At 32.4% G+C, this 72089-nt stretch overlaps 3 protein-coding genes and 1 pseudogene across 3 annotated transcripts in view; all 4 read left to right on the top strand.

The window, feature by feature from the left end:
• Nucleotides 1-3267, top strand: part of LOC122590942 (probable WRKY transcription factor 2) — a 5581-nt gene extending 2314 nt beyond the window's left edge. Inside the window, exons 5-7 of the mRNA XM_043763117.1 lie at nucleotides 346-1112; nucleotides 1661-1819; nucleotides 2493-3267. Coding sequence (XP_043619052.1) covers nucleotides 346-1112; nucleotides 1661-1819; nucleotides 2493-3042 — 1476 coding nt within the window. The 3' untranslated portion in view covers nucleotides 3043-3267. The remainder of the gene's footprint in view (nucleotides 1-345; nucleotides 1113-1660; nucleotides 1820-2492) is intronic.
• Nucleotides 3268-9720: 6453 nt separating this feature from the next.
• Nucleotides 9721-14389, top strand: LOC122590747 (annotated as a pseudogene).
• A 24292-nt stretch (nucleotides 14390-38681) lies between these two features.
• LOC122593111 (uncharacterized protein At4g26450) lies at nucleotides 38682-44486 on the top strand. Its single transcript, XM_043765467.1, has 4 exons — nucleotides 38682-40732; nucleotides 40922-41102; nucleotides 43578-43632; nucleotides 44199-44486. Exons 1-4 carry the CDS (start codon nucleotides 39141-39143, stop codon nucleotides 44252-44254), a joined length of 1884 nt encoding a protein of 627 aa, XP_043621402.1. The 5' UTR covers nucleotides 38682-39140; the 3' UTR covers nucleotides 44255-44486.
• A 9899-nt stretch (nucleotides 44487-54385) lies between these two features.
• LOC122590928 lies at nucleotides 54386-59938 on the top strand. Its single transcript, XM_043763105.1, has 4 exons — nucleotides 54386-54680; nucleotides 55577-56060; nucleotides 56486-57587; nucleotides 57707-59938. Exons 2-4 carry the CDS (start codon nucleotides 55879-55881, stop codon nucleotides 59756-59758), a joined length of 3336 nt encoding a protein of 1111 aa, XP_043619040.1. The 5' UTR covers nucleotides 54386-54680; nucleotides 55577-55878; the 3' UTR covers nucleotides 59759-59938.
• The last annotated feature ends 12151 nt before the right edge of the window (nucleotides 59939-72089 follow it).

Raw genomic sequence — 72089 nt, 5'->3', positions numbered from 1 at the left:
TGTGTAGTTGTCAAAAGGGTCAGCTGGTCAGGTTGCAGTCCTGGAATGCTTTCCTTCTTTTTTTCCTTCCTAAATACATAATTAGCATGTCAAATATGCTAACAAAATTCGTAACATCTCATTAATGATAAAATTTTGTTTACCTGCATCTAATAATAAATCAAAACAAAAAACAAAAAAAAAAACATACATGTTTGACCCGTTAGAGATAAATATAATCGAAGTCGACACATTTAAAATTTAAGGCCCAAAAATTATCACGTCTAAATATTATGTTAGTTTGTTTGATGCTTTATTTATCTTCGGTTCTTAAAGTTTTGATAATTTTTCATCATGATCATTTAGGTAAATCCAGCCTTTATGTCTGCACAATCTTTTCAAAATAATGAAGCTTTAGGTGAACCTGCGCAACAATTCCCTCCTCAAAAGATTGAACCTGCTCAAAGTTACCCGGATTTCTCCATAGCAACTGGTGAAAATAGAAACTTGCCGTTGTTTAATGGCAATGTGGAGCGCTCTCAACAGCATGCTGAAGAGCGTCACGATGATGATACAGATCAGAGATTAAGTGGAGATATTGCTAATGGTGCCTCATCTGATGATGGATATAATTGGAGGAAATATGGACAGAAACAAGTGAAGGGCAGTGAATATCCTAGAAGCTATTACAAATGTACTCACCCAAACTGTCCTGTGAAGAAGAAAGTTGAGCGTTCTCATGAGGGTCATATTACTGAGATAATCTACAAGGGGGAACACAGTCACCCGAAACTTGCTCCTAATAGGAGATCGGGAATTGGGTCCTCAAGTGCTTTGAGTGATATGCAAAACGACACAAATGAACAAGGTGGGAATGGTGCTGATGGAGGTTCTATGTGGGGGACAAATATGCAACACAAGGGTGGTAACCCTTGGGGACAGGAAAGTAATTATGAGGTGACATCGTCGGGGATTACTATGCAGGGTCAGAGCGGTGGTCATTTTGAATCCAGTGACGCTGTGGATGGCTCAACTACTTTCTCAAATGATGAAGAAGAAGATGACCGTGCAACACATGGTAGTGTGTCACTTGGGTATGATGGTGAAGGAGACGAATCTGAGTCAAAAAAGAGGTTTGACTATCTTGTCCATACATTTTTTTAACTTAAAATGTGATAATTAGAAACTTATGTAGTATATGAGTAACTTACTTTTGGTAATGATTGGGCTTGGTTGACCTGAACCATGTCCCAAAAACTCAGTTTTATATTCGTAATTAATTGGTGTGTGGTGTGTCAGATATGATTTAAAAAAGTTGAATTATTTAATAATAATCTGTTTTTATGAATTTAAAGATTTACATTTTATATGCTCTAAATTTTTGTCGGGGCAGCTGTCCACCTATATGCCCCATTCGAGATAAAGTTTTACACCCATGTACCCATTCAGAAGTAAATGTGCGTGAAATTACTTGCCAACACTCTTGTTTCAATATGTTACAACTTATAATTGGATTATCAAACACTCCAATGCCATCCGTCAAATTTGATCATTACAATTCCAAGCAGCAGAAGCACGTTGAAACACTCTTTCCTGCATTATGTTTTGTTACCCTTATGGCCTTATGAGACGGTTCTGACTATTTAATTGACCCTTTCCAAATGTTTTTTTGATATTCCAGGAAAGTTGAAGCTTATGCATCAGATGTAAGTGGGGCTACTCGAGCTATCAGGGAACCTAGAGTTGTCGTGCAAACAACCAGTGAGGTGGACATTCTTGACGATGGGTATCGCTGGCGCAAGTACGGACAGAAGGTCGTGAAAGGAAATCCAAACCCCAGGTTATCATTCTGTGCTGTTTTTAGCGGCTGCTTTTTAATATGTCAATGGTTGGACGTGGCAGAATGTTTGGGCCGGTTAACTGATCAAATGACTTTATGTCTAAACAGGCATTAAAATACAGGTCTAATTAGGCATGTCAGCTCAACTAGATTTTTTTTTATCCTCTAAATAACTCTAAATAAAGTAGTTAATGAAATATCCTTTCAAAAGCTAGACTTACAGTTCATAATTTGATTAAATGATATTAGTATGATATAAGAATTTGAAAACATCTGGTTATGTTTCTAAAAGGGTTCAATCGATGAGATAAGCCCTTCGATATTTAGCTGATTCTCCAGATATTACTTGTCTGAGTAAATGGAGATACAGAACTTTGTTTTAGTAAATAGTGCAACATTGTTACCTTTCAAATTGGTTAGACATGAAATGGCTGTGCTGGGTAATGGGTCTACATCATAATGGGTAAGGTTTGATAAGGGTCAACCCGTCAACGCTTATATGCCCTTTTTAAAGAGTAATAATGTATGGGATATGATTAAACTACCCAACTAAAATAATAGTTATCTTTTAGTAAGTTAATCATGAGGTTGTAAAACTTGAAGAAAAACAAATTTGTTTAGGTAAATAGGTTGATATTGTCGTTATTCTTAAATGGAAGTTTTCTTGACACAGGAGTTATTACAAGTGCACGAGTACAGGTTGCACAGTGAGGAAACATGTCGAAAGGGCTTCACATGACTTAAAATCAGTGATCACGACATACGAAGGGAAGCACAACCATGATGTCCCAGCAGCTCGAAACAGCAGTCATGCCAACAATAACACCTTGGCTGCACAACAAGCTCTATCATTGCAGTCACAGGTTCACATGGGTGAGGCCTCTCGTATGCAAAACAACATGGGTAGGTACGAAAGGTCTCCTTATGGTTTGCACGGTGGTCAGCAGATGGGTCCCACTCCAACGCATGGTTATGGTTATCCAATGAGTCAACAAGGACCAGGAGGGCTAGCTCATATGGCTATGACGAACCAAGGGAAAATGCCGGCTTTTCCTGCTCATCATTATTTAAACCAAGCACGGCAAATGAACGAAATGGGGTTGATGGTGCCAAAGGGTGAACCGAAGGTGGAACCTATGTCGGATCCAGGTCTGAACCTTGCCAATGGTGCACCTATTTACCATCAGATGATGAACAGATTACCTCTCGGGCCTCAGATGTAAAAATTGATCAAGATATGCATTCTCTCTTTTAAGGCTTTTTTGGGAAAGAGTAGAAATATTTAAACTTTATATTACATTATCTTTTTTTCTTTTTGTTGTTACAATAGGGGGTTTCTTGTTTTTAAGCACTTATTTCAAGACTCTGAAACTACATTGGGAGAAGGTTTTTATTATTTATACATCAATTTTATTATATATATATATATTAAAATGGCAGTTTCAGCATCAGTGTTTTTTTGGGGAGGCAACGCTCGTCGTGGTTGATGTTTTTACTTTCGTTTTGTTTATTGTTGGTCCCTTCTAATGTGTGTGGTTATTTTAATCACTGTTTTGATAATCTGTTTTATACTTCATCGGTTTTAAAGTATTTCCTTTATTTATTACCCCCTCCGTTCCATTTTAGTTGTCATGTTGACTAACTTTGACCGTAAATAACTTTGTTTGTACTATATAATAGTTGATGAAACTTATATGAACAAAAAGTACATTAAAAACTCAATCCATTCATATATTTTATACAAATGTTACATGACATAAACAAAGTTATTTACGGTTAAATTTAGTCAACATGACAACTAAAATGGGACAGAGGGAGTATTATTTATTTACTCAAATCAGTCATGGAAACTATTCCTTCTTATTTCTTTTCTTTATATAAAGCTCCGTTGACCATTATTTCTCAATTGGAAGCTCGGCGTAGAAAGTTTTTATGGGGTGGGGCGCATGGTGAAGCTGATAAAATTTCTTGAGTTAAATGGAGTCATGTTACTCGGTCGATTGATAGTGGTGGTCTTGGTTTAACGCCTCTTAGGGATGCTAATATTGCTTTACTTACAAAATGGTGGTGGAGATTTAAGCATGAAAAGGATGCCTTATGGCACCAGGTGGTCACTGCCATTCATAATTCTAATCGCTCCTGGCCGATTCTGCCTTATTCTAAGTCGCTGTCGGGTACTTGGAGCTCTATTGCCAAATTAGGCAACCAGCTTGCAAACTCTTCGGCGGATCTTGGAAAGCTTATCAAAGGAAAAGTGGGAGTCGGGAATAAAGTGAGATTTTGGATTGATTCTTGGATCACTGTTGAACCGCTTTGAGAATTGTTTCCTAATCTTTTCTCCATTGAAAAAGATAAGGCCATTCTTGTGGTCAAGTGCTATATTTTTGACATAAACTCACAGGTATACTATTGGAAATGGAGGTGGAAAAAGCCAAAAATTGATGGGGTTGAAGCTACTGAGCTGGGCAATTTAAATGCCATTTTAATGTCCTTTACGCCTAGTAATTCACCAGATTCTTGGCATTGGATTAAAGATGTCTCTGGGGGATTTTCAGTTAAATCTATGAAGAAATGCTTATCTAAAGCTAATGCTTATCTAAAGCTATACCCCATGAGATCGATTTTATTTTTAATTGGAACAACTTTGTGCCAAAAAAGATAATGATTTTTACTTGGAGACTTGAGATGGATAGAATCCTGACCTTGATGGCTCTTAAAAGAAGAAATGTGGCTCTTGATTCTACATTATGTCCTTTTTGTCTAGAGACCGAGGAATCAAGTGAACATTTGTTCTCAGCTTGTTTTATTACTACAGTCGTCTGGAACTTTGTCTCTTCTTGGTGCAACACTCCTCCTTTGATCGTCTTCTCTGTTCAAGACTTGTTTTTAACCAACATTGCCTGGTACGTGGACAAAAAAAAGAGGCGAGATGTAATGGCAATTATCCTCATCTCGTGTTGGGTTATTTAATTGGAAAGCAAGGAATGAAACGGTTTTTTCCCAACGCTCTCGTGTCGGCTGCAAGCATTATCCAAGACATTCGCTCTACTATCTTTGGATCAAGAATCGCTCCCCCTATAAGAAAATATCTTGGCTTGATTGGTGTAACTTTAGATTCTAATTCTTGTCTTTAATTCCGGTAACCCGACTTGTGTAAGCTGCTAGCTTTTTGCTAGTTTTTTGATCTAATGAAACATTGCTATTTGAAAAAAAAGCCAAAACACATCTATACTATACTATCTAACTAGCTAAATAACCCGGGTTCAACCCGGGCATTTTAATACAAATTTTGCTAATCAATAATGTTTATTAAAAGAATAATTGCAAGTTTGTTTTATTTTTACATATGAAAAATTGATATTAAGAATACTGAATCAAAGAATGCAATAATAATTGAACACGATTCAATAAAGTATTTTAGCATTGAATATATATCACATATATGAACAAAAATGATAAAATATACACGAGAATGGGGAAAAAAAGTTATAACCATAATAAATGTATTTAAAGACTTAAATGGATAAGGACAATTAACTTTTTATTTGCTCACACCTCCAAGTTCAAGAAAATAAAACTTTTTATGAAAATTACTACTTAATATCAACTATTTAGTGATACTGTTTAAGAACAAAAAATATTATTAAGGCTAAAAATCTTATAAAATACACATGAACAAAAAATTATACTCTTTTAGTTAAGCTACAAATTTTAAAATAAATATAACTCTATATCACTAATAATAACATTAACATAATAATAATAGTTAATTATTTTGTTAAAAAATAAATTGTTTCCAAATTAGATCAAATTAATGAATTATATAAAAGTCAAAAGAAAAGAAAATCAAAATGAATTATGATGTCATGATTTTTAAAAATCCTTGTAGGAAGGAGTATGAGCTTGACACATAACATTTTTATTTAAAAAACTTCTATAATCAATTCTCTTTCATTTATATAAGAGATAAAACAAACCACCATTTTTCTTCCTTAAACTTGCTACCTTTGAAAAACCAAAATTCTCTTCTCTTTTATTTACTAATTAAACATCTCCATCTAATATACCTATACCTGTAATACCCTTAATGAAATACGTTATAGCATAAATCCTCTAACACTTAAAATAACTAAAATACCACCTTTAACATCAATTACTTTTGCATTCAACACCATCGTCGTCCTCATCACCGTCCCCACTGCCCCACCGTCATCACCACCACCACCTTCGCCATCACTATCCCCACTCCCGCCGTGTTGCACAAGCATAAGTCTAGTAAGAAAGGATGATGACTATTAATTGTAAATTTTCTATATTTATAGAAAATCTAAGTTTAATGCTTTTAAACATATGCCTTATGAACACGTATTAAAAAAAGACAAAAGATTTTTAAAGTTGTACTAAGTTGGATGTAGACAGCTTAAAGATTCAAAAATAATTTTTAAATCCTAATCTTTAATTTCAATCCGATGGTTAAAAATGTCAACTTTAGTAAATAATTTTGAAGGATCTCATACTTAGAAAAACCCTCATACTACTATAGAGTAATTTAATTTTATTATATAATTTTAGAAGATTTCAGTTTTTAGAAAAATCTTTTTCTAATACTATGGAAGAATATGAAATTACTGGTAACAAGGTGTATCTCCCAATAATAATAAAAGAACACCATAAAATCATTTTTGAATAAACCACAACCCTTAGATAAAAAGTAAAATTGAATTTTAACATTTGGATTGTTTTGCTTACACCATCTACCATATTCAGATTAATATGCTAAATTAGTAAATACTAAATTACATTACATATTTACGTTTAATGATATTTAATGCATGTATGTATAGATGACTAACTCCAAAGACATTATTGGTTGAATTTTTAGTTAAATGGTTATTTATTAGTTTTTAATGAAAACTTTAGTCGTCTTCAATATTATATACTACAAACACAAATTTGTATAGTGTACACATTAGAACGTGAGAGGTTTATATTTTTTGGGGAAAATACTAAGATATGAGTCTTCACATAAGAATATTTAGGGTAATATAAGAGTAGAATAGATTGGTGTAAATATAATACTTGGTTCAAAAATATATATACATTAATTTTGAAGTATATAAACAAGGTTTTTTCCCGCATGATATGCGACTATTAAATCAATTTTTTCAAAACTTTTAAGATAGACATTTTTATTGATAAAGATTATAATGAGTAACATTTAAACACAAAAAAAAAATATATGTAAATTAAATTGAAAGTATTTAAAAAATCTAATACCGGACATATAAAAAAGGGATAAAGGCATGGGAATGTAACTAACTATGACCAAAAGGCTATGTAATGTACCCATCTAGCCGATTGTTTACATTACATAACTCAAAAAAACAAAGTTGGTTAAACTAGATAGCAAGTCGAGTAGATGGTTACATTACATAGTCTTTTGGTCATAATTGGTTACACTCCCATGTCTTTATCCTTATGAAAAAACCATACTTTTAAATTTAACAAACAAAAACTTAAAATTTTTTTTTTTAATCTTTTAATTACATAAATACATTGCACGAATGATATACTACCAAATTTGAAGTATTTTAGGCCATTTTCAAACCAAATATCTTTTGCAATGCACATAAATATGTATTAATACTCATAAGAAGATCGTAATCCACATATTAAGTTCTGATAAATTAACTCGCCATAATCATATGGCAATTTGAGGATAAAACTACCACATGGATAATTACCTACTTGGTGGTATATGAACCGTAATATACAAGAAAAAGTACCCGCGTGTTGCGGTGGTAAGATGATGAGGGTAATAGGTTATAGAGCGTGATAGGTTATAGGAGGTGATATGTCGTAGAGTGTGATAGCCAAATGCTTTAGCCGTACGGCCAACTCCGTCCTCAGAAAATTTCGTCGAAAATATATATTGAATGACATCTCTAATGAAAGAATTTTAAGAATACTCATATAATTTTTATAAATTATCGATGTATAGTTTTTGAGATAAAATATTTTGAATGAATTAGTGGAATAAAATGATTTATGGAAAAGAGAGAAAAATGAGTGATTGAGATTTGAGAAACAAAAAGAGTGGTTGAAATTTGATAAGAGAGAAAAATGAGTGGTTGAGATGTATTGTACATTATGCATTAATAGGGGTACATTATTGAAAAGTTGAAAAAATTTTGAGGGAACAAATGTTATATAATGTACTAGAGATAAACCAATATTAATACATTTATTAGTAATTAAAATGAATTAAGATAAGCATAAACGAAAGAATCGCCAACCAATACAAATAAATAGTTAGTAATTGGGTGGTAGGAGCCTTGGCCTATTGGGGAGAAAACCAAGTTTCAAATTTTGACAAGGAGGTTTATTTGGTGTATTTAAATAGTTAATGGTAGTTTAGATCGAGATTGTCTTTTTTTTTTTTTTTTTTTTTTTTTTTAAGGAGTTAGTAATTATTAATTATGGTGGTTTATATATAGGTAGTTCTTCTACGAGTAGGGTTGACTTGGAGTTAGTAGTTGTTTGTTTTTTTTAAAAAAAGAAGTTAGTAATATCATTAAATCTCAATTGTCTGTTTTTTTTAAAAAAAGAAGTTAGTAATATCATTAAATCTCAATTGTCTAACTTATAATTATTAATAATATTATTATTAAAGCTTAATGTTTTTATACCATGCAGGAAAATAATCTAGTTATGTACAAATCAACTCCTGCAAAATAAAACTTACGCACTTTTATTTAGTGTAATAAATGGTTTATATCAAATCTAAGTAGGGTCATTGTATGCGGAAAGGAGAAAGTGATATTTGTTCAAACTGAAGTCCCTCGGTATTTAAAAACTCACAGGGTTGCACTCAACCAATTAGGGATGTATTTATGAATTGTGCTAACTTTATATTATAATTTTCTATTTTAACTAGATTATAAACGCTGTTAAAAAATAAAAACTAGATTATAAACAACAATCTAATCTCTATCTCTATAATAAATAAAACAAAATTGTGATGAGATAACTATTTTAAAGAAATTACTTACATGACATCTCTAAATCTTCTCTCAGTAATTTATTTGTTATTCATTTATTTAATTATGATGTCATAATAATTTTTTTTTCAAATTTTTTTTTCCAAAACTCTAAAAATGCATACATGGTGTCTTAAATTTCATCATCTATACAACTTTACCAAAACAATTTTTTAAAAATTATTACGACATCATTATTACAGAAAAACTTACTTGACATCATTAGATTTTTTTTATTAATTATTTTTTTTATTTAGTTAATTTATATGATAATATAATTAAACTTTAATTTTTTATTAATGTATTAGGAAATATCTTCACTTTTAAATAATTTAAATGTTAATACTTTTTCATGTATTTCATTTTATCGGATTACAAGACATATACAAAAAATTGGTATATCAAAATAAAGTTTTATTTTATTAGCTAAGCTAGCATCATTTTATAAAAGAGAAGTGAGTATGAGGTTAATTGCATATCTAAATTTTGTAAAAAATTCTTCACATGTTTTTTCATATATTTTGTATAAATAATTGAGCTACATATTTTTTACTTATTAAAAATTAGTTTTTTTTTAAAAGTTAGTTTCGATTCAGACGTGCTGAATACAATTTTAACCAACAAATCGCTGGACCTCCAACCCCCCTTCTCATGGAAAATACCTTGAGATGAGAAACCCAAGACTCGAACCCGAGACCTTGGGAAAAATTCACCTCCGGGCCCACATAGTGGATTTAAAAGATACCCCTAACCAACCAACCAACCAACCCACCTAACTAATAAATAAATAAAAAATAAAGTTCTACTCCTAGACTCTTAGACCATTCACAACAAGGATGTCCGTAGAAAATTTGTGATGACATGGAAGATGTTTGTAGAAAGATTATTGATGTGGGTGGTGACATGGAGGATGTCCATCCATGGTTGTTTGTAGAGAAGGATGAGGAAGAATGGGGAGAGATAAAGGTAAAAGACAAAAGTTACTTTGGAATTTATTTGGTTGTTTGTAAGAAGGATGGATATATTAGTGTTTGTGGGAAGGATGGATGAAAAGTTGACGTAGTATGTTGACTAGGATGATTTTTAGAAGGATATTATGACTGATGCGGATAGTCTTAGTAGCCGGTTGAACGGATCGAATCCCCCAAAAAGTTTTCCAGCCGGATTTTAAAACATTGTACATATAAAGCCCATTTCCCTCTCCTAGTAGTCTCCAATTCCTCAAAGATTTGCACTCTCCCTATATAGCTCTCATTTTTTCGTGTTTAATCACATTATGGCCGGAAAAACGGTTTTAACTGACAATGAAGGTACGATTAGCTCATTTCCCCCTTTTTCAATTAACAACCTTTTCATTCGACTCATGTGTTATTTTCTATAAATATTGTATAATTTGTATATATATATATATATATATATAGAAAAGTTAAATTAGGGACTCCTTATTTTAGGGACTGTTAGGGACTCCTTATTTTCTATAAATATCCTTAATTTGTATATAAATATTGTATAATTTGTGTTTTTGCTGGTATTGAAAGCTATAATTATATAAGGGGGAAGGGAATATGAGGCTGTTAGGCACCTAAGTTGGGTGAAAAACCCCTCACATACCTTTTTTTAAACCATAAAAATCATGGGGGGGCCAAACATTTATTCAAAATATTAAAATATTGGTATGTGAGGGGTTTTTCACCCAAGTTGGGTGCATAACAGCCCCATACTCACTTTTCTCATTATATAATTGCAAAACTAATGAAAGCTGATAGAGGTCATTTGTGTTAAAATTTTCTAATATTAGATTTAAAACGCGTGATATAAGTCGCTACGGTTTCATGTTTCAGTGCGTTTATTCAATTTTTGGATATGGCGCCGTTGCTTGCAGTTTTATGAACAACTTTTGGATATTCGGTTCAATAATAATGAATATATGTGAGTCGATGATATTTCGTCTTTGACTCGTTTGCCCAATTTTTTGAAGTCATTGTGTGTACGTCATGTTAATGGTATATTTGGTTTAATTATGTAACATTGCATTTATGTTATGTGTTTATATTATTTGCTGTTAAAAATATAAATAGGAAAAGTAATGTTTTTTTGCTGTTTTATCGTATTGTGTTTTTGTTTCTGATGTGCTTTTATTTGTGTTTTTATTTTAAAGGAGCGGGTGAGTATGAGAAAGATGGTTATTGCTATGTATTTTTTAGGATTTTTTTTTGTATTTTAATCTCCTTGCTATCAGGTGCCGTTTATTGCTATGTATAGGAAGGAGGAGTGTAGGAGTCTTTTTAGGGATGTAGTTTTACAAGCTGAAGAGGCCAATGGAAATAGCTCTGAAAAGAAACCTACGATTGGGTGGCACAAGGTAATTGAATATGTGTAAATTCCTCTCGTTGTTTAACTTCATATTATCTGTATGTTTAGAGGAGATTGGTTATGCTTTTCAGTTACTTTGGGATATGTTGGAGTTAGACAGAAAGTGTTTATCGCTTCAGAAACGGAAAAGCACTCTAGAGCTGTACTATAACAAGTGATTTGAAGAACGAAGCCTATACAATGAAAGCCACCTTCATTTGAATCGGAAACTATCTGATTCAATAATAAAGTCCCTCAAAGTTGCCAAGTCAGAAAGGGAAATCGATGATGTGTTGAATATGGACGTGATATACATGTTTAAACGAACAAAGATGATATTGGATTATTTCACAAATCGTGTAGTCATTATCAGATTAAACCTATTTGTGGGTACTATACACAAATGATTTAATCGGATTAGATGTGAAATTTCAAGAACAGAATTTAGATATTTCCTTGAGTATCGAAAAGCGAGAGAGAGAGCCAGTACCCTTTGAAGGAGATATATATATAGGATAAAATGAAAGCCCTCAACAATATTGGAAAACTACAAACCATTGCACCTTTTGCATTTACCCGTTTAATATCCCTTTCTCTTCGACTTATTTATTTTCTAAGAAACAAATGATGCCATAAACCATGTACCTAGCTTGTTTTATAAACAAAGTATACAACTAAAGTTTATATCAATATAAACCTTATATTATGTACATAAGTCGAACAACATTGGATTTTACTATAATTAATCAAGCATGCACTCCGCATCTCCTAACTCGTTAATTATAGATAAAATTCACTTGGTCAACGAGTCAATCCAATATCACTAAAATCATGTTAGTTATACTAAATAACCAACATGATGTTGATTCAAAATTTAATCTGCATTTCCCCCCTGGTGATACTGGTGTCGATCAAGGACAGTTCAAGAGACCCAAGAGGGAATCCCAGTATAGCATTTGTAGCAGAGCTGGACTATGGGAGGCTGCTAGCAAGTTTGGCTATAGCTCCGAAGAGTTTGGATTGCGAATTTCTCTTGAACAAATTGTTAGTATATTCTTACACAATATAATGGACCATTGATGCTGATACCTAATGCAGAGGACGGCTGAATTGGAAGATGCAAAGGAACCACCAGAAGAGGTGGCATCAACAATGTTTAAAGATCCCCAGGCTGTCCTCGGAGGCGCCCGGCATATGGTATTTGCTTGATATGTTATCTTTTCTGCTTTATTGTTTTTTTCTCCAGCCCTGATGCGGAGCCTTCTAGGTTTCTATTTTCATGATAATTGTCTTTTTAGTTTCTCGATATATTTAATTTACCTCATAAATGTTACCGTTTCATTCTTATGATTTTCCTATATAATTAGGATTTAGGTTTGATATTAAGCAGTTTTTTGATCAACATATAAATTTCATTGTTCCTCCCTATCACAAGTGTGTGTTAGTGTGTGTGAATTTTCCAAGTTGTCGGTATTCATTTTGAATCAACGATAATTTGAAGAGTTGTTCCTGGGTATTCTTAGAATCAACAGGTTCAATTATCTATATCCCTTTTTCTCTCGCTGCGTCAAGCCCTTAATTTTTTCTTGCCAATTTAAAATACTTGCTATTTCATCTTGCTTACTTGTTACAGGCATCAGTTGAAATTAGCTGTGAGCCATGAGTTCGGAGACATGTTCGTAGCATCTTCATGGATAATGCGGTGGTGTCGACTAGTCCTACTGCTGATGGCAATCTGTTCATAGATTCACATCATCAATTTGCAGGGATCAAGTGGTTGAAGGACAAGCCTTTGACAAGATTTCATGATGCGCAATGGTTTCTTATTCAAAAGGCCGAAGAGGAGAAACTTAGTCAGGTGTCTGTAAAGATTCCAGCATCTATCTGTTAGAAATTATTAATTTGATGAAGCTCATGAGTAGTATCTTAGTGATGGTGTTAGTAAATCAGCTCAATTGTGGAATGAACAAAGAAAACAGATAATAAAAGACGCCCTTGATGGTTTGCTTTTACCATCTATGGCAAAAGAGGCCAGCTAGGGCCTTATTGTTCAGTAGAGCCAAAAGCTGGTTACTCAAGGAATATGCTATTAGTTTTTTTTTTTTTTAATCAGATCTATTGCGATATAGTGGAACATAACCCAAGAGAGATTACAGAAATGGATAGTATGTGCGTTGTGTACGCTGACGAGACACTTTCACGTACACTTGTATGAAAATTCTCGTATATCAATTGACTTTGTATTCTGTCTAATGATATTCCTATTAGAAGTGGCACAGAGGGGTTCAAGTTTGAGACAGTTACAGTTTTTTGGGGTCTGCTTACCCAACAAACACTTATTTGTTGATTGTTGCAAGTAGTTGGTGCGTTAATCGTAAAGCTAAAGAGTTGGCAAAGAAGCATTTCAAGTCAAGAATGATTGTTCACCCACACTTAAAGAATATTACAGCTGATGAAACAATGGAGGTGTGTGTATTTATATTATACTATAATCATTTGTTGGGAATTGTTATAGCTATTCTTATTTTTCTTTGAACAGATGCTGTCTCATAAGGAACCTGGTGCGAGTATTGTTCGTCCTAGCTCTCGTGGGACCTCATACTTAAATTTGACACTCAAAATCTATGAGGGTGTTTACGCCCACAAAGATATTCTTGAAGCTGGAAAGGGAACTAGGGACTTTACAAGTGATTTATGCATTGGGAAAACGTACGTTAAAAATATATAGGAGAGGATGTATTTGAAGATCTGGACGAGGTCAGTCTTGTACTTTTTTAAATATTCTTGTAGACTGGTGTCTTTACTGCCATATTGAAGCCCTTAACTTACAAATATGTCAATTGGGTTGAACATGTCAAATGGGTTGAAAGTTGTCCCGACTATTTCCATATGTTTGCTGTTCAACAAATCAGATTTATTATTTCAAGTAACATAATTTTGTAATCATGTTAGTACAAGGTTTATTTTAACATACATAAGAAGTTCACATCCACATCATGAGTATGTTGGATTGTATCCAAAGGGTTTCGAATTCCGCAAGATGTTTGAGGAAATTGACAGGCTTGTGGCATATTTTCGAAGACACATTGATGATCCATATGATGAGGAGCCATCTATTCGGTCTGTCACTGCCATGGTGCCAATTCGCAGCTCTGCAGCTGGAGGTTACTGGTGGTGATTACAGGAACGTTGGGTTATAGTAACCAGCTGGAGGTTACTGGTGCCAATTCATTTTGCACCAGTAAAATGAATAATAGTTCGATAATGTTCGTGAACAATAATCCGTTATATTCATTTACATATAAAAAAGTAGTTTAAATACAAATATTTCTTTTATATAATATACATAAAAATGTTTAAATAAAATTACTTAATATATAAATATTTCGTTTGATTGGGTTCGTTCATTAGTGTTCGTTCGTTTGTGTCGTGAACATTTGTTCATGAACGCAAACAAACATGAACAAGTCATTATGTTCGTTTATTACTTCATGAACCGTTTGTTAAGTTAAAAGAACGAATATGAACAAGGCTCCGTTCGTGTTCGTTCGATCGTTTACAGCCCTAGACACAGGGGTGCATGTCGTTTGGGGGAAAGAGCGAATGCCTTGGTGGTGGGAACTCATATTTCATAAAATATTATTAGGCCCGAGCTATAGCAAGTTAAAGACAATAATACTAAACGATAAATGTTGCTACCACATCATGTAACATTAAACATTAATATAGTAATTATTACTTATATATTTTTATACATCTATATTAATTTTTTATATTTCATTATTTTTATTGCTACTTAGTGGTCTATTTTAAGAAAAGACTTATCTTTTGATTTAACCTTACATTATAGTTTTTGCTTTCATTTTCTTGACATTAAATTTTTGGATTTTCATGTTTAATCAAACAACTTATAAACATTTTCAGTTTTACTTTTAAACATTTGGATTTTTATTATTTACATCAATCTTTATATATCTAGGCATTAAATTTTTGAATTCTCATGTTTAATTAAACAACTTATAAACAGTTTTAATTTTACTTTTAAACATTTAGATTTTGATTATTTACATCAATCTTTATATATGTAGTATATAGTGTATATATATATATAGGGAAAAGAGAATATTAAGACTGTCCGACACCTAAGCTTAGCTGTGGAACCCTTTACATACTAATATTTTATTACTTCTTTTTTAATGAATTTATAAATAATGCATGGGTCCCCATGATTTTTCTGAATTAAAAAAAACAATATGTGAGTGTTCCACACCTAAGCTTAAATACCCGACAACCTTATATTCTCATCCCCATATATATATACACAAAGTTTTTAATATATATCATCGTTACGTTTTACGGGTATGCAATATAATTATTGTTTATGTTTATATACATCTTATTATTCCTTTATAACATTTTTATTAGTATTCTTTTACAACTTTATCATGTAAAAAACATATTTCGCGATAACACATGTACAATAACTAGTTAACTCTAAATGTTTCATCTATCATCATCATCGTATATATATTTCATGTATATATCTATATCATCATCTATATATGTTTTTATGTATCTGTCATCTCTATAATGTATATCTATCTGTATTTACATCAATCCGGCCATACATACACTGATCCACCTTCAAATCCTTTCTATATCACCAATCCCATGCACCACCACCAATCCCATACATACACTGTTCTAATTAAAATGAATTTTGTTCAACAACATTCTAAAATAATCAAGAGAATGGTGGAGGAAAATGTTTTCTTTTCATCATAGATCGAGCCATCTCGATCTACAATTGTTCTATTCTTAATTACATTCCGCCACCCCATTTTAATTTGCTTTGGTGTGTATATATATATGGTGCGCCGTAAGCTTAGTTCCCTTCTAATGCATGCATGCCACGATCATCACAAAACACGGCAAATTCTGTAAAGAGTAGAGTTGCATGCCTGCAATATTTAAATATTAGTATGTGAGATTTAAATCCTCCAGCTGTGGATGGGACTACTGAAGAGCTGGCGGCCGGTTGAGATTGAACCGACTGAGCTTGCGGGGTCACTGATTTGAGTCTTCCTAGCTAACAACTATATATGACTACATGCATCTATATATCATCATCATTATCCATCCTACCTTAAACCGTTACTATATATATATAAACTGTAATAAAATGAAAGTATGAAAGTTGTATATACTCATAAAATACAGATAGGAGTGAAACTATTAGCTTCCTTGAGAAGCTAAGCTAATATGGAGTAGTTACATTTTTCTCCTTTCTTTTCACTTTTTTTTTAATGTCATTCAATAATAATAATAATAATAATAATAACAATAATAATCCAGGTTACGTCTAAATAGCCGTTATTAGTCAAAGGAAATTATTAAAATTTTTAATTACGTAACAAAACCTGTCAAGATACTATTTTTAAATCAAATGTCTGTCAATGATTAAACATCCAAACCATGCCAAACCCGGCTAAAATAGGGCCAGACCACGACCATGACACAAGATTATCCATAATGACTGCCTGGTTTAATAACAACCTTGACTTTAAGATTGTTTGGCTTATTTAGACATAATCTAAGAGTCTATTTTATTAGACCCATGAAATTAGGATATGGATTGGTGATATCCAACATATTAATATTTAGCCTATCATTAGGCTTATCTAAATAACAAATAAAATTAAGAAAACTAACCTTATAGTAGAAGGTAAGAAATATGAACAATAATTAGGAACAATAGCTCACGTACTTCAAACTTTTTATTATTTTATTGGATAATTTATTACAAGATACAAGAAAATTTGGAAAGTACAAAAACTAGTAAAAGAAAGCTTGATTTTTCTCTGGCCATTGCATGGCTTTTATGGTGCAGAAGAGATGCTTCTTGTAACTTGAATTGTGTCTTAGAAATTTGGTATCAACATGTATACTCCATTTGGCTCCATACGTGTCTTTCAAGTTGAATTTTTAATTCAATTAGAGTCTTATGATTTTTTTCCATATGATGACTATTGATGGAGGTAGGACCTCTTTTAACCATTGCTTTTGTCTTGTATTATTGTGAACTTTATCTCTTGTCTGATGTTGTCGGAGATTCTTGCTTATCCGTAAAACGTTTGATTAACGTTTCTTCCATTTCATCAAAAATGTCTTCCAAAGGTATTTCTTCGGACTGCGGTTGAGATTCTCCAGCTAGATAATTGTCTTCAGAATTCATGGAAGTGTCGGATTTGTTCCACTTGCTATTTTGAAGGATGTCCTTTCTCATTTCTTGAATGTAGGCTTTTATAATATTCTGCTTGGACACCACATTATGTCCTTGTCTTCTTAGTTTTTCTTCAATTTGTTGAAAAAGACCTGGATTCTCCTGGCTGTTGAGATATTCCCTTTGCTCTTTATATGATTCAAGAGCTTTCTTGAGTTTGTCCAATGTATCTTGGGATTGTATTAATCCCTTAGTATGATCTTTTTCTATCATTTTTCTCCAAAAATTTGTCAAGAATACCCTTTGTATACAAGGGGGGTTATCTTCAGGAAAATTGACTTCTGGCATCGATTTCCAAATCTATGGGATTGAAAATTTAGTAAAGAAATGTAGCGAGGGCATGACCTCTTTAGAACTATTGTTCTTGATGATTGCATCTTTCAATTTTGGGCTAATATTAACCCATTCGATATAAAGACTTTTATAAGGATCCGGTAGAATTTGGACGGATGGTCCATGTGTTTTCCACCAAATAATAAACCAATTTGGAATTTTTCAGTTATAAACCTTTTCACAAACTTTAAAGAACCAAGTATGTTTCCTTTGAGGATTTTCGTATAAAAAAGCTTTATGAAAGCTATCTATATAATCCCAATAATTATATTTTACTTGGATGCGTGATTCTGCATAAGTAAATTTTTTTTCTTTTAGGGTACTAAGTCCCCATTCATCAGGTAAAATTATATGTTTTATTATTGTTTTACTAAAATTAAAAATTTTTGAGTTTGAATTTGCATAAAAGTGTTGAAATTCACATGTACCTGTAGCATTTAAAAGGGCTTCATAGTATGACCTTGGTTTGTATGATGTGGCTGCATATGATGCATTGTCTAAATACCTTGTCATAATATTCCAGGGATCATTACCTGTTTCATAATACCTTAAAATATCTTCATGTTCTAAGGTGAATATGACCTCCTTGTAGGGAATTCAAACATATTCAGCAGCATCATCTGATTCTTCTTCTGTTGCTGCTTTGAGATATGAAGGGATATTATCGCCTTTCTTATTTTTTAGGAATTCTATAAATTCCTCTCTGAATTCTCCATACATATCTTCTTTTGGAGATGATGAGATGATGAGGATGATGAGGAAGCGAGATTTGCAGCTATTAGCTGTCTCCTTCCTTGTTGTGCAACTAGGGGCCTTTTCCCATCTCTGGGTTGGCTACCTCTACCCCTTCCTGGGTAGCTTCCTCTCTCTCTTGAATGTGGGATCATTTGGACATTTTCTGTAAAAACTCACGAGTTAGATAATCAGGGAGACTATTATCCTCCCCTTTCTTATATAGTATCTCAAAATCAAAAGGAGCTAAGTGGGCTTGCCATCTGGCAAACATTTGTTTTGACACATCATGCTTGAAATCTTTATTAAACATAAATTTGGCAGCTTGACAATCTGTTTTAATAATAAAATGTTGATTGTATAAATCTTCTTGAAATTTTAAAACACACTTAATAATTGCGAGAATTTCTTTAGCAACAGTTGCATAATTCTTTTGTGCGTTGTTCCATTTCTCTATATGGAACCTAATCAAATATTCTTGTTTATTTTCATCAATTTGTTTTAAAATTCCTCCGTATCCTATATCAGAGGCATCTGTTTCTATAAACTTTTTCCAATTAGGATTTGCCAATGTTAAACAAGGGATACTTTTAACCCTTTGTTTAATTTTCTGGACTGTTTCAGTATGCTTATCAGTCTAAGGACATGGAACTTTCTTTAGTCAATAATATAAGATAGCGGTATCTTGAGAAAGATTTTTGTAAAATGGGGAAATATAATTTAAACTTCCCAAAAATCTTTGTAATTGAGTTTTATCTAAAATTTTATCCGGAAATTTTGTAGAAAATTCTATACTTCTATTAATAGGTATTATTTTTCCTTTCTCAATATTATGACCAAGAAATCTGACATTTGTTTGGAAAAGCGTCATTTTTGATTTAGAAATTACTAGACCATTGTTAATGATAATTTTCTCGAATATTTGAAGATGTCTAAAATGTGTTTCAATATCTTTCGAAAATACCAAGATATCATCAATATAGACTATAATGAAATCACTATAAGGATTAAAAATGTCATTCATAATTTTTTGAAATTCCGAGGGAGCATTTTTAAGCCCAAATGGCATAACATTCCATTCATATTGTCCAAAAGGGACATTAAAAGCAGTTTTATAAGTATCATTCTCACTAATTTGGATTTGCCAATATCCCGACTTTAAGTCAAACTTAGAAAAGATAAGTACTTCATGTAACCTATCTAATAAATCTTTTTTATTAGGAATTGGATATCTAATCCATTTTAAAACTTTATTTAAAGGCTTATAATTTATAACAAGACGAGAGACACCTCTTTCTTGCTCTGCATGTTTATTAACATAAAAAGCAGTACATGACCATTGTGATTTAGAAGGTTTTATTAACCTTTTTTGTAAAAGGGTATCAATTTCTTTTTTACATAGATCAAGATATTGCGAGTTCATTTGACAAGGCCTAGCTTTTGTAGGTATTTTACTTTCATGAAATTCATCTTCATATGGAAGATTTACAATATGCTTTTTCCTATTCCAAAATGCATTTGGATGATCATCATAAATTTTTAGAGTAAAATGATTGGTTAATAGTTTAATTTTTTCTTTTAATTTGGGATTTTCTAATTTTTCTTCAATAGTGTTAATATTAATTTCTTCTTTAAGAAAGTTAACTTGCTTATATTTTGCTATTAGCAAATCTTTTACTTCTGAGAGTGCTCTTGTAAAAGGTTGAGTAATAAATTCAAAAGTTATTGCTTTATTATTAAAAGTTCCTGTTATTCCGTTTTTATCAACCCCTTGTATTGGGAATATCTTCTCAATAAAAGGAGCGCCTAAAATCATCTGATTTGTTATATTTTTAATAAGTATAAAATTAGTTGGTATGCAAACATTTTTTTTGTACATTTTAACATTTTGTAGTTTATATTTAGTATTCATTTTTTCACCATTTGCCGTGCTTAATGAATGTGTAGTTTTTTGAAAATATTTAGTAGGAATTAATCCTTCTTGTAGACAATTTAAATCTGCTCCACTATCAACTAGAGCTATAAATTCTTTTCTATAATGATTGTCTATTAATAAATTAATCTTAACAAACCATTTTCTTGAAGTCACCATTTCTAGTGTAGCTAAAAAATCATCTTCCTCATTTGGAATAACTTGTTTATTTTCTTCTATTATTGGATTAAGTTGTTTATTTTCTCCAATTATTTTATATTTTCCTTTTGTCTCTAAAATAGTAATTCTATTATCTAATTTATTATTATTGTTTTTGAGATTATTTATCTCGCCTTTTAAATTATCAATTTCATGTATTAAGTCTTGCATGGAGACATTAGTAGACAAATTGTCTTTTTGTTTTTGTTTAAGTATTTTATATACGTCGGACATTGTATAAGGTTCTGAATCATTTGATGATCCTTCTCCATTATTAGATAAATGACTAATGATTTTTGATCTTACCTCTTCATCTTGTACCATTTTTAGTACATCAAAAGTTTCACTATTTAAAACATTAATTTTTAAATCTTCAAATTGAGCTTGTATTTCATAAATATCATATTCTTCGTTTTTATTTTGACAACAATTATTATTGCAAGAATTTTCTTCTTCTTCAGATATAAAATCTTCTTCTTTTATACAATATATTTCTTCTTCCAAATCTAAATTTTCAGATTCATTTTCAGTTCCTGAATCTGATGAGTTTAATAAGATTCTCATTAAACCTTCTTTTAAATCTTCATCTATATTAAGATTATTAATCTTTTTCTTTACTCTGCATTTATTTGCATAATGGCCTATTTTGCCACACCTATAACATGTATTTGGTTTATTATTATAATCTTTTTGTCTTTTATTTTTTCTCTCTTCTGTCTTTTCTCTCCTTTTTATTTTGGAGTGTTTATTATAATTTCTTTTTCGTTTGTAATTTTTGTTTTGTGGAATATATTTTTCCTTTGTAGTATTTTTACATTCCATACCAAATTGGTCACAAAAACTTCCCATTTGTTTCCTTTCTAAAAAGCTATATCTTTTTATTTGTTGATTTAATTTTATTTCATTGCATAATGCTAATCCTTCTTGTACGCATGTGCCAATTAGTTTTCCATATGTATATTTATCATAATTTATTGTTGTCTTCGTTTCCCTAAGAGTTCTTCTAACTCTTTCAGCAAATAAATTAGGGAGACTGTCTATAAATTTAGACTTCCAATGAAACGTATTAGAATCTGGTAATTCCATTACCCTACTTAAAAATGTATCTTTATACCATCTAAATGAGGTTAAAGTTGGACATTTTAAGCTATTTAGTAAATTTCTAATATTTTCAGAATTATCTAACCATCTACCCGTAAAGTGTTCTATAATATTAACCACTAGTGAGTAGACCGCATTCATTTTTGTTGTACCATTTTCTTCTTTAACTGTATTCAGTATTTGAGTTTGATCTGCGGTGGTAAGGTAATTATCCCACCATCTTTTTAATTGACCTGTAAAGCCTGCAACTATCATACTTGCTACTGTTTATTACATTAATATTAAAATTTTTAAACTTTTCTGCTAATAGTTTTTCTAAGTCATTTGTTGTAGATTTTATTTTGAAATCATTGATTTCTGGAGGTGGCTGAATACTAGTTGTAGCTTCATTTACTACTATTTCATTTTTGTATTTTATATTTTTAATTAAATCTTCAACTCTTTTTTGTATTGAACCTATTTGTTCTCCTAAGACCACTAAATATAAATTAGTGAAATTATTTTGTTGTAATAAATTATTTACGTGTTCTATTGTGACACCTAATATATTATTTTCAAATAATTTTTTTTATATATATAATAATAATAATAATAATAATATTATTATTATTATTATTATTATTATTATTATTATTATTATTATTATAGATATGGGTTTTTGCCCTTTTCTTTTTCATCCTTTCGAGAACTTGAAAAGGATGTAGTGACTCTACTAAAGCGAGTTCGAAAGTTCTCCACGACTCAAGACATTGGTGCACGTGTTGCCGCACATATATTTAGTAGAGTTAGTTTTGCTATAGCTAAAGGAGTGGGCGCCCAGTTAGTATCTCGGCTTCCCACTAATTTCTTGTAAACTCTATCAGTTTCTAATATAAGTGATGTTTTTATAAAATAATAATAATAATAATAATAGGGATTTGCTAAATACAGCCCTTAGGGCTGTGTTTAAGGTGCATAAATTGTTTGTACATTTACCATGAAAATCAGGGGGCGGACTTTTAATATGAAAGGTACAAGTTTTTTTATGCACATCAAATACAACCCTTATGGCTGTATTTAACATTTCCCATAATGATGATAATAATAATAATAATAATAATAATAATAATAATAATAATAATAATAATAATAATAATAATAATAATAATAATAATAATAATAAGATAGAGAAGAAAAGAATTAAGTAATTCTATTAATAAGGGATTACAATTAATCATTGTATTTATAGCCTATAAAAGAATGTCTTAGAGACTCTAATATGGAAGTGAATATCTATACTATATATAATATTACATACTCTCCTTTGGATATTCACACTTTATTGTACGCAAATATGACAAATTTTGCCTCATTAAAAACCTTACCAAGAAAAATCCAGTGGGATAAAAACTCGATGAAGGAAAAAAGAGTGCAGCGCGTATAATACTCCCCCTCATTTGAATATCCGTCTTCGAAATATCGAATATTGATCTTGTATATAAATGATTCGATAATCTATCCAATTATTGCTCGATTAGGTGTGATTGATGAAGACTATTGTGTCACCGTCTTGTTGATCATATGTCGAGATTGACTCTATTATTGTTTGAGCTTGATCTAAATATACCACATTATCTTCAAATGATACCATTGAGCTAGTCTTGTGAACACAGTTTTCTTGGACATCTTTATCATTAATCTTTGATCATGACCATCTTCATAGTTTGATGATGTGCTTATTTACCATGAAATTTTGTAGTGTCGCCATTTGTGAAAATAACTAAATTGTTTGTGACTATCCTTTGAGCGGATCAAGAAAATATATATTCAACCATATTTCACATTGAACTCTTTTGATATCATGTACCGAAATATGTCGTGAGTTTCTTCCAATGTTGGCATGTAGATTCGAAGACTTGTATTGATTAGTAATTGTAGAGTACCTAATAAGATACATCAAAATCTCATTTGCGGCTCAAGACCGATAAAAGCTTAATGAGTAAGCTTTGTCAATATTGAATCTCTTTGACTTTAAGTCAATATAAATTCGTAAGTAGACAAAAGTCTTATTCAATAAATGCTCGATTTTTGAGATAATACAATATTAAATTGTATTATATCCATCTTTTCATGAGATTCACTTAGGGATGTGCATGGGTCAAAACCCGGCCTGACCCGACCCGAACCGGCATGACCCGCGACCCGTGATTTCATGAAAAACATAACCGTGACCCGGCCCGTTAACCTCCCGGGCGGGTCGGTTCGGGCCCGGGTTTAACCGGGTCGGGCTCGGGTTTGCCCGGCTAGAACCGAAAATTGATTGCTTGCTGCAAAAAAATGGGTTTGCTGGTGGAGTGGGTTGATAACAATGATGATCCTGTTGTAAGATAAAACTTATTGATGATGCATGAGACATGAGACATGGGGTGTTGACGTGCCCCATGTAAGCAGATCGGAGATGGTGGAAACTCTCTTTTTAGTTTATATTGGTGTGTCCTCTCAATCTGTAATTTATGTGTTGTAAATGAGTACATATAATATAAATTATAATCTTCCCTAGATGTAGATATATATGGGTAAGTGTGTGAAATAACTTAGCTGTAAAGTTTTTAAAATATAATTTAATATTTACATGAGGAATGTGATAAAGTGGGTTAGTTTACATTGATATTTGATACTGATCATTTACCAAAATATATTTAAACAAAATTGAAGTAAATGTGTGGTAAAGAGAGGCTTTTGAAAATGTGTCCACTTTTTCTACACATATCAGATTTATGTGCTTCACGTGACTTTACAAGGATATATGACCATGACTAATATTCAAAGTCATTTACTCCATCTTTTAGTCTGTATCACGAAAACATCAGTATATATATATACCATTTCATCATCATCATCAATAATAGCTTATGCTCATAAATCATGCCCATGAAATCTTGTCAATCTTCTGCTCGTGCTCTTCTTGTTGAAAAGCTTTCTTCAATTTCATCATTACTATCTTTATATATATATATATATATTCCAAAAAAACATGGTTTTTGAGATTACAAACAAATATGTTACAGGTTACTCATCTACCATCTCTTTCTCGCTCTCGCTTTCCATGCCAAACTACTCTTATAGTGAATGTTTCAGGTTTAACGGGTCAAACCGGGAAATTTCGGGTTTTGACCCGGCCCGACCCGGACCCGAAAATGCATCAAAATGTGGAACCGTGAACCGGCCCGTTTGGGTAGCGGGCGGGTCGGTTCGGGTCGGGTACGGGCGGTTTCAGAACGGGTCACGGGTTTTCGGGTTAAAATCTCATCCCTAGATTCACTTATATGAATTTTGATCATCCATTCTTAAGTCTTATATTTACAGGCAACTATATAGAATATTCATGAGAGTCACTTGGATCATCCATTCTTTAATAATTTATGAATCTCCCCCTCGAATGTCCAATTAGTAAAATTATGCCTCGTTAAAACATAATGATGTCAATATGTAATTAATGATATTGTATGCGGGCAATTGTGCCATACACATATCTTGTTTTCCAAATAATGACATAATCTCAAAACCAATATCGTTCATAAGAAACATTCATATATATGTTGATCATTAAAAATATGATACATGCTCGAAACATTTTATATCCATGTGAAACTTTAAGCCATTTGCAAGATCTAATAATAGCAAGGAGATACAAATAAATATTTGTATATCACGGTATTCCAATCTACCAATAATATGATCAACCATGGGAGAAATATATCTAGGTCTTTGTAAAAATCTATTGTAGCATCAATTACGCCATATACGTAAATGAATCAATATCTCATTTCGCTTTACCACAAAGACCAAACTATATAAATATGCTACACATTCTTATGCATAGACTTCGTATCCAAAACTTCGCGCACGATGAGAGGCTTTCAGTAATTGATAGCATTACTCGTATTGCTATTTTGGCCAAAGGTATCTCAACTTTTAATTTTTTAATTTTTTTTTTCATTTTTTTTTTATTTTATATCTTTTTTTGTGAGAGAGGAAAAGACTTAAGTAATTTTATTAATGAGGGATTACAATTAAGCCTTGTAATTATAGCCTATAAAATAATGTTCTAGATACTCTAATATGAAAGTGAATATTCATACTATATTTAATATTACAATAAATAATAAATTTATAGTAGTATTTTAATATTTTTATCATTATTAAAAGATAACAACCTAATAGCTTATTAACCAATCTTAGCTCTAAATTTTATTAAAATATAAATTGATAATGTCATTTCTTTATCTATACTACGAGTAAAACACAAGTAACCTAATAGTTTATTAACCAATTATATATCTCGATTTTATTAGATTGGAAATTGATGATGTCATTATTAATTTAGTTATAAATTAAAAATCCTAATAATCATTATCTAAATATATTATTATATTATATTTATATTAATGTTTGTTAGAAAAAAAATCTTATTAACTTACACTTTTTGTTTTCCTTGAATAATTTACGCTTTTTTTCCTCACTAAATACTTAATTTAAAATTATTTTAATTTACACTTTTTTATTCACAATTAAAAATTTACATTTTTTTTAACCAGTAATTCTAATATAATAGATTATGAATAATAACTCATATATATCCAATAAAATAAAAAAAATAATAGCTAGCATATAATCAATAGAATAATACTCCGTAGTTATTATATATCTTAATTATGCGTTCTATCATATAAATATAAATTTTTTTACTAAAAGATAAATAAAATCTAACGTAAATATATTAAGATTTTAAAAGTAATTGTACTTTGATCCTTCTTTCGTGAAGTATTGGAAGATGAACAACACTTTCATTAATATATTATTAATAACATGTATTTATCTTAACAATTGACTATAAAATTATTTATTAACAAGGCAAAAAGATATACTGCTCAATTCATTATTCATTAATTTCGAACTTTGGACATCTACCTGAAAAATAAGCGTTCCGATTAATCTCAAGCTTTCAAGTAAAAGCCATCCACGTAATGTTTCTACTAGTTAAACACGCATGTAAGCTCAACTTTTTTGATGAAACATCTAACTTTATTTTTAGTTACATTTTTAACATTTTTCAGGATTATTTTTTGGCTATTTTTCTTTTGAGTCAATAAGACTTTTTAGCTTTCATGAAGTTAAATTTTGATAATAATCTAATCTTTATAGTAATGTAAACCCGTGTATTTGTCACAGGTCGAAAATCTAGTATCTTAATATAAGACATTTGAATTAATAACTTGATAATCAATCAAATCGTTTAATTTCATCAAATTGACTCCCGTCTATGTCATCATTTAGATTAACTATAAATTAAAAATCCTAATAATCATTATCAAAATATATTATTATAATAGTATTTACATTAATTTGTAGAAAAAGTCTCATTAATTTACATTTTTTTTTCCATCAACAATTTACACTTTTTATCCTTCAATACTTAATTCATATTTATTTTTAGCCATCAACTTGATGAGATTTTTAAAAAATTTTTTTTAAAAGTTACAAAAAGTATTTATATTTAATTTTTAAATTTACAATTATTACTCAAATCAAGAGTTTTAATAGTTATCAAATAGTATGAAAACAATCCTAATTGTTATCTAATTATCATAAGACAGGTGATTAAAAATAGACCTATTTGTGTTATGGACCCGCATCATGCTCAAATAGATATACTTGAATGTCAAGTACAGGATTACAAATATATTTATATTTTAGTTCTTAATTATCTTTCATAAAAACATCACATTATAAATAGAACTTGGTTTCAAAAAATTCTAAAATAGAGAAATTATTGTCAAATGTGTCTTGTGGAATGATTACGACAAATAATATTATCAATATGTCTCAGCTAATAATGACAATAAAAAACTCGTGATTATTGTATTACAACTTGCAAAGTATAACACTTTACCTTATATCTCATAATTATAATCTTTTATGAATAATATGTACGAAGATTTGATAATAGCTCTAAAATCTAGTTTATAATATACGGTATACATCAACTCATCAAGTAGTCTCCAATTCCTCAAAGATTACCACTCTTTGTATACATATATGATATATGCATAGGTCATTCACTGTGTTTGTGTATTTCCACGGTTTTACTTCGCCAATCACATAATGGCCGGAATAACCGTTTTATCAGACAATGAAGGTACTATTAGCTCATTCTATATTCAATTCGATTCATGTGTGTGTGTTTTTTGTTTGTAAATATTATATATTTTGTACTGTATATATGTACATATGTATAGAGGAGATGGAAGTTTTTACTTCAAAACTAATGCAGGCTGATATATGGTTTAATTTGGTATTGTCATATTGGTACGTATTCTTTGCCGAGTTTGTGTTTTTGCCTGTTTTAGAAGTTATAATTATATAATTGCAGAATTAATGAAAGCCGACAGAGGTCATTTGTGTTAAATTTCCTAATATTAGATTCAAACCATGTGATATAAGTCGCTACGGTTTCATGTTACAGTGAGTTTATTCAGATTTTGGACATGGTGTTGCTTGTAGTTTTATGAACAACTTTTGGATATTCCTTTTTTTTTTTAAAAAGGGTAATGGGGGGACTGTATCCCTGGTACCTTAGTTGGATATTCGGTTCCGTTATAATGAATATATATATTCGGTGCGATGTTATTTCGTCTTCGGCTTGTTTTCTCAATTTTTTGAAGTCATTGTGTACTTTATTTCAGCCTGAATGCGGGTTCCAGAGTTTAAAGGTATATTAGGTTTAATTAGGTAACATTGCATTTATGTTATGTGTTAATGTTGTTTTCTGTTAAACATATAAATAAGAAAAATAATGTTTTTTGTTGATTTATCTTGTTGTGTTTTTGTTTTAGATGATCACCTATGCTGTTATTTAAAAGGAGATGGTGGGTATGAGAAAGATAGTTTCATAGTATATGATGTTGATGAAGATGATCAAGATGGGGCGGATAGTGATGAGGAGAGCAAAAAGAAGAAGAAATGGAAGAAAAGGAGGCCAGAAGATGAATTTGAACCGATTATTCTTTCTGTTAAGTACTTAAACATGACTGAAGACGATAATCATATCCGGCAGTGCCGTTTCTGAGAATTTATAGAACTCGAACGAGCCAGAAAAATGACCCCTAAGTTAGACGCAACGATTCATATTTACTAATTTGACTGAGGTTGTTAAGTTATCGAGTATAAATTTATAGAGGTTCTATTGTACATAAACTATATTTATAAAATGACGAAAAAAAGTTATAGTATAATAATAAACATAACAAAAGTTATTTTCAATGTCATGTGAAAAAATTAAGAAAAAAAAAAAAAGATTTAGTAGAATCCATATGTCATCACTTAGTAGTTTTATGAGGATTATTAGATAATCTTAAAAAATATATATCATCTACAAATTATATTTAACGGAACAAAAAAGATTACAGTTATATACATTCATACATATAAGTTGGATGCACTTATATACTGTATACATTAAATTAAAATATGTAATAGTAATTTATATTGTTACTTTATTGAAAAGTAGTCTAGGTGCACAAGGACATTAGAATAACTTGCGACAACATTCCAAGATTGAAATATATAATTTTTTTTATCTGTAAAAAGATGTGCAAGTGGGTTTTTTTATGTAAGTTAATATATATGGTTTAGTTTTTGGTTAATTGTTATGATTTGTATTGAACTAAGTTAATTACATATATATTTTTTATATATGCAAAAAAAAAAAAATCGGGCCTTAGCCCGTCGTCCACTTTGTCCACCTCCTAAACCAGCCTTGGTATCTGGGATATAGATTTTTCTGAAAGAATGCAGGTCATGATGTGAACTTGCTTTGTTTCTTTTGTTTCCTTTATGCCTACACCTTTAGTATTAATTACCATGCAACTCATCTTTGTAGATCTCTGAACAAAGCACTGGTGCACCACCAATGGATGCAAAGAATATAGATGATGAGGGTAACTGGATTCTCAATCAACTCGGGCATGAGCCGGGAGTACTTAAAAGAGACATTATTAGGTTTTTGGAACTCAGCCATCTGGAGAAATTAGATGTAAGTTTTGTCTTCAACCTCTATGGTAGATCAGGAATCTTTGCATTTCTTTTTCAGGAATTGTTGTGCTTTAACCTCTTTGTTATCAGGTGCCGTTTATTGCTATGTATAGGAAGGATGAGTGCAGGAGCCTTTTTAGGGATGTAGAGTTGCAAGCTGCAGAGGCGAGTGAAAATAGCTCGGAAAAGAAACCCACGATTAGGTGGCACAAGGTAATTCAATTTGTGTATATTCTTCCTGCTGTTTAACTTCATTTTATCAGTAAGTTTAGAGGAGATTGGTTATGCTTTGCAGTTACTTTGAGATATTTTGGAGTTAGACAGAAAGTGGTTATTGCTTCAGAAACGGAAAAGCACTCTAGAGTTGTACTATAACAAGCGATTTGAAGAACGAAGCATATGCGTACAATGAAAGCCACCTTCATTTGAATCAAAAACTTTTTGATTCAATTACAAAGTCCATCAAAGTTGCCAAGTCAGAAAGGGAAATTGATGATGTTGATTCAAAATTAATCTGTATTCCCCCCCTCGTGATACTTGTGTGAATCAAGGACAATTCAAGAGATCTGTGACATCCGTCACAAAAACCGGTACTTTATTATAGCCTCTAACTTAAATTCCAAATTTCTTGACTAGTTAATGTGCCTACATAGTATAACAAACGTGTAGATGTTGTGTTCATTCCAATATGTGACTTTTATTACTTGAATTTCAATAGTTTAGAATTTAGACAATTGATCTACCTAAACATAGATGACTATAACTATTCCCGTACTCTGTAGACGCGTAGTAGTTAGTCATATTCATTTTTAGATATTGTTAAATCATTACAGATTAGTTATTGTACAATGAAGTGATCTAATGAGTTAAGTCGTAATAATAATAATGTTTATAAAGTATGAAATATTTATCTATATTAATAAGATCATATATATTTAAAAGTGCACAATATAATACATACAAAATATGAAGGATATCCCTCTGATAGTTGGTTCGGTCAACAGGGATTTAATATCCCAATCTAGTTCATGTTGCAATAATAATTATAATAATAACTTCATTAAGCAAGTTTATGGAATAACCAAATTTTCTTATAAAGCAAACACTAAATTAAATATAAAAAGGGATATGACAAGTGAGGATACAAATGAAATGTCGGTCAGATAGGAATTCTAGTTCCATTAGAATACTTGATTAATATTATAATGTATCCTAAGTATAAACCAACTCAAACAATTATCCCTACAAGTTTGGTATATAAGCCTTATTAGTCATCAAAATAAAAACTCTAAAACAAATTACTCATTGATTTGTTTTGCTGCTGCGTCGAACTAAAAACACCACCATATATCTCAAAATCAATTTTCTTTTTTATCATCCTTGTCAAGCAAATATTTGGTAAGATTAGCTTAATTCTTATGAACTTTTAATTTAAATTACAATTAATAATAAAATCCTTATAGATTAAATTTTATATTATTTTGTCAAGGTGTCTAAGGAGTGATCGTCAATCTTGGGGTAAATTACTTATCTTTTCTTTTCATATATATATAAATTTATCTTTATATTTATTGATCTTTTATTTTAAGTAACCTATTTGATGAATATATATATATATATATATATATTATGGCAAAATTTATAATAACTAATGAAAGACTTTTTAGGGTTAAATCAAAAGCTTGAAGTATAAATCATATTAATGTTAAAACTTTACGTATTTATTGTAGCATAATAATTAATGTAATTAAAGAAATCCAATTATGAAGGCATGTAAATCATAATAACAGATGTAAATAGGCGTTGGAAAGATTTGAAAGTTTATATATGTATATTAGTTGTAGTCTTTAAAACAGTAAGTTTGAGTTATTTCAGAATCTAGATAGATTCGGTTTGTTAACTTTGAAAGGTCGTATCTTGGTCATGGAAGATGGTTAAGTCACGTTTTGGTGTCTAAAATTAATTTCAGGAAGTCTACTTTCTGGTGAAAGTAGTTTCGTGTCAAAATATGAAGTTTAAGGTTGTCAAACGAATTTTATAACAAAACTGCGCAAAGCTGAGTTTTCAGAACAGATTTAGGTCGACTTCAAATAGTCATATCTTGGTCGATTTTATGAACTGGAAGATTATTTTTTTCCAGAAACATTTTTAAGATGTAAGATTGTATAGTAAAAATTTGGATTTTTTTTTAAGCTTCGAAGGCCCTTAACTTTTATAAAACTTTTCTGCGCGCAAACAGTGAATTTATTAACTAGTCTGTAATTATCGAATTTTTAAAAAATAGTTCAAGTACAAAATAAATTCTGTAAAAATTCATTTAAGTATCTAACACATAAAAGTTACTGTGGTAAAAATTTAAGGACTTGGTTAGTTCGGGTGATCCAGAATAAAAATTGATAAAGTTATCGAAAATTCCAGTGAATATGAGTTTGTAGAATTTAATCATAAATCATCAAGACAAATACTCTATATTAAGTTATATGACTTGTAACTTAATAAAATATGACAAATCATTTTATGAATACTTTGAGTGTAGCCATATGTGTATTTCATCAAATGCGGGTTTACAATGGACTGTTATTGACCATGTCCAATAATTGTAACTTGTACATGTATATGTTGTGTAGATTCCAGTGATCTTTTGGACTTTACACAACTACTTGCTGATTGAGGTGAGTTTCGTGGCCCCTTTTTTATTTTATTTATTTGGGGGAAAATGATGCTCAAAACACTTTTCATTTCTTTACTAGTTGTGCCAAAACTTGTTTGTTTTCTTGGACAAATACGTGTAATTATGAAATGTGTATGCTAGCTTGTTTGTGTTGATTCTATGATGCAATAGATGTCTGTTGATATCTATTGAAGACTATTTGAAATCTATTGACCAACTATATACTCCAGCTGGTAGTTGTTGGTATTACAGTGTGTGATTGAGTTGTTGGCAGGAGTGATGGGGATTGTGTTGTTGGATAACTATGATGGCATTGATGGGGATTGTTGGGTATGCATACATGCTACTACATGTTTATATTTACACTATTGTCCAAACCTCATATATCATGCACAACAAACTCATTTGTATTCCTTTAAACCTACGAACTCACCAACATTATGTTGATATTTTCGAGCATTCATTTTCAGGTAATAACAATGCTTAAGGAGATTGAGCATAAGGACTTTAGGAAGACTAATAAAGAGATCCGTCATGGACTCCTAGATTGCATTTGAACATTCAATACTATTTGCCACTTCTTTTGCTATTTGAGGTGTGTTGCCTAGACTTATCCCGCTTGTGGGAATCACATTTATTTGGATTTCATTTAGTATAACTCTATTATAAATTCCATGTGCTATGTTATTTCTTTTCGTCATATCCTACGATTCCGCCTAAGGTGGGGTGTGACAAGATCCAAGAGGGAATCCCAGCATAGCATTTGTAGCGTAGCTAGACTATGGGAGGCTGCTAGCAAGTTTGGCTATAGCTCCGAAGAGTTTGGATTGTGAATTTTTTTCTCCAGCCCTTATTTGCTTGATATGTTCTCTTTCCTGCTTTATTGTTTTTTTCTCCAGCTCTAAAGAGTTTGGATTGCAAATACCATCAAAGCATATGGTATTTGCTTGATGTGTTCTCTTTCTTGCTTTATTCTTTTTTTCTCCAGCCCTTATATTTTTCTTTCTAATTTAAAACGGGTGATCACTCGCCCGCATTTACCCAAAGTGACGAAATAACCAATTTGATTCCAAAATGATTTATACTTCAATCCACCAAATAGTCAAGACTTCAAGACTTAAAATATATCATACACAACATTTTCATCAAAAGACACATGTATTAAGAGCCAAGAGTTTGAGAGGGGATTAACTAAGTGTCTAACCAAAATGTCATTCTTCCACGGATGACCAAAATACCTTCAAGTCACTAGCATTTTGATGAGCGTCCATTTTGTGATAAAAACCCCAAGGAAAGGCTTCATTTATGTGCTTAAATGAGTTATTATTCCGGAACTATTGGTACTTAATGAATGATGTGTTTATGCAGGTTCACGGAAGATGCGAGAGAGGGTAAATGACATCAAGTGACTCAAGAAGGAAGCCTATGAAATTACAAGACACAAGGAAGTGATTCGGGAGCCAAACGAAGATGCAAGAATAAGAACAGCAGCCACCAGCGCCGCTGGCTACCATGTCAGCGTCGCTAGCCAACCACGAGCGCCACTCCCTAGCCACCAGCGTCGCTGGCCCAAAAAAGCCCAGGACCAGTTCCACTGGTCAGCCCACCAGTGCCGCTGTTCGGCCCAGATCAGAAACCGACTTTTCACACTATTTAAGTCAAACTAACCCTCAAAACCCTAAGAGAGAGCCGATTCAACAGCCCTAGCCCCCAGCAACAACCCTAGATCGACTTTGCAGATTCCAATAAGGTTTTGGAGCTTCTAACACCTTCCGATCTTCATTCTTGGTCTAGATATTTTATCTGTATTTACTTTATATTATCAAACAATTTTTTTCATCTTTTCAGACTTTGTTATTCCTTTAATAATGCTAGGCTAGTAGGCTGAATACTTGTTTGGATCGATGTGATCATATAGACTCTTATTGTTTTACTATGTTTGTTTAGATTTTGTTGGAATGTGTTTTACTGTTTATCGTAGATCCATGTTTATTAGTAATTCATGTTACTATTGGTTTTATATCTGAACATATTAGTAATTACTTTATATTGGTTGTATTTGATCATACACTAGGAATAATATGCTAGGACAGAAAACGACTAGTCGGTCTATAACTAGAAGTAAAAAGTGATTCACTTGTAACCGAGGGATCCAGAACCATAGTAACTAGGATGAATTGAACATGAAGCTTAACAATGCTATACGCGATCCTTTGACTTGTAACCGAGCACTGTGGTCACCGGAGGGAATTATATCTAGTCATGGCTTAAGAGCCGGGTCACTAAAAGATGAATTAGTAACACAAACTTTAGGTCATTAATGCTTAAAACAATGAATCTAGCGAGAATTTGTTTTAAAGGGTAGTGTGAGTCTAGCGACAGCACTACTAATTAGGCAAAGTGAATCTAACGAGAATCTGAACCGTGATGAAGTGTCCAACAGACTAGCAAACCAGTAGGATAATATTTAGTTGCACCATGAAATCGGAGATGCCAAACAAGTATTTTAATATAATTGTTATTATTTGCTTTTTCCAAATATTTTCAGATTTGTCTCTCGCTGAAAAGCGGTTGCGGCTAGATTTTTATTTTAGTGTTAAAAGTAGTAGTTTATTAGGAGTTAGTGACAAACCCCCAAACAAACTAGAATTACACGTACTACTAGATTAGGTAACGCAACGCGTCCCTGCGAACGAACATGTAACTTACCACTAGGCTATACTACACTGACCGGGTTCTCTGCTCGTTACGTGTGTTTAGGATAGATAGTTATTTGTACAACATAAATTTAAAAGATAAAAAATAAACATGCATCACATTTCAAGTTAACTTTAATCAACAATACCTAGTTCCTTTTTCCGGAACCACCTATAAAAATGGTAAACAACTAAAAGGTAAGCGGATGCTTAGTGAATATGCTTGTATACAATCATATAAACGAAGGAGGCCAATGCATAAAGGTCTATTGCATATAGACTATGGCACCGTCGTGTCATATCTATAATACTACCTTTGTGCCAACGCATTACATGAATCCATTAAGCAAATGATTACAAACACAATCAAATAATAACAATGCTCCACATGAGCTATGACCATTACTTAGGCCCGTAATCAAAGACGGCCACTACTTAGGCTCAACGCCAAATCAATTACCACACACGGAATCCACCATCATGTGGTAATTGACCCGACGAATATACAAAGGTATGCAAGTATACTCACCTTCCTCGCAACACTATGACCAAATCAAATAACCGCAATGCACAAAAAGCTTTTAACCTATTCAAATCATCACAATACACATATAAGACAATATTCACCATTTTGGCTACTCAACCTAGCCCTTCAACATTATACTATCATTCCTAACCTAAACCATCTTATTTGCCATTGAGTTACATTTCATTCAAAAATTCACTTGATGTCAATTCATCATTTCTATCATCATTTCATTCAACTAGTAAAATCATCATTCTTTCATAATCAAAGTTTTCATTGTCAACATTCAAATTCTTAATTAAATTCATCATGCAACTCAATAACAAATTATAATATACAAAAATTTGGGGGAAAATGATATCATAACTCAATTCTAGCAACCCCCCCCCCCCCCCCCAAATTGGAATTTTCAAAAACTTCAATTCAAAAGAATGAATGAAACTAGATTAGGGAATCAATACCTTAAAGAAAAGAATTAAAAACAAGGGTAGGATCACAAAAAATTTCTCTCTTTCTTAAAATTTTCAGCTACCACCATACACTCTCCAAACCCCCACTTTCATTTACTTGAATGGTAGAAGATTGTTATTATTATTGTTGATGATTGGAAGGTTTTTGGTTGGTTGGAGAATTAAAATTAGATTGAAAGAGATGAATAGATGATTACAGAAGAAATGGATGAAACTAATAGAACTATGATTCATCAAAGAAAAAGATGGCTGACACTCCATTGAGTTGACACGCCCCTATCCAAAATTAATAGGTATTTTACCCGCTATCCGCTAAAATTCCAACTAAATTAACCTCAAAAGTTAAAAATAAAATACTATGAACTTAATTTAATGTCAAAATTACAAAAAAAAGTTAATTTATTACCTTAAAATTTTTAGGGTGTTACACGGTGTAACGACATCGGCAGTGGTGGCGACGATGTGCCGCGACGGCGGTGGCAGCAGTGGTGGTGGTGTGGTTAATGTAAAATTAATTGATGTAAGAGGAATTAGTATGATTATATAAGAGTTAAAGGATTTATGTTGTAAATTATTTGATTAAGAGTATCAAGTATTAACAATGTCATGTAAGGTTAATTTTAATTTAGATAAATACTATTTATTTAAAAATTGACAAATAAACATAAATCTTATATGTAAGTTATATAAAGGTGACACATAAGCTTTTCAATATCCACTCTTAGTTATATATACAGATTTTATGCTGAAATATTAATCAAGTAAGTTTATGCTATTACTATTAAGAAAAAGGTTTTGTTAATGACAACCCCTTCATATAAGTTATTTGAGTGCATTAAAATTTATACCTTGTCATGCGAAAATTCAGGGGGTGGTTTTTTATGTATAAAGTACTATCTTTTGTGTATTTAATAAAGTATTAATGACAACCCTTAATGCTGTCATTATCAATTTCCTTTTATGATATAACCGACCATTGGCTATTTTTATGAATGGAAAGTAATATCCATACAATAACATTTAACCTTCTATAACAAAAATACAAGTTTTATGGTACAGTGTACAAGTATATCATACAAAACATTTTGTTATGAATTGTTAAATTTTGTTGTAGCCAGATCCAAAAAGTTATGTCGATTATAGACATAACTTTGAAATGATACATCTATTATTGTATTCACTAAAAACAACATGGGTTTGCTAAATACAACTCATAAATCATTTGTACATTTATCATAAAATTCAGGGGGAGAGCTTTTAATATGAAAGATGCAAGCTTTTTATGCACGTTAAATACAACCCTTAAGGCTGCATTTAGTATTTCCCAAAGAACATTTATACTACATCAAAACAATCAGCAATAACAACCTAAATAACATAAAACATAATCCAAACATCAATGAAACAACCCCGTAAACACCGAAATCTCTCAAACAATACCCAATAACATCAAACTAGATCGAACAAAACATAAACAACATCAACAAATATTCACAAATTGTAGTCAAACTTCCCTATACAACATCTAAACGACACAAACTAGGTAAAAGGGATGATTTAACATTAAATATGAAGTAAACTAGTAATGAACCATAAAAGGACATCAAAAGTTGACTAGAGAGATGAATTAGATATAAATGAAGAACAAATAGTTTCCTTAAGATAGTAAGATAACATTTGAGAATCGTTCATTGTTTTCTAATAAAACAATTAGAAAACAACTTAAGTAATACGAGTAATTAGCAATTTCCTACTGAAAACTAAATTGTACAATTTGGAGATTTAAAAAACATTATATTAACCTTACAATTCACAATGATTTTTTTTGTTTATTTTGTTATTAACGAGTCAAATTGTGTTTTTCAATTTAAATGAACTAATGACATTGGGTCTTCTTTATTTTAGGGTTGGGGTCAAAGTCAAACTAGGAATTTCTTCAAGAGCACTATTGGGCTGGGGTCCTTAAATCCCACATATACAAGGCTGGATCCACTAATGGTTAATATCACTTTCTTCTAATTGGACTACTTATTTAGTGCTAAATTTATATATAACCTATTTGTCCAACTCCTTTTTTGAATAGACTAGTCCCATAAGTTAACTCATTTTGTAAGTCCAAAGTCAAAACAAACAAACATTTATGGCAATTAAGGTATTTTCTATAAGAAAGCATGGATTGGGTTACAATAATACAACTTTTAAAATGAACATAACGTTATCTTATATATTAAGACTTTTATAAAGCTGCGACGAAGCATTGTTGAACTTTTTTTTTACTGACGTCCAAATATATTTAAGCTGACATAATTACGCGGATTGTATGTTAATAGTCGTCTAGTCGCTAATCTATATTTTTAAAAAAATCCAATTATAATTAAAAAAAAAACACTTGAAAATAAAAACTAACTTTACCAACAAACAACTAAATACTTATTTGCTAATTAGTTTGTCCACATGAAATTTCTCAAAAAAAAAAAAAAACACTAATTTCCTGTTTCGCTCTCCGCCCTTTCAATGGCAATGAAACCTTCACCGCGGTTACTTTAACTGTCAAAGTTCACTAACGCCGTTACTATCTTCCGTTTAATTTAGCCTCCAACAAATTTCTCCTATTTTTCAGGTACTCTACAACATAATACACACCCTTATATCTATAGATATTTATATATCTTCCAATTGATAATTTCAGATCCATGTATCATTTCCGTTAATTCCGCTCCAATTTAGCTTGTATAGATATAGATATAGACATGTGTATGTATAGGTGTTTACTTTTGAGTTTAGAGCTAATTGTTAAATAGTTTTTTATTTAGTTTGACTAGAAATTGTCAATTTTTAGTCCATCTAATTTCCCCCAATTTTTTAGGGCACAAGTTTTAATTAGACCCCAATTTAATTTAGAAACAAGGAACTATGCAAAGGCATCGAAATCCTGCGAATGGATATCGGTCGAATCCTATGGGAATTGGTGGTGGTGGTGGTGGTGGGGTAGGTCAGGGTTACCGGAATTATAACCGTGGTGGGGGCGGTGGGTTCGGGAGGGGACAGCCGCCACAGCCGCGTAGGATTGATGTATTTATGGAAGCTGGGAAGTTAGCTAGTGAGTATTTGTTTGCGAAAGGTTTGATTCCGCCGAGTTCTGGTAGTGGGAAATGGCAGATGAAGAATCAGATAGGTGGTGGCGAGGGTGAGGGTAGTGGGGTGAAAAGAAAGTTGAGTGATGATTTTGGTAGTGAAATGGGTGGCGGAGATGGAGATAGGGCTGTTAGGAGGAGTGTAAAAGACCCTAGGTTGGAAAAGGCGAAAGGTGCACTAGAGAAACAAGGAGATGGTGATTCGGCTTCTGGATCGATGGAGGAACAGAGGTCTGGGAAAGATGGTGCTGGTCTGCAGGAGAAGTCGGTATCTGGGGATTTAGAATTAAAAAGTTATGATGCGGGTAAGGTGGAAACGACGACGGTTGACCAGATGGACCAGTCGCCGGAGGAGAATTCGAGAGTGATGACCCCGGTTTTGGATGTTTTACCTAAGGAGAGTGTTGAGTGTGAGGAGACAAGTGATGGAAAGAAAGTGGATATGAGTACGGATGATGTGATAATGGATGATGCTAAACAAGAGTCTGAGGAAACGGTTGTTGTTAAAGAAGACGAGCCCGAGGAGAATGACACGGATACTGGAAACGAAAACAGTAGTGATTTGCTTACGTTAATCAGGTCTGACAAAGTACCCACCAGGACCCGTTCTTCTGTGACTCTTAAAGGATCAAAAAGTGACCCAGTTTTGATTTGTGGAGACGAAAACAAGAACAAAAGTCCGGATTCTGGAGTACCAGATAATCCAATCTCTTTGCAGGATGATAAAAACCAAGGATTAAACAAAGAACCGAAGTTTGAAGAAACTGTATCTGAACAGGATCAAAAGTACAAATTTGGACAAGGGTTACACTTGAGATCCCAATCTTTTCCTCAAAGATACTCCATTTCTGAACAAGATTTAAATGACATACAACATGGGTATTCTAGAAGCAGCTCTGATGTATTGAGTAGAGTCGAAAAACAGCCACTGCAAATCAATGATAGCGCAGAATTAACTAAGAAACCTCAGGAATGGACCCCTGCAAATCCTCATTCGAATGATTACTTGCATCTTTCCAACTCACGAGGTGACCAGTCATCTTCTCAAGTGGGTGGGTCAGTAAAGACTGAACCATGCAATGATTTTGCAGAAGAAAAACAGCTTTTTCCCAATTCTTTCAAGATATGTGACCTCAATTTGATGGGAGCTTCTGATGCAAATGAACATCGTGATACCAAACCAGTGATGGGATTTTCATCTATTGGACAAACAAAGCAAGAGCCAGTCTCAGTTGACTTTGATTTGACCATGAATAGTAATTACGGTATAGCCGAAAGGCACTTTAGGCGTGGAGCTGATGGTAAAGGGGTTGAGATCATTGATTTGGATTGTGACTCTGTTCAAGATGACAACAATAACCCAGAACGAAGGCAAGTTTATTTATTTTTATGGCAGTTAATTTATGTTGTTGCTATGTTAGCATTGTTAGATCTATGAACACTGAACACTCATATATATTTGGTAATATATGGGATTGCATTGGGTTTGTTTAAATCTGATAAAGATTGTTGCTTTCTTAATTTATGTAATCATAAATGTTGATCTTTTTTATCATATAGGGATGAAGCTATATTTACGGATCTTGGGAGCTTTCCCGATAGTATGCAGAGGGTCAGTGATATGCCCCAGGATGGTTATGGGCTTATGATATCTGAGTTGCTTGAGGCTGATATTCCTAATTCCACCGTATCAAGTGATGTTAATTCTATGCATAATGAAATGAGCCTCCAAAATGAAGATGTATGTTCTTCAAAATCCATAGCTTTCATGACTTCATGTTTTACTCAATATTCTTGATTTAATTTATTATCCAACTTATATGTGTCGACCTATAATGATATATATGCGTAGATTTGGCATGGAATTGAGGTAGAATGCATGTAGATATACATGCATGAAATGTTCAAACATGTTAATTGATTTATGTTAAATTAGTTTGTAGTGGTCTGTACGTCTAGTTGGTCAAATATGAGGATAGATAGTGGTTACCATATTAGTCACCACTACTCCAATTTTTAGGTTCCAAATTAGTAGCAGTTTGTTTATTTCATCTCTTTTTGTAAGGTTATTTATAGCCATATGTAAGTTCTCTGTTTGAAGTATGAATGACATATAAAAGTTTAGCCCCTTCTTCTCTCTTTGTTCTTGGAGTCTCACCCACTCTACGGGTTAGGAGTTTATAGGTTTTCTCCGCAAACCTATCATTTGGAGCTTTCATTGGCTTACTCACTTGCTTGACAAATGGTGGAATACGCTCGAGCAAAACCAGCATCTCCTCGTCGAGTTCACCGCTAGATTTGGTCTAGGCCCGCCACCATCGCTTGCTGCTTGTACACAACTACAACCGCAACCTTTGTCACCAATCCCACCACCACTACCACCTTTGCCACCAGTCCAACACCGCCAACCGCCATGAAATACACCTATAAACCACCATCCACAACAAAAAAACGCATCAGGCATCAACATAATAGTCCCCAAACAAACCATTTCAACAACCTCGTCGAAGCCAAAAATTCAACTTAATCAACCGCTAAGCGAGCAGCAAAACCAGCCTCGAACCACACCCATCAACACAACCAACCAGCCCCCAAACCCCACGTCCACATACCATTAATGGCAAACATCATAGTGCTCTGTCGTTGTTGCGTGCCATTGTTCGACTTGAATGAAGGCGACCATGGTATTTTTCCGTTCTTGAGGACAGTATTAATACGTGTCGAGGACAGTATTAATACGTGTCGATCTATAATGATAAATATGCTTAGCTTTGGCTTGGAATCAAGGATGGATGCACGTAGATATACATGCATAATGTTTAAACATGTTGTTCAACTTGATCTGTTTATGTTAAATTAGTTTGTAGTGGTTTGTACGTCTACTTGGTCAAATATGAGGATAGATGGCGGTTACCATATTACACCACTACTCTGAGTGTTAGGGATGGTTTTCGGTACGGAACCGTACCGAAACCGAAATTATCTCAAAATGCGAACCGAATACCGTACCGATTACATGGGTACGGTACTGGTATTTGGGTTTTGTCTCTATTTAGTACCGATCACATGAGTATGAAAAGAAGTTTTTTTTGTTGCAAGCATGTCCTTGTAATCCTAACAAATATGTTTTCTGGGGCATACGTACTTTGGCTTCATATTTATTGCAATGAATTGTGTGTACACATTTTGCCATTCCGGTGCCATTTATCGACAATGTTAATATCATAATGAGTATACAGTCATATGAAAAAGTAAAGCCATTTGAATCATGTATGACTATGAAGTGAAAGGAACTTGTACAATACTTGCATGGTTCCAGCAAGCTTTGCTTCCTTTGCTCTTAGGTACGAATTATGAAAGCTTTCATCATATACATATACCAAGATATACATATATTTGTAGACAATATAAAGCTTTTGGTACCAAATTCGGTTTCCCGGATACCGAACCGGTTGGTACCGATACCATTTACATTAAATCTTCAAAACCGATACCGATACGAATCCCCTATCGGTACCAATTTTTGGTACCGGTACCGGTTCGGTTTCGGTTTTTCAGTATTCTTGCTCATCCCTACTGAGTTTTAGGTTCCAATGAGTAGCAGTTTGTTTATTCATCTCTTTAGTTTGTAAGGCTATTTCTAGCCATATGTAGTTCTCACTCTTTGAAGTATCAATGACATGAAAGTTTAGTCTCTTCTTCTCTCTTTGTTCTTGGAGTCTCACCCACTTTACGAGTTACTGTCATTGGGAGTTTGTAGGTTTTCTCTATAAACCTATCAGCAACTGACGTTGATACCTTTTCTTGAAAAATGATAAATCCTCCTAAAGATCAGCCTAAAAATCCTCCTAAAACTATAAGAAAGAGAAATGTGGTATCCATTAATTCTCTTTCCTAATCTTGCCCCTTGATTAAACCACATGTCTTCATCTGATAGTTAGGAGAATTTTTAGGCCATTATATTAGGAGGATTAATCATTTCCCCTTTTTCTTTATTGAGGTATAGCTCACCCCTTTTCGTTAAAATACTATGTTGTTAAGTCTATTGCAAAAAAATAAATAAATAAAATAAAATCCTGCAAAGTTTATTGGTATGATATTTGTTTCTACTATTGATCATAGGATCAAATGTATCCTGATACTTTTCAATGCACTTTCATTTATATAGTCTTTCGTTATCTGGCCTGATAGATAAATGGTTTAATGGTTATTTCAGGGGATTCTTGCTGATGATGAGTCGATATATATGTCACTGGGAGAGATACCGATAAGTATGCAAAAACTTTAATTTCTCTTGATACTCTTATTAGTTTATCTACTTGAGAAGCTGTTTCTGTGAGTTCATATGCTGAACGTCATATTCACATTGTTTTATGTTACATATTTAGAAATTGGAATTTCTGAGTTCTTTTTTCGTACTTTACTCTTTTATGAGTTGTATATGACTATATGTTCAAGGTGGTTGCAATTTTGGGATTTTATCGTCTTTTATTTGTTGTTCTGTAGATTTTAGTTCCCACAAATGCCCTTTGGTTTGATTCAATTTCGAGCATGTTTTTGATTTAGTGTGATGGGTTGTTAGTGTAACATCTTCGGGTGGCTATGGGAAGGGTTTGGAAACAGCCACGGGGATACCTCTGTTAGGCTTACCAAACAGAGAAATGGTCATATACAATAAACGCTACTAGAATAATGGTCAGAGAAAGTGTTGGTGGGTTGGTCCATTTTGAACCCCATCCTACCCATTTAAACATGAGATATGTTGGTTCGGCTTTCCATTTTGAATCATAATTTTCATATTTATGTGTGTATTTACAGATTTCTCGACATGTTGCAGGTTTCGTGCCAGTCTGGGATCAGCAACCTTCACAGGGATACAATAAACGCTACTAGAATAATGCATATGACATTCCCAAAATATATTGATATGGTATGCTCATTTGTAAAACTAATGCCATTTTAGTTGGTTTCTTTCGATCTCCAGACAATTTTATGTTTTTTAGTTTGCTTAGTTTCATATATATATGGCATAGCTTACAATCTGATTGTTATACAAGACAAATATAATCTTGGTGATTTTCGGTTCTTCCCTTTGCTCTTGAATGGAAGCATAGTCTTGATCTTATGCTGTCGATTTTTTTGATTGTATCCATGATCTTTTTTGTAACCCTATGAGCCTGTGACCCCCCAGCTAGCCAGGCTGATGAATAGAAAGGTGAATGGCAGGTCTGGTCTACCCCAGTCAGTCTGTTCAAGAGTCTTGACCAACGATCTTTTAGGTTTTTCAATAGCTAAATTTGGTTGGTAGTATCTTTGACATTTTGTTTTAGATGATGTGTCACATAAACAATTATTATTAGAACCTGAATGACTGATTTTAGGGTTTTCTTCTGAAGGGTGTTCGAGTGTTTCAATTATTTTTCTGGTAGATTTGTAAGTTCTGTCGCTCTTCTGACAATGAAAAAATGTTGAACTCAGATTTCAACATATCAACCTAGATATATCCTCGCAAGTCCTTACCCTGCAGAAGGATTCTTTTTACTACTTCGCCTATTTTCTGTTTACTCCAAGAACCAAAGGAATTGAAGGTTTGGCGACATCTCTCTTTTAAAGTTGTCAATAAAAATAAAAAAAATAAAAAAAAAAAAAGAAAAGAAGGGACGCCCGTGGCCAATGGACGACTCACGTGGTGAGCTATGTTGCACGGGAACTGGTACGGGAACGAGAAACGGGTACGGAACGGGAACAGGAAACGGCAAAACTCAAAAAATCAAGAAACAGGTACAGCAAAACTCAAAAAATCTATATATATTATAGATAATGTACTACAAACCCCAAAATAATAATAATTTTTTAAATTATAACTATTAAAGTAAATTATAAGCATAAAAAAATACCAAGTTTATTAATATGAAAGTAATAAATTTCATATTTTTGTATAATTTTAACATAAAACAAACAATCCCAAATAAATACAAATATAGATATACATTGGAATGTAATTATTGGGTAAAATTAACAAATTCTAAACTTGAAGGATAAAAATTAATAAAGTACAAACAAATTTATTTATCTAACTTCAAATTATTAAAAAGGACTTGAGTGGATAAGTCTTAGAAAGCATGACATCTTCTTCTATTTTGTCAAAACCTGCAAATCAAAACTTCCGCCGCCGACCACATGAATTATTTTTTTTATAGTATATATGGGTTGAGGGTGGGGCGGTGACCACCCTCTGTCTACATTGGATCCGCCACTGCCACCAATACACAATTCCAACGGATCATACAACCATTACTGCTGCTCATTCTTATCCCCTACTGCTGCTGTCGTTCGAAACTTACAGCCATCACCACCATCGATCCACTCTGATGCACGGAAACGACCCAGGACTTCTGGAAACCTTTAAAAAACGTCCCAAAAATAGAAACAGTTCAAGAAATGGGCGTTGACTTAAGGAAACGGTCAAGAAACGGGACGGAAATGTTTCCAGCCGTCCCCGTACACATTTCCGTCCCCGGGGAGTTTCCGGTACGTGGGACGGCACCTGATTGCCGTTTTCATGCATCAGAGGTGGTGAGATGGCGGGCATACGAGTTCGGGGTGGGTTTTGGGTATGCGGGTTTTATTTTAAAACCGTACCCAAACCTGCTAAAAAATTAAAATCATCCACATACCGGCCCTAGACCCGTATACCCGATCCGAACCCGGAACAAAATGTCAGGTTTCGGTTTTCCCCATCGGATACGGGGCGGGTTTTGGGTATGCAGGTTTTATTTTAAAACCGCACCCGAACCTCCTAAAAAAAATAAAATCATCCCCATACCCAGCCCTAGACCCGTATGCCCGGATCCGAACCCGGCCCAAAAATATCGGGTTTCGGTTTTCCCCATCGGATACGGGTTTGTTTGCCATCTCTACTCACCACATGAGTACATGGTCGCTATTATGGACAGATGAACTCGTTGAGGTGCCATCCGACTCTCTTTGTCATGAATCATGATCAACGCATTGTGTTCTCACGGCCTTCATATAGAACTTGGTCAACAACCCACCTGCTTCAATGATAATACTTTTTGTTGATTTTACGCCCCTTACAAATGAGGCACCATAGTCGGCTATTATCATCGTAAATTCCCTAAATGATCATCGCATGCAAATCACATAATGCAGCTTGATGCTCTCAAACTCTAAAACATAAGTTTGCTTGGTGCGGCGGTAGTTGATTAGTACACCATAAAAATCACCACTTACACTAAAGGATACTCATATACCACTAGAAAGCTAAATCCAGTTTTACTTTCTTTTTACCATTTTCAGAAACGTTCGAAGCACAATTGCACAAGGACAAAGAGAGGTTAGACTTTAGAGAGCCTTTACACTAACACGATATTATTTAAAGTATTTGTTGATTGTTAATTCATACGTTTCGAACAAGTTCTACTTTCTTAATACAAATGGGATAAATTTTTCCTACCATCTTCAAAATTGTAATTAAAATAAGAGCTTCAACCTAAAATATTTATAGAGTTTTAGTATCAACCCAAAAATATTTATTACGAGTTGGTCAGTACCAACCCAAAAATATATATAAAGAGTTGGTCATAAGCAATCTAGTTTTACCAGTGTCTTAAGTTTAATCATGAGAGATGACAAACTTTGAGTTTTTTCCTCATAACGACTCATAGTCAATATCTCATTTTATATGGTACATGCAAGGTTCACCATTATACATTGAGGTTTTCCTGATATCGTACCGCAAGTGAATGTTCGAAAAAATATATTAAACAAAGGTCGGTAATAATAATAATAATAATAATAATAATAATAATAATAATAATAATAATAATAATAATAATAATAAAGTAAAGTAACTCTCAATGTTGTCTTTCACGAGTTTTGGGTCCCATTACCTTCTTCGACGATGTATGGGGGAGGTTGAGATGTAGACAACCTTACCTTTACCAAAGGTAGAGAAACTGCTTCTAGGTTTCACCAAATATAGAAAAGGGCCTGCAGATAGTATATACCAAACCATCATCATTTATACATGCATTTTCAAAAGGGAAATGGTTAATCCTTCTAATAAAATAGTCTAAACATCCTCCTAACTATTAGATGATGACATGTAGTAAAAATCACGGAGCAAGATTAGGAAAGAAATTTAGTGGATACCACATGTCACAATTTTATAGTATTAGGAAGATTTTTAGGCTAAGCTTTAAGAGGATTTATCATTTTCCTTTTCAAAACCTCTATATGAAAAGTATTAAAATTCTCTAAAGTCGATCAAACTTTATAGACAAAGTTAGATCAACTTTATTGGAGTAGCTGGTTCTGTTTATAACCGTATGAGACTCGACAAAAGAGCTAAAACGATTTTTTAAATATATTGTTATGGTGGCATGTTGGAATATATGGAAGGCAAGGAACAAACTCAAGTATTCGGAGACAGAAATTGGAGTTGCAAAGGTCATTCTTTGTTTAAGGTCAACGAGTTTTTTATGGTACAATAGTAGAACTAGAGTTGGAAAGTTAAAATGAGAGAAATAGTGTAAATTTGATGTAAATTAATGGCTTTCTAATGTTTTTACCCTTGGTTTGGCGGGGTGTGTGAATAATATATACATTTCAAATAAAAAAATAAATCTAATGGTCAAGATTAAAATTTGAAGTTTAAATCTTAACCATTGGATTAAATCCAAAAGTTAAAATTAATTTAACTTTACCTATAAAGTTAGGTCAACTTTAGAGACTTCAATCCCAATATTTGACACATCCTTTTCTCCGGCACTCCTTGCCGCTCTTATCTTAATTACAACTAGTGGTTTTAGTTTCGTTATGATACTGTAATTGTATTGTATCTACAACTTTTTAATTATTAACCATTTTATCATTGATACTTTTAACATATTTCATAGCAAGAAATCAAAAAATAAGCATAAATAAATAATAGATAAAAAAAAATAGAAAAACGTGGCGCTACGTTGCAAAAGCCAAAAAGTGTTACTGGGATATAAGATGAAAGCAAAGTACCCAAAAAGAACGGAAGTGTGAAAAATCAAGAATAAGAAAAAAAAAACCTAAAACGGGGTGCAACATTGATAAAAAATAATAATAATAATAAAACGTGACGCAACATCGTAAAATCCAAACGGTGTTACGGGGATTTAAGATGAAGACCAAAAATCCAAAAAGAAAGGGAGTGCAAGACCAAGAATAGGAAGAAAAAAAAACGAAACAAGATGCAACATGGCAAAATCCAAACGATGATAGGGGGAATGTGCAAAAAACCAAAAAAACGAAGAAGAAAAAATAAACGAAATGGAGATGCAACACGAAAAAATCCAAACGACATGTTAGGGATCATGTGGCACCAATCAGGTTGCGCCATGTAACCGACTGCTATTCATTAGCACCATCTTTCAAGTATACTACGAAGTGTAAACCCCGCGTTGAGGGGTTTTAATTATTGTGTTTGCGTTTGTTATTGGTGAGGTTTTATATTCGGTAAAAAAAAAATTTAGGAAAAAAAATCTACAATCACAAAAGTTAAAGGCAACACAAAAAATGTTTCTTACGATGTTTGTCATATCAAATTTATATGTATCTAAAAACAATACTATAGTTACACTGAAAATTATTAGATATGAAGTGTTTAGGTTTGAATTAAACAATGTATTCAAATATAAAAAACAAAAAGTTTTAAAGAGAAAAAAAAACTAGGGAAAACAAACTCAAAGTGAATAAAAGAGCAATACCACAATTATGCTCAAAAGTTTGTGACGTGAAAAATATATAAAAATTTCCAATACATTGGCTGAAATATAAGCAAAAAAATCTTGTGAGAAAAATCAAGAAAAATCGGGAAAAAAAACCTAGATAAGATAATAAGATCCGATATAACAAAATCCAAATAGTGGTGCAAGGTGTAAGATGGATGAATAAAAGAGTGTCAATGCTTAATATATTAGTTGATAACACAAAACAAAAAAATCTATGCAAAAATCAAGAAAATCTGATATGATATGGCAAAATCCGAATAGTGGTGCAAGGGTTAAGATGGACGAAAACAGTGTCTAGGGATGGGCATCGGACCAGTCCCGTCACGTACCATCCCGGTACTGATGGTAACGAGTCCCATATTTCTTAAAAACTTGGTACCGGTACCAGTCCCATTTCCCATTACCATTTCCCAGCGTTAGCGTGCAATATATTAGTTGAGAACACAACAAAAAAAACTGTGAATAAAAAAAAAAAAAAAAAACCTCAACAGAATCTGATATGAGAAAACACAAATAGTAATGCAGAATGTAATATCCACCAACAGAACAATGCCATACTGCCACACATCAGCAATGTCAGCGCCCAAGATATTAGTTGAGAACACAAAACAAAAAAACTTGAAAAAAATGAAAGCTCTTGTTTCTTCCGGTTCTCCGTGTTTTTTTAGAATTCTAACAGTCATTCTTCACTCATGTTATAGCTCAGCAGAAGCTCCATACCCTTTTACGGGGACAAACTAAAAGAGATCAAATGCATCAGGGCCTCCCTTTTTTTTTATTATGAAATGGGCGGCCTTAAACTTGCTTTTTCTGCACTCATAAAGATATCAAGCATCCGAATTGATTGCATTGGTCACTCCTATCCTAAGGATGTGACCTGGTTCCAAATCTAGGAACCGCCTAAAGTCGAACCATGCCTGCAATCTATAGGTAGTAGTTAGTGATATATCAATTTTTTAAAATTATCAATTTTAAAAAAGAAAATTATAAAGGTTATCACACTTGTTGAAAGTTAGGAAAAGAAAAGAGGTGAATGATCATCTTTTCCTTAATGAATTAATTTAAATCGTTAGTCCCTTATCGTTTAATATATTTCCATTACCCTTTATATCAATCATCTTTACATCAATTAGTACGACCACTACCACCAATAGTCGTCGTTATTATCACCCGTTGTCGACACCACCAAAACTGCATCATAGTCACCACTGTTGCATTGCTCGTATACCGTGATAGTTTATAAATAAAGATTTAGGCCCACTATTTTTGGAAAGTTATCTTAAAATTAAAATGCCAAATGACATATATATCCTTAGATGTAAAAATTTTAATTGTAGACTTATAATGATCCTTTATAATGTACTTATTTTTTTTTTATCTTAAATAAATAATAACTTATATACATAAATAATAATATAATATGTAATTTTATCCAAAGTAATATGAAATAAAATTAAATTTATTGATTCAGAATAGTAGAACCAAAGGTCTAAATAAATCAAAATTATATAATTTTGCGTTAAAAGTAACATCGACGTGGACATTATTTAGTGGTCATTCTTGACTTTTCAAAATATATATATATATATGATGATGATTTTAAGTAAAATAAAATAAGTATTAAAGTAAAACAAATAAAACAATAAATTTTTATTCACTGAAAATTATCGTGCATAATTAAAATCATCGTGAATCAATGTTTTGTGAATTTTTGTGCATCAAGTTTATCATGATTCAAGGGTTAAGATCTTATTTTATTTGTTTTACCTTAATGTTTGTTTTATAATAATCAACCCTATTTAAGATAAATATTAAGCAACTATCAAAACTAATTTTGGTTGGAGTGGCTGGTATGTATACTTATAGGGAAGTGATCTGTACACTACTGGATTTTGACCGTACACCACCAAACATGCTAAATAATGTTGTACTGTACAACACTCTAAAACACATTTGGTGATGTATGGTCATAAACAGATGGTGTACAAATCATCTGCCATACTTATATAGACATTAGGTCATGCGTTCAAAGTCACCCCAAAATTGATTTGCTTTTTTTTGGTTGATTTTTATTTTTTTATTAATTGTTTACTTAGCTATATTTATAACTAGTTGATTCAACCCGCCCGATGGGCGGCATCGGTTCCTGAAAATGATTACATGCATGGGCGGGTGTATAAAAAATAAAAAATTTCAAGATAACATGTGCTTTTTACTATTTATTTGATTCTAAGTAAAGCAACTATTTACGGGAATTAAACGTAAGGTAAAAAACATTGGAGAATCCATTTTTCTTTTTAATGGCAATTCTACAACCACATCACTAAAAAAAGTACATAAAAAATATACTAAAAGCAAAAAGTAAAAAAGAAAAAAAAAAACAAAAAGGATTACGAAACCAAGTGAAAAAATTACAGCAAAACCAAATGTTACATGTGAAAAAGGTATAAATACTAAAATGTTTAAAAAAGTAGAAAGGAGAACATAAATTTTACAAATTCAAAAAGATTTATGTGAGGCAAAAAAAATTTAAAAAACAAAAATATTACAAAAGTTATAAAAAAATTAAAGATGGTAAATACATAACAAAAAATAAAATAAAATACATAGAATACAAAATTATTGAACACAACTAAATTTTTTAATATAAGAAAACTAAAATTTGTTAATAAAAAAGAAAATGTGATAAATCAACAAAATACAACACATGTCAAATACTATAAAGAATAAAAGTTATAAAAACAAAAAAAATTAATAAATAAAGCAAAACAAAAACACATACAATTAAATGAAATTATGTATTTAAAACCAAAACTTTATATAATACTATAATCAAATGTAAAACTTCATGGTCATGCATGTAAAATTATGAGGGGCTAAAATGAATATTTAAAAAACTGAAAGAAAACAAAAGCAAAACTATGGAGGGATTGTGCCCAGTTTCGAACTGGGGACCTTTCCTCTAATAAATGGCATGTCTTCCACTGGACCAAGTATAGAACTTCGTATATAATTTCTATATCTTTTATTTATACTATAAAAACATGAGAAGACAAAAATAACAATGTTCACATCCATTTGCTTTATTAAAGAAAGTAATAACTACATGACTTAATATGAAGTTAATTAATATAGTTAATATATTTTTATTGTTATCAGTGTTAGGATTAATATTACTAATACTGGTATTTTTTTTTTTTTTTTGACAGCGAGTTAGTGTTTAGTGGTTAGGAGTTAGCATTTGAGACAACACAGTGACATTTTACTGGGCAGTATACAAAGCTCGAACTACGCATGTCTGGCATGAAACTTGGGACTCTTGAAAACTTCCCTAAAAATCCACTCCTATAAATGTAGACGTTACCAATGACTCAATGAGACACCAACCCATTAACACTGATACTGCTATTATTGTAATATCATTAAGCGTGAGCCTAAAGAATTTATCATATATTTTCTTATGTTATATTTATAGTCGTAGTTGTTAGATCATTCTTGTATTGGTTTACCATGATTAGTAGTGGTGTTGTTGTTTTGTGTCGGTTTAGATTTATAATGAAACTTTTTTTGCCAATTACTTATATGTCAAAGTTTATTTATCTAGAATACAAAATAAATTTACAAAGTAATTTTAATAATATGTTATCCTGGCTATTGGACCTATATAATACTAGATTTATTATATATTGTTTAATCTGGCCGTAAAGTTATAATGTCCGGTGGAGATCCCCTCAAGTTACTTCTAACTTGAGAAGTTAAGTTAAAAATATTTAGTGAAAATCAAAGGTCGAATCAACTTGAAAAAATCAATTTGATTCAAGTCAGGGGATTAACTTGAAAAAATCTCGCCCTATAAGGGTGGACGGAGTGGTACCGGTAACACCGGTACCGGGGGAAACACTGCCCCGTGGTACCGGTTGGGTGGTGACCGACCTGGATACCACGCTCCCCACATCTGTCTCGATGCCATTGAACGTTAGAAAGAAAAGGATGCGAGGCCCACATGAAATTTGAACGTTAGTTTTCTTCTCTCCTATTTCTTTCTTCTTCTGCTTCTTCTTCCTATTTTTCCATTGTTCTGTAACTTTTTTCTTTTTTCTCCAAATCAAATCAAACCAAAACAAACGAACAAACTAACAAATCATGGACCTAAGGCAAATTAAGATGGCGATGCAAACACATATGCTCAACGACGACAAACACCGTTCCGACGTAAGCACCATTCTTCAGGATGTGATCGACGAGAAGGCGACTTACATAGTCGAAATCAATCGAATTCAATCTCTTGTGGCTCAAAACACTGACGAAGCTGAGTATGTTGTATATCTTCAACAAAAAATCGACTGGCTAAACAACGTTATTTATCACCTTAACGCCGCCTCTGACACTTTGAAAACTACACTTGACCACGCGTTATTCTCGCAAGGCAATGTCGGTGGTGGACAACATGTAAATTATTATTTTGACCCGGAGGAGGAGTATGTATCACGTCAACCTGGTGCCGCTACCGGGTCTCCTGAACCATATCGTTACATTCATCGTACGACGGTGACAGTACCGTGGACTCGGATTACTCCGAGGCTTAGGTTTATGTAATGTTTTTTTTAACAATTTTAGTAATATTTATGTATTAATTTTAGTATATTGTAATGTTTACGTATTGTTTTAGTTAATTATAATTTACTAGTGTTTATTTACTTGTATAAAAATAAATAGAAAATAAAAAAAGGTGAGAAGGGATGATTATTCCGTGCATTTAGGGAGTGGGCGGAAAAAGAGTGGAAATCCAGGGAGGGGAGGGGAGGGGTGGTGAAGCCCTCCCCAACCTAATATAATTGTATTGTATTAGTGCATACGAGTACATAAAGGATCATTGTATTGTATTAGTGCATACGAGTACATAAATTATACATGGTGAATTGTATTTGGACAATGGTGTCTTAATTAAGAGGTCGAATGTCTTGTCGTTTAGCCATGAGTGGAGCATTTCTATAAGTAAAACCATGTAGAAATCAAGGACAAAAGTGACAATTCACTATATAACTAAATAATACTACTACTGTCAAGCAATATTAAAATTCTTTTTTCAAAAAAATAAAACTGTGAAAGAGCTGTAGGGTAGGTTTAAGAGGACAGCTTTGTAGAGTACCAAAATCAACTCTCAATCTCTCATCACACTATACTTTATTCATTTTTATATCTCTATATCTCTCTCTCACACACATATATTAAAAAAAACACATACACACATACACATACACATACACATTGATAGAATCAGTGGTTCAAGTTTTACTTTGTGTTGGTAATACAAGAACCTGATGCTTCTCTCTTTCTTTGTATTTGATGTGTGAGTGAGTGGTGTTGCTCCTGCTCTTCCTTCCTGCCCTAATTAATCTTCTTCTCATATTTGTTTTTTTCTTTATAAAGTCTTTTGTTCTGTACACACATCTACATACATACATATATAACATTTTGTATCTCTATCTCATTTTCCAACTGACCCAGAAGACAAAAAGCTCAAAAAAGACAAGGTTTGGTTGATTCTTTCATTCTTTCTTGATTTTTTTTTTTTTTGGTTTTTAAAATTTATGTGTAATCTTTTCTAGTTTTTCTTGGTTAATTATTTTTTTTTTCAAACCCAATTTCTTTGTGATGAAGACTTTCTTATTCAAAATTTGTTTAGATGTGTGAACTGAATTTTATGTACCAAAGATTGAAAAGAAAAAAAAAAGTAAATTTGAATGGTTCTAGGTTTGAAATTTGCAGCCTTTGTATTTATGATTTCATGATCTTTTGAACTTGATATGTGTTTTTTTTTTCAATTTCAATTTGGTCATTTATTTATTTATTTTTCTTACTTTCTAGAATTTAAATACAAGATATTTTTTTTTTATATGTTCTTTACTGTTCATTTACTAGACCAAAAAAGATCTGACTTTACATATATGGTCTATATTTCTCCCTAATCTTCTTTTTTAACCACCTTCATACAATTAGATCTTGAAGTGAAGATCTTGACTCTTGTGTTAATATAAACTTGTGGGTCAATCTTTTTTTACAAAAAGTTCAAATTTTTATGACACCCATCTTGATTTAACCTCTAAATTTCTGTATTGAAATGATGTTGATGTTAGTGGATATTGGCTGTAAAATCCTGTTTTTTTGTTTATCTTTTTATTTATATCTACCACTTGATTTATGTGAGATATATATGTTACAACTCACATAAAATAACACTTAATGAAGTTTACTTTTCATCTCTATATACATAATAAAACTTCAATCTTTTGCTTGTGGGATTGTACTATTGCCAACTAATATGGTTCTTTTCTTGTTCAAATGGATTCTTTAAAAAAGAAAGTTTTAATCTTGATGCTTCAAGTTACACATAAAATATAGTTCTAATATATGGTCTTTTATACTGCAGGTTTCTATATCTATGTCAATATATTTGAAGAAAAATATGAGTTGTTCTGGAGTTATCTTATGATGATCCATATCTAAACCAAGCATGCTTTTGAACAGATAAGTGGGGCTTTCATTTTGAAAAAAAATCTTGAGAGAGAAAGCTAGAGAGAGAACAGTACAAGTTAGTGTCTTGTTATATTATATATATATATAATATATACTTATATATATGCTGAAGGCTAAAGGAGCAGTTGTTGTTGAGAAGGAGAGTTCTTGTGACTGTTTAAACAGCACAAGAAGACATAAGATTATAAGCAGCAGATGATATCCAATATTATTATTGATGATCATCATCCACCATCAGATCCTTCATCATCATCTCATCATCATCAAATACAACAAAATATCTCTAATGATATCAAGGTTTCTTATATAGATCTGAAGTCTTTAGATGTTGATCTTGATGATATCATCAACAACCAACTTCCTAAATTCTCTATAAGGTAACCAAGATTACTATTCCCTCTTTCAAGATTCATTATTGCTGACTGTAATTTATTTCAAGATTTGATTTTTTTTTACTGGGTCAGAACCAAGATTGATGAATCTAGTGTTAACAAGATTTCTTGACCAGTGGTAGTAAGTACTTGGGCTCAGATTTCATGGAAATATATCATCTTGTCCTTAGCCTGCCCTTTCCTTTTGATTTTATTTCTTATCAAGATTTGTCTTTTTGTGTTTTATATACTCATATAATTTTATTGATGCTTTCTTTATGTTGACCATAAATCTTGTTTTGTGATTTTATGGCTAGTTTTTATTTGGTGATTATTGTTTTAGATTCATGGATTTTGAAACCTGTTTACATGTGATATAGTTTGTACATAAGTTTGAATGGTTATCTTTTTGAATTTATACTGTCATATAGGGATTATGTTTCCGGCTTAAGGAGCAAGGATATTGGCTGTAATTGGCCTTTTTCTCCAACAAGTTTGCAACTTTGCTTGAAACATGGAGTCAAGAATTTGTTGCCACCTTTCCAGTCTCTTGATTCATTGAGAAATAACTCATCTTTGACTAGATGCAGTAGTTTTGAAAATCTTTTGACCGATGAAGAACTCGTAAGCAGTTTAGATTGTAAGCTCGGAAATGATCAATCCAAAACCAAGGAAAAACTACCCTTGAAGTCAATAACTACAAATTCAAGTGTTTCAAAAGGTCAAAAGTCAAAGGAGAAACCTCCATCTTCTTTTTCACAAAAGACCGAAAATGCTTCAATTCACATTAAAAAGAGTAGATTAGTAATGAAGTTGAATTCCGGTGTTGAGCGAGTTGAGGATATTGTTCCAAACAATTTCATTGTCTCTGAAACCATGGCTTCAAAAGTTTGTCCAGTTTGCAAGATCTTTTCATCATCTTCAAACACGACCCTAAACGCTCACATTGACCAGTGTTTGACTGGTGAGGGGACCATGAAATGGACCGAGAATCCCAAGGTTATAGTCAAATATAAAGTCAAGCCTAGGAAGATGAGGTTGATGGTGGATATTTACAAAACAGCTCGACATTGTACAGTTGAGGAACTTGATAGAAGAAATGGTATAAGTTGGGCTACAAATTCGAGTTTTCCCGACCAAGAGTGCCAGTTTCAAGGGGAAGAAGAAGACAAAGAAGAAGATGAAGAAGAGAAGGAAAAAGAGGAAGAAGAAAAAGAAAAATATCAAAGACCTGCTACACTTAATCCTGAAGAAGAGAAAAAAGAGCGAAAAACGACTAATATTGTTATTTCTAAAGTTGCTAATAATGAAGGTGATGTGTATATTGACACCAATGGCACTAAGTTTAGGATCTTATCTGTGCCAAAAGCTAGTTCCTTGGAAAAAAATCGAGCTCGGAAGTTAGTAAAGGGGGTAAAAGGGAGTAAAGTTACGATGGGCAAGAAAAAAAACTATAATTATAAGCAGAAACATCAACAAAAGCATTGCAAAGTTATTCGTAATGCCCAAAAGTTATGCTCACCAAAGCCGCAGGTAAATTCTTTTGGCTCTAAATTAGTTATTACTACTTAACTGCACATCTTGGATGTGCAATGAATAGATACAATATTTCTGTTGAGAATTATTAAAATTTTGATATTGTTGATTGATAGGCGACAAGTGGTCAAGGAGAGGCTGTTGCCATGGCCGAAAATTTCAGAAAAGATAAACCTTGCAGAGAGCCTATGAAATTGGCTGATTTGGCTATTACAAGACCACCATGGGCATGCTCTAAGCGAACCGGTCTGTTGAAAAAGTTCAGTGGCAAGAAACTAAGAGTGGAATCAAAATCTCATGAAATGAAAGATTTGCTTGTTGAAAGTGAAAGGTCTTTTTCAGAATGTGATTTGGGAACTCCTCAAAGCTCATTTGATAAGGTGCCTTATTCTCAAATTAGGAAGAAATTGAGAAGTTCTTCGTTATCTAGGCAGCCTCTAAGGACTAATAAGATAGTTGAGTTTGGAAAGGAAGACATATGTATGCAAAGTGACGATGACGACAATGAAGACAACTTTGATGATTGTGGTTCTCCGGATGCAATTCCATCACAATATTCTGATGGGGCTGATAAATCTACAGATAAGAAGATGCAATATTTGGACAAGAATATTTCATTCCCAGCTGCCAAGATCAATTTGAAAAGAAAGTTTACAGCTTTGGGGAAGTCTCGGGTCTGTGGCTTATTGAACAACGTATCTGGTGATGGGCCATCTCAAGATTCTTTAGAAGAGCAATCTAATATGGAAGAACACCCGGCTTCAAAAAGTTCAAATGAAGAATCTTCTGAGGGGATTCAAAGTGTGAATGGGGATGAATTAGAATCTGTTAGAAATGAGACATTATTATCCAATGTTGACCAAGTGTGTATTCTTCCAGCCCCGAGTTTTATGGATTTAAGCAGCACTTTCAATGCAGAGTTTTCAAAGCAGGAGCGCATTGGGCTATATGAAGATCAATTATGTTCAACTAACCGTGCTCCAGATGATGTTGAGAAACAAGAAAATTACTTCCAAGAGGTCGATCCTATACCTATTCCTGGACCACCTGGATCATTCTTGCCCGCCAGCCCCGGTGGAGAAATGGTTACTGAGGAACATATTCAAACAAATAGAGTTCTGTCAAATGAAAACCAGCATCTTCATGATACCATGGATCATGATTCCATGTCCAATTCTCCGGTTTCAACCGTCTCTAATTCAAGATCTACTTCTGTGCAAGATGATGCATATAAAAGATCCTTTGTTAATGGTGATATGGGGTTCACAGAAAGGGGTTTATCTCATAATAGTTTTAAGAATGATCAGCCTTGTTGTTGCTCAAGAAAGGAGGTTGCTTTCAACTATCAAGATTCGTGTATTTCAAGAAAACAACCGGTTGAACCTAACAGGAGCATTCCAAGTGCTTTTGACTTCAAACCTGAGATGTTTCCGCCGCCAAACAATTATTCCGCTTCACCAGTACCTGGTTCTGCTGTCAGCCCTTCTAAACCAGTTCTGAGGTTAATGGGAAAGAATTTAACCGTGGCCAAGACTGATGAAGATGAATATAGACAACCTCAATCAAGTCAACAACATCCTCAATTACCTGTGATCTTTAGCCACAAGTACCAAAATGGGAATGAATATCACGATTTCAATGTTCATACATCGAGTACTAGGAGAAGTCATGTTGACTTGCAGCCTATTCATGGTGGTTTCTTGGAACCTATGGATCATTATGATCATGGTGGTCCTTACCTTGGACCTGCGGATTCTCAGGCAAGGTCATACCATGGTCATAACATTCTTGATTTTCAAGCAGTAGGTGGGACTAATGTTTATAATGTCACTTCAAGTTCCAAATCTGTTGATCAGGAGATCATCATCATTGATGATTCCCCTGAAATTGAAGCTGATGATTGTATGCGAAATGAGTATTTGAAAAAGAATCAGAAACAAATGAACCCGGTTTATCCTATGTACCCATCACAAAGATCTACTCATCCATATGGTGGTGGTGGTGGTGGTGGTAATTCATCGTTGTTCCATGATGGTCGATTTCAAAATTGGACTAATGGAGATCTTGGCAAGTGGAGTATACGATCCGGTCAATCATCATCATTATCGCCTTCAATGGCTCATTTGAGATCTTCACCAAACACATATTATCCTCCTAGCTATCCTTGATGGATCAACGCTTACAGATGAGTTTTTTTTGCTTCATATATCTTCTTGAATAGTTTGTAATCCATAGCCTTAGATTTATAAGAACATTTCTGAGGCTTCTGTACACGGGTAACCTTAATGCTATCCGAATAATAAGTTGTCTCTCTTTAACTATAATCACTATTTCATGTGTTCCTTGAAGTTCTAGTTCTTAACCAGTTTGTGAATCTTTAAACTTTGACTAAAAATGGTCTTAAGTAGTTTTATGTTTCTTGAAATTTATAACTACATAGTACAAAGTAGTCATTTATAAATTACTTTTTAAACAATACACAAAGCCTAGTTGGAACCAAATCCTTGGTAGTTTGGGTACATGTTAGATGTCTTGGAGATGGCAGTATATATGTTTGGGAAAACATGCAACACATGAATACATATGCACATGCATGTATATGTATATGTGTATATACATCCATCATTAATGCATGAAATATAGCCGTTTCAACATCATTAGGTGAGTTGAACAACCACTACAATGTGAAAAAGTGAAAAGATAGAAAAATACTGTCATCACTTGCTTATGTTTATGAAAAAACATTTGGACCACCATGAAATGTCTTTCTCTATGGTACTTTATAATAGAGTTGAGTATTGTGGGGTATACATGTAGGATAGGATCTTAATTTCCGTTTGACAAAACTCAAAAAAATCTACTTAAATATGAAATCTTTATGGAAGTTTTTGTTTTTATATCCGAACTTGATAATTTTTATGTTATATATCGATCCTAAGAAAATGCTATCATATCATAATGTGAAGTACCTGTGTGCTTGTTGATCTAAATTTTCTGTTGGATTAATATATATCTATATGTTTTCTGTTTTGATATCAGAATTTGACACTATATTGATGTTAAGAAAACGCCATCATATGTGAAGAGCGTATAAGTGTTTCTCATTAGATTAATATTTATCGATGTTTTTAGTTTTTGTATTAGTGTGGATCGATCTTAAAATGTGCAACATCGTGTGTAAAGAGTGTGCAAGTATGTTGTGCTTCTTGACATAAACTTTATATCGATCGATCTTAAGAAAATGCTATCATCATATGTGAAGTATATATGTGTGTGTTTGTCGATCTAAACTATCTGTTGGATCGATGAATTATTATTTCTCTATGTTTTCTGTTTTGATATGAGAAGACTCATACGTTATATATCGATCTTAATTAAGAAACGCTATCATATGTGAAGAGTGTACAAGTGTATATGTGTTTGTCATTGGAATAACATTTATTGACTTTTTGAGTTTCGATATTTGAAATTAGACTTCTAAGTCATCTATGATCTTAAAAGATGCAGCATCATATTCATTATGTAAAGAGTTTGCAAAGTATTTGTCTATATGAACTTTTATATTGGACTACTACTACTATTTGTCGATGTTTTCTAGTTTTGATACTAGAACTTGGACTACTTCTAGTCTTCTACGTTACATATATGAGCCAGCATTATGCCATATCATACTCAAAGAGTCTCCAAGTATAAAGAATGTTTTTTTTTTTCCTGGCTCTGTCACTGTCTGCGCTTGTGCACATAAAACATATGTTAGATAGGATCAACATTTATCGACGTTTCCAAAACTCGTAACTTCTATAAGTAGAACATTAATCTTAGTCCCTGCCATATGAAGGCAGTGGACATCGCCGTCTTGCAATGAAGTTTGGGCCTTGGGAGACCAAGGTTCGAATCTGAGCAAACAAGGTTTTCCCCCAATTTAGCGTGTGCCTTCTGTGGCGACTAAATTGACGTGGTTTTCCCTCCCTTGTGATTCTCTGACTCCGTGGATCGGTCTCTATTGACTGTCTGTCCAATTGAATGTAACGACTAGCTGTCCCGTAACACGACTGTAAAAAAAAAAGAACATTAATCTTAAGAAAAGGATGTAATTGTCCAATAAAAACTTGATGATATGATCGATTATTATTGACTATTTGTTGACATATAAATGAATATGAGAGACTTATATAAGTTGTATATCAGATCTTAAGAAATTGGCATCATACTCGAACTCTCGAAGAATACTAGCTTGTAGATATTAAACTTGTTGAATTATTTATGATTGTTATATATAATCATATAGATATAGATATAAAAAAAAAAATTGTGTGCGTTTGTAACGTTAATATCATATAAGGACCCACATGAAATAATAACAAAGCTTAGCTAGGTAGTAGACAACATTAATGTAGAGTATGGTGTTTGATGTGAACGTGTATGGTGGTGTTTGCATGGTGAAATTTGGGACACTTTATTAAATTTTAAATGACTAAAAATGCTTAATGCTTGTGGGCCCCTTCACATACATTATTCCATCAACTCCCAAAACATCCCTGCCCCCTTCTTTCCTTTTATTTAAAACTCATTTATGCTATAATTTATTAAGCATATATTTGGGATAAAAATCTTGTGTTAACGTATGGAGAGGCGATAAGGATTTTCTAAAGTTGTTTTAATTTTATAAGTAAAGTTGAAGTAATTTGAATCATTAGATTAAAATCAATGGTTGATATTAAAATCATTGATTTTAATCTAATGGTTCAAATTGCTTAAACTTTACCTATAAAGTTGAAGCAACTTTAAAGAATCTTTAACCATGAAAAACAATTAAAAGAATTTAAAACTATATGTAAATGATTAAGGAAATATCATATACCATAAATATTGGTTGCAGCAAGGTTAAATTTAAGAGGCAAAAATGTTTATTATTTATAATAAAAAGAATATTCTTTTAAATATATCTTCTTCGTTGTTGTTTGTTGCATATTAGATTTACCAACAAATATAGTATACAAGATCGCTTCTTCCAATTTTGAACTGAACTCTAATCAATCCGAATGACTTTGAACATCTTTCAATTAATTGTGGTTCCCCCCTATGATAAATAATATATTGTTGTTTTCTATTAAAACTTTGAGGGAAATGTAATCCTTCTGACTAAATAGTTTAAAGATTTTTTATGTGAAAAAATCAGAGGACAAAAATAGGAAAAAGAATGATAAGTAAGACATGTCACTTTCTTATAGTATTAGGAAAATTTTTAGGTTATTTTTTAGAAGTATTTAACTTTTTCCAAACTTTGAACATCAATTATTTTATCGGCCACGCAAATTTGTTTTTCTGTCTATGGTCCAATAAAACTTTTATTCTGTTGTTTAGTTTCTACAGTTTAAGTAAAAATCTCAAAAATTGTTTTAACTAAGATAAAAGCTATGATAAGTTAAAAGAATATATAATTGTTTTAACTAAGATATTGGCATGCAAGTTTAAGGAATGTGTAGAAGAGGTGGAAATCATGGATATCAATAGCACTGGGCTACATTATACTTGGACCCAAAAACCTAAGAAGGGAGTTGGCATATTGAAGAAGATTGATCGGGTAATGAGTAATGTACATTTTATGGTTGAGTTCCCATCTTCTCTCGCTATATACCAGCCATATAGAGTCTCTGATCACTCACCTTGCATTCTCAAAATCCCGGGGATCCCTAGAAACCGTCCCAAGCCATTTAAGTTTGCTAATTTTTTGGCTCACAAGGATGGGTTTAAGGAGTTGGTTGAGAAAGGATGGCGAGTCCCATTGGTTGGACATAATATGTTTCGTGTGGTGAAACGCTTGAAGGGTATGAAAAGTCCTCTTAGGAAGCTGTTAATTACTTGAACAAGGCAATCTACACGAAAAGGTTAATGAGTTGAGAAAGCGACTTGATGTTGTACAAGTTGCAATTGATCTGGATCCTTCTAATCCCAATTTAAGGGTGAACGAGGCTGATGTTAGTAAGCAATATGAGGAGGCTCATCTTGATGAAGAGAGTTTTCTTAAACAAAAATCTAAAATCCATTGGTTAAAAGTTGGTGATACAAACTCAAATTTTTTTCCACAACTCTTTAAAGTGCAAAAACCACAGGAGCATGATTGAACGAATTCAGAATTCTAATGGGGATGTTGTCGAAGGTTTGGCAGTGAAAGAGGTCCTTGTCCAGCATTACGAACAATTTCTTGGCACATCAGGCCAAACTCTTGATTTTCACGCGGAAGAGATGTTTTTCAACAAGCTTGATGTGTCAAAAGCTGGTCATATGGTAAGAGGGGTTACTGATGACGAAATAAAGCATGCAATGTTCTCGATTGACGATAATAAAGCTCCAGGTCCGGACGGCTTTACTTCTGCTTTCTTTAAGCACTCTTGGGAAGAGGTTGGTCCGGATATATGCCATTCATGATTTTTTTAACAATGCAGATCTATTACATGAGGTAAATCATACTATCCTAGCTCTTGTTCCTAAAGTTGCTACACCTTCTAAAGTTAATGATTATAGACCTATCTCTTGTTGTAATGTATTGTACAAATATATTAGTAAAATCATTACAAATAGACTAAAGGAAGGACTTGATGATATAGTTCGCATTAATCAATCGTCTTTTGTCCCGGGGAGACGTATTTCTGATAATATCCTTCTCACACAAGAGCTTATGCACAACTAACATAGACAATATGGACCCCCGAGGTGTGCCTTTAAGGTGGACATACAGAAGGCTTATGACACAGTGGACTGGAGGTTCTTACATAAAATCCTCATTGAATTTGCTTTTCACTGGAAAATGGTAAAATGGATTATGTCGTGTCTCATAACCACATTGTTTTCGATCAGTATAAATGGTGATTTGTATGGGTATTTTAAAAGTAAACGAGGGTTGAGACAGGGTGATCCTTTGTCTCCATATTTATTCACTCTTGTTATGGATGTTCTTTCTTTGATTCTTAATAAGTTAGTCAGCAATTCCTCTTTTAAATTCCATAACCGATGTGAAAAGCAAAAAGTTATAAGTCTCTGCTTCGCTGATGATTTATTTTTGTTTTCTCGTGGTGATGCTAATTCTGCTAAGGTCATTATGGAAGCTTTAAATGCGTTTAAGGATATTGCATGGTTGGTTCCTAGCATTTCCAAGAGCACATGTTTCTTTTGTAATGTTGTAATCATGTGAAGCAACAAATTTTAGCCACCATGTCGTTTGAAGAAGGCGTGCTACCTATAAGATATTTGGGGGTGCCGTTAATATCTACTAGACTTGTCTATAAAGATTGTCGTGTCCTTGTTGAGACAATGGAAAAACGCATCACAGATTGGAAAACAAAGTCCTTATCATTTGCGGGTAGACTACAACTAGTAAATCCGGTATTGTCCTCTCTTCATATCTATTGGTCCACTGTCTTTATATTGCCTGCTAGAATTATTAAAGAGCTGGAACAAAAAATGAGAGGATTTCTTAGGTGCCAAGGACCCCTTTTGAAAGGTAAAGCTAAGGTTGCTTAGAGCTCGATTTGTATGCCTAGAATGGAAGGGGGGCTGGGCATTAGGAAACTCTCTGATGTTAACAAAAGTTTTATGATCACTCACATACAAGGTTGTAAATAACGTTCGGCAGTCACTCGACGGTTGGCCACCTTTAAGGTTAAATCTCATTTCACGGAGTTATAACGGCATTATAACGGAGACTATAAAATATAAAGGAATTTATATAAAAAAAAATATATATTAGCAATATCCTAACAAAATTAGTCAAAAAAATGTCTTTTGACCGTTAAATCCGTTATTTGACCGTTAAATTCCGTTATAAAGGTCGTTAAGACCGTTAAATCCATTGTAATGGCCGTTAAATCCTCAGACCTTTAAACTTACCCTCCAACCCCTTAACGTAACGCTAGACCTCCGTTACTGTTATAACGGCCGTTAAGGCCGTTATTTACAACACTGCTCACATATGGAGCATAATGACTCGTAGAAAATCTTTATGGGTTGAGCGGGTTTATTCCTATAAGTTGAAAGGATGTAATTTCTGGGCAGTGATTCCTCATGCAGGCATGAGCTGGGGTTGGCGCAAACTGCTACAAATTAGAAGCAAGATAAGACCTCACATTTGGACCAAATCGGGGATGGAAGGAATACATCAGCTTGGTTTGACAATTAGAGCGGTAAGTGCCTCTTATGGGAGCATGTTTCTCCAAGACAGGTTATGAGGTCAGGTTTCTCTCTAAATACTACACTTCATGATATAGTTAATGAGGGTAGCTGGCAATGGCCCGTAGCATGGTACGATTTGTTCCCGGTGCTATTAGATATCCCTGTTCCTACCCTTAATATGAATGAGAGTGATATTTTGGTTTGGCATGACATAAATGGAAATGACAAAAAATTTTCCTTAAGTAGCGTATGGGATACTTTAAGGAAAAGAGGGGAACTTATATGGTGGGTTAATATGGTGTGGTTTCCTTACACTATTCCTCGTCATGCATTTCATATTTGGCTTATTTTCAAAAGGAAACTCAAGACCCACGACAAAATGAAGGTGTGGGATGCGGGTAGTGCTACTAACTTGAATCTTCTTTGCTACTCGTTATGCTAAAAGGGGCCTGATTCACACGATCATCTTTTCTTCGAATGTTCATACTCCGTACAGGTTTGGTACTCAATAAGGCATTTGGCTAATATGCAACATATCTCAGAGTGCTGGGATGACATTACTACTTGGCTGATACCGATATCTAAGAGCAAATCGGGTAATAGTGTCACAGGTAGACTTTTGGTGGCTGCTCTTGCTTATTATATTTGGCAGGAACGCAACAACCGCATGTTTACCAACCGGGAACGAACTCCAGGCCAATTGAAAGAGGTCATGGAAAGCACTATTCGTCTTAAGTTAGCGAGCATGAAGTTTAAACAATCACAATCCCAGAAGACGGGTCGCTTACTAGAATTGTGGAAGCTACCAAAAGAACAAGATACAAGTAAGTAAAAGTTTTTGAGGTCGACTCAAGGGCTGATCAAGTTGCTGCTCTATGTGGATGAAGCTTATAACTAGTTTATTTTTATGCACACATATAGTTTCTTTTACAAGATCAGGTGATAGCTTGTTAGATTGTTGATCCTATGTTCACTCATATATGGCATGTCATGTATGAGAACAAATGTGGCATAGAGCCACATTACTGGTATAATCTTTTTGATGTTGAAATATAGTTTAGCGGGGTAATCCTTTACCCAAAAAAAAGTTAAAGAATATAAACTTAACCTAATTTATTCAATTTATGTATTATTTCCCAAATTGAACCAATGTATAGTACATCACTAGGTCAGTAAAATGGGGGAAGCTTAGTCATGCAATAATTATTTTCTAGGCGGTTTGGGTTATTCGGCGCCAAGGAACGTTGCTGAACAGATAAATCAAAGTAATCAGCTTTTTATGGGTCAAAAACGTACATAACCAAACTCATTTCAACTTTATAGATGGGAGCGGAGGAAACTTTTTGATATTTCAAACAATTGGGCTATAGCCTGGAGTTGTTTCTTTTTTTTTATTGTACTTTCAGAGTCACGGTAAGTATGTTTAAAAAATGTGCTTTAAATATATATTATATATATATATATATATACGTTTTTCGTCTCAATTTAAATATTTAAAATTGACTTATAGAGCATTTTGTCTGTAATTTTGATCGTAAGTATTTTTATTTATACAACATTATACTTAAATAAAGTTATATGAATGAAAGTCATTCATAACTCAATCTATCTATATATTTTATATCAAGCATTGTATAACATAAAAAAAAAAAAATTACGGTCAAAGTTGCGAAAAAAGACTTCAAAATTCAAAATAGGATATTTAAATTGAGATAGAGAGAGTAATTCTTAAGTTGGCAAGCTTGAAGTTTTTTCCATCCGAATACTTGTAACGGCTCATGGCAAACATCTTGTAATCTAAACTTTATACGGTGAAGTTTTTCTAAATCCTATCCCGACTGCATGTTAAAAAAAACTATTTAATTGTTGACACATATATTGCATATTTTTCTTTCTTAATCCATAACTGATTTTACCAAATGTTGATATATCATTCTTTATTAACAATTTTTTTCCATGCAAAGTGAGTTTTGATTCAGACGTGTTGGAGTCAATTTTAAACTGATATTTCTGGAACTTTAACCGCCTCCTCATAAAAACTACCTTTGAGATGAGAACCCCAATGCTTGAACCCGAGACTTTGAGTAAACTCGCATCCGGAGCCCACATAATGGATCTAGATTATACCCCTAAACACATTAAACAAATCTTAATGTGCTATTAGGCATTTCTATCGTAACTTTCTATCTACCAGTAAACTAAAACAAGATTGCAACCTCTATTAAATGACATGTGGCGATGTCTTAAAACAACACGTGTCTTTTTAGTCATAAAACCTATAAAAACTATTTTAATAAAAATTTATCAATTTAAGATATCTATAAATTATAGTGTTTATATCGGCTAATAATTCTATGCGTATCACAATTGATTTGATATCTATTAGTTAACTAGTATTGTTATCTGTGCTTCGCGGCGGCGTAAGAGGACTTTAAGGAACAAAATCAGCTCAGAAATTAAGCGAATCTATGTTTGGCGGTCGTTCTATCTTTAACGTTGAAGACTAACCATCAAATACCTTTATATGAAAATCATATCTATAAAAGTAAGAAGCATTTCAAGTGTGATGAGGTAAAGTTGTATATGGAAATCTTTTGATATATATCGATCATATCGAGTAGACAAAACAACCAAGGAATTATATAAAATGTAAAAGTAATTACTACATTTATAAAGCTACAATAAATCATCTGTGTAAGTAAAACATATAAAAGAGATACATAAAAATAATACAGAAACACCATAAAAGATGAAGCTTTGAAAGTCAGTCAAGTCGCAATTTGACATAAGCGAAGTTTTATATTAAAGAAAAGGAACGGATAGAAACTATGATGCACCAAAACTCCAAACAGGTAAGCGTACCCGTTTCCGAAACTCCATGGAAACGTTTCCGCATACGAAACACGTATGAAACGTCTCCTTGAATTTTCTTCTATAGATACTGAAACGTTTCTTTGAAATTTTCATATTGTTTCTAACTAATATCAAGGTTTTAATGGGCTTTTTCGATTCCTCAAACTCAAACAGGCTATATTATATACAATTTGATTAACATTAAATTTTTTTCTATTCCAAAACCAATTATTAAACACTAAACATTTAATGAGTGATCACTAATCAAACATATATTATACAGTTATACATATACAATTACGCATAATCTCTCAAGTTTCAAATCTCTCTCTATAAAAAATCGATATAATTTATATTTGTATATTTTTGTATTGCCGTACCCGTATCCTAATTTTTTTAGTTTTGCCGCTCTTTGTTATACCCGTTTTGGTGCTATAGGATAGAAATACATACGTAGGTATATATATAACTTTAAACAGACAGCCAAATATTGTGCAAATAGGAGAAAGTTAAAAAGGTATATATGTAGTCAAAGAGAGAAGAAAGTTATGAAAAAAAGAAAGACCGGATTGTTTCTATTAGTTTTCTACCGTAAAGGGAAAAATAAGACACGTCAACCGAAAGAAACACGTGGCCAACAATATAATGAAGTGTGTGTCATGCAGTAACTATTGTACATAAGGCATAAGAAAGAGTAATAATTATGAACAGTAAAATTGACTCACAAAGCAAATTTGGTTTTTAAAATATATAAATGTATTCCTTACTTAAGTATATTATTTTCTATTAAATAGATTTAGAAAAAACAACTACTATATAGTTAACGCTTTTTTTACTTACTAAATGGTGTTTCTCTTCTTAGAATTACTTATTTACTCTTTATATAAATTTGTAACTTGATATATAATTTTAGGAAATATAAACTGATCTTATCTATATAAATATGTTTAATAGTCTTATCTTTTCATTCCATCGTCACTTTTACCTTCATACTAAAATCCCAGAATTTAGAATATTGTTTAATTAGATAAAGTATGATTTATCTATTAATACAGAAGATTTACATAAAACGTGTTCTTTAAATACTGCATCACATATCGAATAAGAATATATCAATCATGTTTTTGATTATATGGCTATATATACTAAAAAATTATAGTATATTTTGATCGACACATGACATGTTATTTATTGATGTGTTTTTTTAGAGCTATATACTACTCATATCTACCAATAAACTAAAACATGATCCATATGTTCTTGAAACAACACTTATGATAAGTTATTAACATGAAAACTTTAAAAATTTGAGTTTACGATTCTATATCACAAGACTATTTGCCGTCATCCACTATTCTTACAAGTTCCGATTTTGATGTGATTATAAAAATTTAAGTTAAATCCAAAACTCTAACTAAATATATATTATATTTATCATTACTATTTATTATATAATATAATTTCGATCATCAGTTACTTTAATCATAATTTATTTCATACTTACGAATCATATATGAGGCTTGTTCAAATTTCTTTATGATACCATATATATTCCTACCGTATATCGTACGAGTATTAGGACTAGTTAATAATGTATATTTTTTCTTTTATTAGCCACTAAAAAAATTATCTTACATTCAAATAAAAAAAAAAATACACTTTGGTTTTTCTTTTATATTCACCCAACCTAGTAATTTGCCTTTTTATGCTTTATAAAATCACACATTAACTTATCACACAAAATAGATCTAACATTGTAATTTCAGTGAAAATGTCTGACATTAATAGTGGATGTGTCGATTTTTTTTTAACAATTTTTTTTTTAATAAATAACAGAAAATACATTTGTCATGGAATACATTCAGTGGTCATTCGTGATATAATCACGCTTATAGTGGTTGTAATAAATTTTTTGTTGATATTATTCAACAAGGATGGTTATGATTTTTGGAAAATATTTCATAACTAAGTTATAACCTCTATAAATTGTTAATAACTTTGATAAAATTAATAATTTGTCTTGTCATAACTTGAAATCAGTACAGAAATGACTCTGTTGAGTCCCAATGTTCATTGTAAATTTAATGATGACTAATCTGATAGTTTAACATTTAGAAATCTTTTGGGTCCTTGTAATCTAGGTCGGACTAAGCTGACACAAATTACGATCTGTTTCTGGCCCAAATCATGTTTCATTTTTTGTTATTGTAATCTTATGGAAGCAAGTGTTGTTCAAGCTGCATCAACAATGCTTAATGCATTCAATCCAAGTCGGAAAGGAGGATTGAAGATAGAAGACCAAGCTGGTAGTGAGCTTGGAATTAGCAGTCAGCTTGGAAACACTTAGGCAGATTGGTGCTTTGACAAATGGTCCAGTGTCTGGAAATCAATTGAAGATAACAATCTGGATTGAAGATAAGGACAAATGATGCAACTAGGAAGGTTCCTAGGATTCAGGTTGGTGGTTGGTTTTACATATGCGTGTCCATACTCTTATTGGATGATAGAGAAAGAATGGCGGTACTTTGGAGACCACAAGTACTATAAAAGGCACGATTAAATATTCCTTGTATTGGATACCAAGAGAAGAAGGGTTTTCGCCTATAAAAGCCCCATTCCTTAACTGCATATGTGTGGTATTCCTGAGAATCATTATTCACACAAAGTTTTCTCTTACACACAGTTTAGTCTGTCTAAGATCAGCTTGGGTTGATTCTCTTAAGTAGAAACTTGCGGATTGTAATTTGTCATTTCAAATGGTTGTTTAGATATCTATAGGTTATCTTGTTTCCTCAATGACCCTGTAATTCTTTGTATAGATTATTTCTTAATAAATGATTACTTTGAAAATTACAATATGTTTTCAGGAATGTCTTTTCATATTTACTGCTTTACTGTTTTATAGATTCCTATTCTTTATTTACTTATTATCTAAGCTGAGTCTTTAAAACGTTTAAATAAAAGTTTGTAAAGATTGAATTAAGTTGTATTCACCCCATCATAGTTTTGACATTAAAATAAATTCCTAGTATTTTGTTTTGAGATAAGGGGTTAATTTAGTTGGAACTTTAGTGGTTAGCGGGTATAATACCCACTTAAATTAAAAAGAAAACGTGGCAAAGGGGGAGAGAGTCTAGCCATATTTTGTGATGATTCATGTTTTCACTATCAACTCCCTTTCAATCAATTTTCTCACAATTTCTTCTACAATCTTCCATTTACAGAAAGTGATATATGAAATTCTTCCATCTAGATTCCCTTAGTTAATTCAAATAATAAAAGAAGCAAATTGAGGGTTTATAGTGGCTAGGTGGTGGCCAAAATTTTACAAGAAGAAAGGAAGAAAAATTGGAGATTTTATATTGTCTTATTGTACCTTAAGGTAAGAATTCTTCATAATTGTTGAATTGTAAAATCAGGGTTCTTGATTATTGAAATTAGGGTTCTTAACTAATGAAATTGGGAATTTTGTATTTG

The sequence above is a fragment of the Erigeron canadensis genome, chromosome 3 (assembly GCF_010389155.1).
Source record: "Erigeron canadensis isolate Cc75 chromosome 3, C_canadensis_v1, whole genome shotgun sequence".
Lineage (NCBI taxonomy): Eukaryota > Viridiplantae > Streptophyta > Magnoliopsida > Asterales > Asteraceae > Erigeron > Erigeron canadensis.
Note: the sequence above shows the minus strand (reverse complement) of the source record. Positions and strands in the feature narration are given on the sequence as shown.

Bases quoted from the DNA above. Each gene is read 5' to 3' on its own strand.
- LOC122593111 (XM_043765467.1), top strand. From the start codon at position 39,141: ATGCAAAGGCATCGAAATCCTGCGAATGGATATCGGTCGAATCCTATG. The intron at 40,733-40,921 runs GCAAGTTTATTT...TTTATCATATAG, and splicing joins AACAATAACCCAGAACGAAG to GGATGAAGCTATATTTACGG. The intron at 41,103-43,577 runs GTATGTTCTTCA...TGGTTATTTCAG, and splicing joins TGAGCCTCCAAAATGAAGAT to GGGATTCTTGCTGATGATGA.
- LOC122590928 (XM_043763105.1), top strand. From the start codon at position 55,879: ATGATATCCAATATTATTATTGATGATCATCATCCACCATCAGATCCT. The intron at 56,061-56,485 runs GTAACCAAGATT...ACTGTCATATAG, and splicing joins CTTCCTAAATTCTCTATAAG to GGATTATGTTTCCGGCTTAA. The intron at 57,588-57,706 runs GTAAATTCTTTT...GTTGATTGATAG, and splicing joins TATGCTCACCAAAGCCGCAG to GCGACAAGTGGTCAAGGAGA.